A 67,411-nucleotide genomic window follows, 5' to 3' on the forward strand; every position below is an offset into this window, starting at 1 on the left:
GGCCCCAGGGACGTGCCTCGTTGGACTCTCCTGGGCTTGGACTCATCAGACCCCCAGGGGAGCGGAGGGAGGTGGCCAAGGGGGAGACACTCCTGGGGTGGGGAGATTCTGGGACAGAGGCCCCGTGTCACACCCTGGGTGGTGCCCCCCATCGAATGCTGAAGGGCTGTGATGGGCTACAGGCCCAGGTGTGGAGCCATTCGCTTGCCTATGGCTCAGAGCCCTGGGCAGACACAGGCGGGCGGGGGCTGGTAGTCGGGGTTCTCCAGGTCACCAGCTCGGACGTCCTTGTGGGGAATGCCTGGGTCACCGTAGGACTAAACTCCACCCCGGCTCCTGCACCAGACCAGGGTCTGGACTATGTGAACCAGAAGGCTCAGACTGGAGGTGTCAGTGAAAATGCAAACAGCTGGGCTGGGCTGTAACCGTCAGTCAGGTCTCTGGGCCGCCCGAGGGGCTGCCTGGGCCGTGCGCCAGGTGACCAATAAACCCGCCTGGTTTCACAGCGCTGGGTGAGTGTCCCTGCAGGCGCTGGGCGAGGGGCACTGATCCCTGAGGAGAGGACACGTCCCCCCAGGCTCTGTCCCAGACTCGCTGCCCGGAGCTCCCGGGTGGGGCCCAGTCTCAGGAGGTGGGGAGGCCACGTGGCTCACCCTGGGGGAGGAGTGGGACCCGGGGGGGGGTCAGGGTCACTGAAGGCCCCTCCCAGAGACTGTTCCCAGGCTGGGGGCATAGTCCCGACCCTGTGGGTCTGTGACTCCTACCGTGACAACACCCTTGGCTTTTACCCCTTTAATCTTTACCCAGAGTTTTTCAGCAGATCTGCCTCCCACTTCTGCCTCAGCTCAGTGCAAGTGTGGGCAGCTTTGATAGAAAAGGCCACACCGAACACGTCCTCCCTTTCGCCCTGCCTGCCCTCCCTGAGCAGGCTGTACCCCTCCGGACCAGCGCAGCAGCCATGGGAACGAGCCCACCCAGGCGGGTCAGAATTGGGATTATTCTAGTTCTTCCTGACTGTCTCCTACACTTCGCGCGTCAGCACACAGACCGCTAAGATGTGCCTGAGCGTTCCCCTCTCTAGCCCTCTTGTCTCTCCTTGGTCCCTGCCATGACGGCCCACACGCCCCCAGCGTCTGACCCCTCAGCACAGGCCTCTGGGCTCACCGAGGGGCTTTTCTCTCCTGCCCTGTTGAACGTAGTTAAAGCCCCTGGCACTGGGCTCGCCAGCACGTATCCGAGGATACGCTGCCCCTTCCTCGGCAGGCGGCCCCCACGGCTGCTCAGCAGGGCGCCGCAGGCGGGGGCCGGGAAGAAGAGCAGAGTGGCGAGGCCCACAGGAAGGGGGGACGAGTCACTGGTCAGACCCAGGAGGACAGACGCTGGAGACTGCAAGTGAGAACACGACAAGAGGACTTGCAGCCAGAAAGAACCGAAGGGGGAAGGCTGGAGAATCGCCCCTACACCAGGAAGAGGCACTGGTGAGCCCTCGGCTGGACAAGGCGAGCAGAGCTGCTCTGCCGTGGGTAGGAAAGAGGAATTCAGACTGGAAGAGGTGCAGAGAAGGGCGACGAGGCTGATGGCAGGAACAGAAAACCTGCCTTACGCGAGGAGACGCAACCAGCTCGGCTTGTTTAGCCTGACCAGACGCAGGCCGAGGGGAGAGCGAATTGCTCCCTCTAAATCCACCCCAGGGACAAACCCCAGGCTGGGAGAGGAGTTATTGAAGCTAAGCGCCCATGTGGACACAAGAACACGTGGCTAGAAACTGGCCATCAACAGGTTTAGACTTGAAATTAGATGAAGGTTTCTCACCACCAGAGGAGTGAAGCTCTGGAGCAGCCGCCCAAGGGGAGCAGTGGAGACAAAACCCTGAACTGGCTTCCAGCCGGAGCGTGATCAGTTTATGGAGGGGATGGTGTGCTGGGGCTGCCTACGATGGCATGGAGCTGATCTGCGACCGCTAGCAGCGAATCTCCCCAGCGGCCGGGGATGGGACACTGCAGAGAATTCTTTCCTAGCTGTCTGGCTGGTGGGTCTCACCCACATGCCCAGGGTCTAACTGATCCCCGGATTTAGGGCGGGGAAGGAATTTCCCCCGGGTCAGGCTGGCAGAGACCCTGGGTGGGGGTTTGCCTCCCCCTGCAGCCTGGGGCCTGGGTCACTCGCTGGTTTGAACTAGTGTGAATGGTGGAGTCTCTGTCACGTGAAGCCTTGATTGAGGACAACAGAGGCTCGGGGCCTATTGCGGGGGGGGGGGGGGGAGGGTTGTGGGGGCTGCAGTGGGCAGGTCAGTTGGGCGGATCAGGATGGGCCCTTCTGGCCTTGAAGCTTATGGGGCTAAAGGACGCCATGGGGGGGTAAGGAATGGGGCGCTGACCCCACGGAGAGGGACAGGGTGGGGCACTGACCCCGGGGGAGAGGTGGGGAGATATGGAAGGTGGGGAGGATGCTGACCCTGGGGTGGGAGCAGCCGCAGCACTGGGAACAGGGTGGGCAGGAGGGAGGCTCCAGGACTCAGGGCCTGGCTCCAGGAGGATGGGGGTGGGATGGGGGTGGGAGAGCCTGGGCTCAGGGCAGCCGTGGAGGCTCTGAGTGGCCCAAGGGCCCGCCCCCCACGGGCGCTCCCCCCGCCTCCCACAGGTGCTCCCCCTGCCCTCTCCTCGAGGGGCCCCGCCCCCACAGGCGCTCCCCCGCTCCCCTCCTCGAGGGGCCCCGCCCCCACGGGCGCTCCCCGCCCTCCTCCTCGAGGCCCGCCCCCTCCTCCTCTCGAGGCCCCGCCCACAGGCGCTCCCCGCTCCCCACCCCAAGGGCTCCCCACTCACTCTCGGAGGGAGTCCAGGATCTCGGCCCGCCGGCGCTTGGCCTGGCTGGTGACGATGGTGCGGTAGGTCTGCCGGTCGATGGCCCAGAGCCGGACCTGGGTGAGCGCTGGGGGGAAGGGTTAGTTTGGGGGCGGGGGGAGGGGTCCCGGCTCTGCTCCATCAGCCAGGCTCACACGGGACCCAGCATTGCCCGGTCCTGCCACCACTAGGGGGGCAGCCGCGTCCCGGGGGGCAGCGCCAGAGCTGTGCTGGTGAGAGGTGGGGGGCAGTGGGGGGGAGCAGGGGCTCTGGGGCTGGGGCAGTGCCCAGGGTCCAGGGCACAGCAGGATCTGGAGTTGGGGCAGGGGTGTGGTGGGACCAGGGGCAGGGTCTGGGGCCGGGGCGGGGCAGGAGGCGGAGCGGGGTGGACGGGGGGCCAGGTCAGGGTCTGGGGCGGGGCCAGGGGGGGGTGGAGCTGGGGTGGTGGTGGGGCAGGGGCAGGGGCTGGAGCTGGGGTGGGGTGGGGTGGGGCCAGGTCAGGGGTGGGGCCAGGGGAGAGTTGGGGTGGGGTTAGGGCCAGGTCAGGGTCTGGGGTGGGGTGGAGATGGGTTGGGGTGTAGGCCAGGTCAGGGTCTGGGGTGGGGGTGGAGATGGGTTGGGGGTGGGGTGGGGTGGGGCTGGGGCTGGGGCCAGGGCCAAGGGTGGGAGCTGGGGTGTGGATGGGGCCAGGGCCTGGGGTGGGGCAGGGGAGGCCAGGTCAGGGTCTGGGGTGGGGGCAGGAGGGAGCTGGGGGACAGGGTCTGAAGTCAGGGCAGCAGCAGGGCTGGGGCGTGGGTGGGGCCAGGGGCTGGGGCTGGGGCCAGGGGCAGCGAGTGGAGCTGGGGTGGAGTGGGGGGGCCAGGGCCTAGGGTGGGGTCAGGGGGCGGAGCTGGGGGGGCGCCAGGGCCTGGGGTGGGAGCGGAGCTGGGTGGGGGCGGGGCAGGGGGCAGAGCCGGGGAGCCCTCACCTGTGACGGTGGCCGTGCGTTTGCAGTGGTAGAGGATCGCCAGCTCCCCGAACACATCCCCCGGGAGCAGCGTGCGGAGGGGGCAGCCGCGCTGGGTCACACTCAGCTCCCCCTCTGCAAAGGAAAGCCCCTGAAACGGGACCGACGGACCCGCCCCTGACCCCACCCCACCCCACCGCCGCCCCAGACCTGGCCCCACCACCACCCCCTGCCCCCACCCCAGACCATGGCCTGGCCCGGCCCCACCCCCACCCCAACCCCACCACTTCAACTGGCGTAACTCACCCATGGCAGGACTGTCGGGGGCGGGGTGCAGACAGGAGCGCAGGGCAGTGGGCTTGGGAACGGAGTGCACGTGTTCCTGCACCGGGGGGCCGGGCACTCACACTCTTTCACACGCATACACCGGGGCGGCTGGACTGGCTCACACGCTCACACATGCACGGGGCAGGGCCGGCGCACGTGGAGCGGGACTGGGCGGAGCTGGGCAGGGCTGGTTCACATGCTCACACACAAACGGGGTGGGGCCGGCGCACGTGGGGCGGGGCTGGGCAGGGCTGGCTCACACGCTCACACACAAACGGGGCGGGGCCGGCGCACGTGGGGCGGGGCTGGGCAGGGCTGGCTCACACACTCACACATGCACGGGGCGGGGCCGGCGCACGTGGGGCGGGGCTGGGCAGGGCTGGTTCACACGCTCACGCACAAACGGGGTGGGGCCGGCACACATGGGGCGGGGCGGGGCAGGGCTGGCTCACACGCTCACGCATGCGCGGGGTGGGGCCGGCGCACGTGGGGCGGGGCTGGGCAGGGCTGGCTCACACGCTCACACATGCACGGGGCGGGGCCGGCGCACGTGGGGCGGGGCTGGGCAGGGCTGGCTCACACGCTCACACATGCACGGGGCGGGGCCGGCGCACGTGGGGCGGGACTGGGCAGGGCTGGCTCACACGCTCACACATGCACGGGGCGGGGCCGGCGCACGTGGGGCGGGGCTGGGCAGGGCTGGTTCACACGCTCACACACAAACGGGGCGGGGCCGGCACACATGGGGCTGGGCAGGGCTGGCTCACACGCTCACACATGCACGGGGTGGGGCCGGCGCACGTGGGGCGGGGCTGGGCAGGGCTGGCTCACACGCAAACACAAGCACACGGAGGGGCCGCCGCACTTGGGGCGGGACGGGGCAGGGCTGGCTCACACGCTCACACACAAACGGGGTGGGGCCGGCGCACGTGGGGCGGGACTGGGTAGGGCTGGTTCACACGCTCACACACAAACGGGGCGGGGCCGGCACACATGGGGCTGGGCAGGGCTGGCTCACACGCTCACACATGCACGGGGTGGGGCCGGCGCACGTGGGGCGGGGCTGGGCAGGGCTGGCTCACACGCTCACACATGCACAGGGTGGGGCCGGCGCACGTGGGGCGGGACTGGGCAGGGCTGGCTCACACGCTCACACACAAACGGGGTGGGGCCGGCGCACGTGGAGCGGGACTGGGCAGGGCTGGCTCACACGCTCACACATGCACGGGTGGGGCCGGCGCACGTGGAGCGGGGCTGGGCGGGGCTGGGCAGCGCTGGCTCACACGCTCACCCACGCACGGGCGGGGCCGGCGACGTGGGCGGGGCTGGGCAGGGCTGGTTCACGCCACGCACAAACGGGTGGGGCCGGCGACGTGGGGCGGGACTGGGCAGGGCTGGCTCACACGCCACGCACGGGTGGGGCCGGCGACGTGGGGCGGGCTGGGCAGGGCTGGCTCACACGCTCACATGCACGGGCGGGGCCGGCGCACGTGGGGCGGGCTGGGCAGGGCTGGCTCACACGCTCACACATGCACGGGCGGGGCCGCACACATGGGGCGGGCTGGGCAGGGCTGGCTCACACTCACGCACACACGGGCGGGGCCGGCGCACGTGGGGCGGGGCTGGGCAGGGCTGGTTCACGCTCACATGCACGGGGTGGGGCCGGCACACATGGGGCGGGGCTGGGCAGGGCTGGCTCACACGCTCACGCATGCACGGGGCGGGGCCGGCGCACGTGGGGCGGGGCTGGGCAGGGCTGGCTCACACACTCACACACAAACGGGGTGGGGCCGGCACACGTGGGGCGGGGCTGGGCAGGGCTGGCTCACACGCTCACGCATGCGCGGGGTGGGGCCAGTGCTCACCAGCAACGATGTACATGGCGTCCCCGTCGGTGCCCTCGGCCAGCACCGTGTGCCCCGGGCCGTGCCAGGCAGGCATGAAGCTCTGCACCAGGGCGTCTGCCTGGCCCTCGCCCAGGAGCCGCAGGAAGTCATTCCGCTCCACCGCCCCTGCAATCAGGCTGCGGTCCCTGGGAGGGAGGGAGGGAGGGAGGGAGACGGGTGGGGCTGGGACCAGAGGAGGGGTCGGTCCCTTCCGTTGGCCCCAGAGTCCGGGAGCCACCAGGCCATGCCCCAAGACCCCACTCAGCCCAGGTGCAGGAAGCGGCCTGCCGTGGTGGGGGCTGGTTAGAGCAGGGGTGTCCCGGGCCCAACCACGACCCTGTACACACAGCGGGACCCCCCCACCCCTGAGAACGACAGGTCCCAGCACAATGCCGCATCCTCCTGGCCACAGCGCCAGGACAGCGGCTGTTCCCTTAGCAACGCTGCAGGGGCTGGGGCAGGACCCCAGGGCTCAGCCTGGCCTAGTACAAATACCCCCCAGCCCCACCGCGCCCACCCCTGTGCTGGGGACACTGCTGGGGGGGGCAACTTACCAACTGCAGAAAACCCTGGCCCCACCCCTTCTCTGCAGCCCCGCCCCCCCGCTCATGCCATTCCCCCCCCCCCCCCCCGGTCACTCGCTCACTTTCACCGGGCTGGGGGGGAGGGGGCGGGCTCTGGCTGGAGATGGGGATGAGGGGCTCAGAGCGTGGGAGGGGGCTTCAGGCTGGGGAGGGGTTGTGGGCATCAGCCGGGCAGCACTGACCTCAGCCAGCACCTGTAAGCAGCGGCATGGCCCTCCAGCTCCTAGGCGCAGGGGCGGCCAGGGGGCTCTGCACTTTTCCCTCGCTGCAGGCACTGTCCTCACAGCTCCCATTGGCCAAGGTTCCCAGCCAATGGGAGCTGCAGAGCCGGTGCTCAGGGCAGGGGCAGCGTGCAGAGTCCCTGTGGCCGCCCCTGCGCCTAGGAGCCGGAGGGACATGCCGGCCGCTCCCAGCAGCCGCATGGAGCCGGCTGCTGCAGCCAACCGGACTTTTCATGGCCCGGTCAGCAGTGCTGACTGGACCCGCCAAGGTCACTTTTCAACTGGGCATTCCAGTCAATAACCAGACGCCTGGAACCTAGACACTGCCCCTGCCAGAGCCTGATGAGGGCTGGCATGCGCCCCCCACCATGGCCGGCCTTGCGCCAGGGGAGTCTGGCTGGCTGGGATTTCTCTGCCCCGCCCAAGGGATTACCTGGGTGACTTAGGGACGTGGGGCACCTGCAGGGCCTCGTCACTAGCAAGAGGCTCGGGGACAATGGGCTGGGCCCTGCTCGGCCTCCGTCCGCCGTTGGCATCAGCCTGGTCTGCGAGCTCCCTGCTCACGCCGCCTCTGGGGTCCTCTGGTGCCCCGCCTGTGGCAGTGGGGAGAGACGCGCATGAGGCACCTGCCCAGCACCCCCCAATACCCGCCCTGTCACACCCACTCCTATCCCTCCCATCTGCGTCTGGGTGAGGAGTCCTGTGGGGTGGGCCCCGGGCAGTCGCTGTGACCAGCCTGGCAGCCGGGTATCGGTGCACAAAGACTGTCACAGTGATACACCCTGGCCGCTTACGCCAGGGACCCATCACTCTGCCAGGTGCTGAGTCAGCATTTTGCACTGGAAACTTGCCAAAATCAAGAGCCATTCATTCTATGTCTCAGCACCAGCGAGGGAGGCGCCTTCACAGGCCAGTGCCTAGAAGCTAGTCATGACAAAGGGGGGGATGGGTTTGGTAATATTTTTAAGAAGCTGATGTGTGCCTCAGTTTCCCCTGTGTGCAGCACTGTTCCCCCGCGGGTGGGAGGTCTGGGGGCTCTGGGGCAGGTGAAGACACAGGTGTGGATGGCGCCTGGCGGCCTAGGTCCCATCTCCATGCAGCTCTCGAGAAGACAAGGGCAGATCCCATGGCCGGGACGCGGACACCTGGCGACCAGCGACGCAGAGAGACGTGGTGGTCCTGCCTCTCCGCAGGGGGCTGAGCCCCATCCCCCGGCTCGGGGACAAAGGCCGGGGGGAAGTGAGACCCTGGGGAAGGTGACCCACTCAAGAGGGGTCTAGGGGGGCACAGAGGGCCTGGTGGGGGGGCCTGGCAGGGGCCTGGGCCAACCTCCACCAGGGATGGGAAAGGAGCATCACCCACCCCTGCCCCTGGCCCCGCTCTGACCTTGGCCCCCAGCCGGGGTTCCGCTCCCAGTCCCACCCCTGCCCCCAGCTGTAGTCCCAGCCTTGGCCCCCTTACCAATGTCTGTGCCTGTCCCCGCGCCCCCGGAGCTGAGGCCCCACTCCCAGCTCAGGGCGGGGGGGGCACACTGACAGGGGTAAGGGGGGACGCAACCCTGAAGAGTTTGGGGACCACTGTCCCAGACACTGTTCCAAAGCTGGGTCTGTGGATCCGGGACACTACCAGAACAACAGGCGAGGGACTGGGACATGCCGAGGGGCTGGAGTTTAGGGACATGTGACGAGATGTGTAACTTGTACAACAGCAGCCGAAATGAGTAACCAGGGAACCCCTCTTCTGCATAAGGTGTATGTGACACTGCTGCACAAGACAGCTCCCCGGAGACCAGTATCACATCAACCCTCTTCCCTGCACTACAGTAATAGCCGTGACTGCCATCGGGAACTCGGGCTCTTACGGATATTTCATAATGAACCCAGGTGCAGGGACGTAACTGACTGTACAATTTCTCAACACACTGTTCAGCCACCAGGTAGCGCTTAAAACTAGCCTCGGCCATACCCAGCAGAGCTTTAAAGGATCTTCCGAGGAACACAAAGAACCTTCCCGAAGGACAGACTGGAGGCAGCATTTTGCAAGTGTGACGATGCGGTTCTGGCGGAACCCAACTGAGAGTGCCAATTCAGGACCAATTGCTTAACACAGGGCAGTCACAGCCCTAGGCTGGGGTTTCTCCACCTCTAAGGCAAACCAAACCAGCCAGACAAAGAGGACTTTGGTCTCACCCCACTGGCTAACCACAAGTCACACAAGCAATTTCCTTAGACACTCCAGTCTCCCAGTATCACCACCAGTGCCACTCGTCCTGGGGATGAATGGTTATGAAAACCAACACCCCAGTAAAAGACAACGGTTCTCTCGATCCCAAAGGACCAAGCCCCAGCCCCAGGTCAATATACACATCAGATCTTACCCCCAAATCACGCTGTTGCCAATCTTTTAGAATCTAAAATCTAAAGGTTTATTCATAAACGGAAAAAGGTAGAGATGAGAGCTAGAACTGGTTAAATGGAATCAATTCCATACAGTAATGGCAAAGTTCTTAGTTCAGGCTTGTAGCAGTGATGGAGTAAACTGCAGGTTCAAATCAAGTCTCTGGAACATCCCCCGCTGGGATGGGTCATTCAGTCCCTTGTGTAGAGCTTCAGCTTGTAGCAAAGTCCCTCCAGAGGTAAGAAGCAGGATTGAAGACAAGATGGAGATGATGCATCAGCCTTATATAGGCTCTTCCAGGTGTAAGAACACTTCTCTGTTCTTACTGTGGAAAATTACAGCAAAATGGAGTCTGGAGTCACATGGTCAAGTCCCTGCATACTTTGCTGAGTTACAAGGCGTGTCTGTCCTTAATGGGCCATCAAGCAGGCTAGGCAGAGCTAACACCAACTTGTCTGGGGTGTCACCCAGAAGCACATCACAAATTTGACATACAGACAGTACAGAGCCAATACTCATAACTTCAACTACAAAATGACACATGCACACAGACAGCATAACCATAACCAGCAACCCATAACCTGGTCTTAGACACCTTATATGACCCCCTTTACATAAGATTTGGTGCCACTACAGGACCTTGGTTGCAAATCATGTTCTATATGGTCCCAGTTTATATCAATATCGTCACAGTAAGATTTTGAATTGCAAACAAACTCCACAAAGGAAGTGGAGATATACAGGGTCCCTCCTTAATGAATGCTATGGGGAAGCAAGTCAGCAGGCAGGTCGTTCACCTCTTGGACTTTACTGAAGACAGTCATTGTGACGGTGCTGCCGGTGGGAGCCAGCTGAGGTCACTCGATTAGGGTGAACTGCAAACAGAACGGGACAGACAAACCCCAAACGCTGGTGGATGTTCCAATACTTAGATTTACCAACCAGCACAGAACAGTTTCACTGGTTACTCAGAAATTCAAACCACACAGTTCCCTTAAAGTGCCCAGCCTTAGGCCTCCACCCAGACACACACATCAGATATGCTGATGATTCCTGAAAATCTTATCTCAGCATATAAAGGAACACTCTCCTGAGCAACAACAGACTCTTTCTGGGTCTTACTTTGTCACGGAGTGTGGGGGAGTCCGGCCCTGCACCCCTCTGCCTGGGACTCACAGGGACTCTCAGCCAGCCAGTAAAACAGAAGGTTTATTGGACAACAGGAATGCAGGCTACAGCAGAGCTTGGAGATACAGCCAGGACCCCCCAAACTGGTCCTTCTGGGGGTGCAGTGAGCTTAGTTCCCAGCTTGGGATTCCCTGCACTGCACCCCCCAGCCCCAAACCGAAACTGACCCAACCCTCTCCAGCCGGCTCTCTCCTTTGTCTAGCTTCCTGGGCAAAGGTGTTGACCTCCCCTCCCCCATGCCTAGCTCAGGTATTGTCCATCACCTAAAGTCCTCCCCGGCTCTCCCATCCCCCACACAGCAGGGGCAGCTCTAGGATTTGCGGTGCCCCAAGCAGGGCGGCACGCCGCGGGGGGACGCTCTGGTGGTCACCGGTCCTGCGGCTCCGGTGGACCTCCCGCAGACGTGCCTGCGGAGGGTCCGCTGGTCCCGCGGCTCCGGTGGAGCATCCGCTGGCATGCCTGCGGGAGGTCCACCAGAGCAGCCTGCCGCCCTCCCGGCGACCGGCAGAGCGCCCCCCGTGGCATGCCGCCCCAAGCACGCGCTTGGCATGCTGGGGCCTGGAGCTGGCCCTGCCACACAGACAGTCCCTACTCCATCACATCCTTACATCCAGGATCACCTCTGGCCCATCAGGCAGATTCCTACACAATCCCCTTTCAGGCAAACTCATAAACTCACTAGATTAAAGGTCAGAAGCCTTCTTCTTCCCTTTGCCACACACAAGCTCAGGAATCTTTTCCTTCTTGCTACAAGTTGTCAAACTGTCAGTAGGTAACACAATCAAATCACCTTTCTGCTCTCCTTGTGCCCTGGCTAGGGTATCACCCTGATCAGACAGGAGTTGCTACACCCTTTCCAGCCACACATTAGCAACTGGCAAAATAAAAGCACCAGAATTGTCTGGTCTCTGGGATTTTGCTAAGACACTAACTGGATGCAACCTAGTCACAGGGCCAGTCTCCCCAGCAGACCCAAACTTAGGACCATTCCCTTCCTGGGCTTTAGCTGAATCCAGAACCAACTCTGAGACAACTGCACTATTCTCAATCCTCACAGGCTGAAAGGCACCTTCCATCTGCTCCACAGACAGAGAACTGGAGACACATTCTCCTTTACCAAAAAGCACAGGAGTACTTGTGGCACCTTAGAGACTAACACATTTATTTGGGCATAAGCTTTTGTGGACTAAAACCCACTTCATCAGATGCATGCAGTGGAAAATACAGTAGGAAGATATATATACACAGAGAACACGAACATGCCTCCAGCTTTCATCCAGACCACATCACACGATCCATTGTCTACAGCCAAGCTCTAAAATACAACTGCATTTGCTCCAATCCTTCAGACAGAGACAAACACCTACAAGATCTCTATCAAGTGTTCTTAAAACTAGAATACCCACCTGCTGAAGTGAAGAAACAGATTGACAGAGCCAGAAGAATACCCAGAAGTCACCTAGTCCAGGACAGGGCCAACAAAGAAAGTAACAGAACGCCACTAGCCGTCACCTTCAGCCCCCAACTAAAACCTCTCTAGCGCATCATCAAGGATCTACAGCCTACCCTGAAGGACGATCCCTCACTCTCACAGATCTTGGGAGACAGGCCAGTCCTCGCTTACAGACAGCCCCCCAACCTGAAGCAAATACTCACCAGCAACCACACACCACACACCAAAAACATCAACCCAGGAACCTATTATTGCAACAAATCCCAATGCCAACTCTGTCCACATATCTATTCAAGGGACACCGTCATAGAACCTAACCACATCAGCCACACCATCAGGGGCTCATTCACCTGCACATCTACCAATGTGATATCTGCCATCATGTGCCAGCAATGCCCCTCTGCCATGTACATTGGCCAAACTGGACAGTCTCTATGCAAAAGAATAAATGGACACAAGTCAGACATCAAGAATTGTAACATTCAAAAACCAGTCGGAGAACACTTCAACCTCCCTGGTCACTCAATTAGACCTAAAAAAAAATTAAAAAACAGACTCCAATGAGAAACTGCTGAATTGGAATTAATTTGCAAACTGGACGCCATTAAATTAGGCTTGAATAAAGACTAGGAGTGGCTGAGTCATTATACAAAGTAAAAACTATTTCCCCATGCTAATTTCACCCCCACTGTTACTCACACCTTCTTGTCCACTGTTTGAAATGGGCCATCCTGATTATCACTACAAAGGTTAAGTATCAGAGGGGTAGCCGTGTTAGTCTGGTTCTGTAGAAGCAGCAAAGAGTCCTGTGGCACCTTATAGACTAACAGATGTTTTGCAGCATGAGCTTTCGTGGGTGAATACCCACTTCATCGGATGCATGTTCACCCACGAAAGCTCATGCTGCAAAACGTCTGTTAGTCTATAAGGTGCCACAGGATTCTTTGTTGCTACTACAAAGGTTGTCTTCTCCTGCTGACAATAGCCCAATTTAACTGATTTGTTTCCTTAGAGTTGGTATGGCAATCCCCATCTTTTCATGTTCTGTGTGTGTGTGTGTGTGTGTGTCTGTGTGTGTATTTTATCTATCTATCTATCTATCTTCCTACTGTATTTTCCACTCCATGCATCTGATGAAGTGGGTTTTAGCCCAGGAAAGCTCTTGCCCAAATAACTGTGTTAGTCTCTAAGGTGCCACGAGGACCCCTCGTTGTTTTTGCTGATACGGTTCCACTCTGAAACCTTCCCCTTCCCCAGACACCCAGCTTGGGATCTCATTTCCCTTGTCCCAGCACACAGGGCTGTTCACAGACAACTGCTTGGAGACCGAGGTAGCTCCCTCCATAGGCAAGTCAACACCCCTGACAAACACAGGCACATTCCCGTCACTGTCACAATTCTCCACCCAGGACACAGGACACAGGTAAGGGACAGGGACACTCATCGTCCACTATCCCTGTCTTCCCAAACTGCTGCCTAGACAAAGCCATCAGCTCACAAGGCTGCCTGGGCTCCTCCAAACTTTCCCTGCCTCCCTCTCCCTTGCCCCAGCACCCAGAGCTGGTTACAGCCGAATACTGGGAGAGTGGGGCAGCTTCCTTACCAGGCCCATGGCCACTCCCAACGGAGAAGCTGCCGCTCTTCTCACTCCACTGAGCCACTTCCAGCAAATCACAGTCACCCTTTTCAGGTTCCCTTTTACAAGCTGTACCAGCCACCAATCCATCACCCATCACAAATCTCCCCTCTCCTTCCTCAGCTCGGGCTTCCCCCTGACCATCCACTTGAATCTGCTCCTGAGAAACATTGTCCTGATTAATGAAAACTTTCTGTGCTTTATTTACTTCCAGATTCACTGCTGAGACATCAGACAGACATTCAGACACTTCATTCACAGCCAAACAGCTCTTCTCCTCAGACAAACAATTGGAGAACCCCTCCCCAGGCAAGTCATTGCCCGTAACAGACCCAGGTTTAAGATCATTCCTCTCCTGTGACTGGCTACCTGGACTGAACAAAGCTTTAACATCTTCCTCAATCAAAAGCTCCTTAGGCAATAACTTCCCTACCCCAGCTCTCACTTCATGCTGAGCCCTGTTCCACTCAAGGTGGATTCTGGCCAAAGGCACACGGACAGTAAACTCACAGAGGATCACAACATTCACACTCTGATTTGGTAAATAATCTTCCTCTTTGACCAGATCTGCTTTAACAAGGAGTGATGGTAGAAGCCATAACTTGCCCTAAACAGCTTTGACCATTGACCTTTACACTCTCTAGGAATGTTCCATGACCACTCCCGTACAGAGCACGGGCACAATTTATGGGGCCACCCCCTACTGAACCCACAGTAACAGCATTGACATACAAGGTGGCCGTGTTGGGGTACGTTCGGTTACACCCAGACCACTGCTCAGAGTTACACAACATACCCACATTGTTACAAACTGGACTTTCGAGAGGATACAGTCTCTGCTGTTCTTCCCTTGCTTCTTTGACTTGGAGCTGAAGTCTGGCAGTTTCTTGTCGCATCTGGCGAACCCTCTTCTCAGCAGCCAGCAGCTCCGGACACCCCCTACCCCCTACGAGCCCTTTCCTCTCTCTCATCAGCCTCCTTCTTTCTTTCCCATTCAGCCATTCGCTCTTTGGCTTCCCTCTCTACCTCGGCCATCTTTTGCTTGTCCAGCAATCGAAGATCTGCTAGTTTCTGTTCATGCTCCAGTTGCAGTTTATTTGCTGCCTTTTGCATTCCAGTTGCTTCTGCAGTTTCTGTAGCATCAGGTAAGGGCCGTGCTCCTGCCTCCTGATCACTGGCCATTAACAGCTCTCTCAGGTCTTGATTTGTAGCTTTCTTGCTAATGCTCATCCCCTTTCTGAACACAAATCTGCCAGGGCTTTTTTGCCAAGGCCTCATATGCTCTTTGCTCACCCATTGCAACTGCTCTTTAACCAATGAAACTCTCAATACCAACGTTCCAATTTGGACAGCGTGAGGTTCTGACCCAAGGCTTCATTGACCTGGTTCTGTGGATCCTAGCACAACTACGCCACTGTGACAATGCTGCATCTGGCAGGACCCAACTGAGAGTGCCAATTCAGGACAAATTGCTTCAGGCAGGGCAGTTACAGCCCTAGGCTGGGGTTTTTCCACCTCTAAGGCAAACCAAACCAGCCAGACAAAGAGCACTTTGGTTTCACCCCACTGGCTAACCACAAGTCACACAAACAATTTCCTTAGACACTCCAGCCTCCCAGTATCCCCACCAGTGCCACTCGTCCTGGGGATGAATGGTTATGAAAACCAACACCCCAGTAAAAGAAAACGGTTCTCTCGATCCCAAAGGACCAAGCCCCAGACCCAGGTCAATATACACATCAGATCTTACCCACAAATCACGCTGTTGCCAATCCTTTAGAATCTAAAATCTAAAGGTTTATTCACAAAAGGAAAAAGATAGAGCTGAGAGCTAGAATTGGTCAAATTGAATCAATTCCATACAGCAATGGCAAAGTTCTTGGTTCAGGCTTGCAGCAGCGATGGAATAAACTGCAGGTTCAAATCAAGTCTCTGGAACATCCCCAGCTGGGATGGGTCATTCAGTCCCTTGTGTAGAGCTTCTGTTTGTAACAAAGTCCCTCCAGAGGTAAGAAGCAGGATTGAAGACAAGATGGAGGAGATGCAGCAGCCTTTTATAGTCTCTGCCCTGTGGACAATCACAGCAGCAAGATGGAGCCTGGAGTCACATGGGCAAGTCACATGTCCATGATGACTCAGTTCTTTGCAGGCCAAAGCCATTGTTTACGTGTTAGTTTGAAAGTTCCCAGGACAGCTCAGATGTGGATTGGAGTCTCCCAAAGTGCATTGTCAGGTAAGTGTTTCTTGATTGGGCACTTCCTGAGAATTGCCCCTTCTCAAGAAGCTGCCCAAATGCTTCACTGAGGCTTCTTAGAATCAAACACACTGAGATACCAGTACAGAGCCCATGATCTATATGGTTACAGTTTATGTCAATAACGTCACATGGACAAAATGTGACTTTGATAATTTTCCTGGCAGCCCACGTTACCCACAAACGAATGGAGAGGCTGACAGCTGTGCAGACAGCCAAGAAAACCCACAGCAGGAAGATCCATTCCTTGCTCTCCTGAGCTACAGCTAAACACCAGCAGCAGCTACTGGATACAGCCCAGCACAGCGCCTGACGGGAAGACAACTCAGAACGACTGTGCCAGCTCTGGAAACAACCCTGCCTACACAGGGCCCAGCCAATCAGATAAAACAGCCACACGAGCTTGTGCACACTTTTACAACAGGTGTCACTCAGAGACCTGCGGGGACAGAAGCTACTGGCCACGTTCATGTCAAACTGGATGAAGAAAAAGGCCGGACAGCCCCAACTGTCATAAATAAAAAGAATTCGGAGCCCGGATCCTACGTGCTCGAGACCGACAGAGGAGAGTTCAGCAGAAACCATGGCCATCTGCAGCCGAGAGCAGAAAGATCAATTAACCCAGCAAACCCTACAGATGGTGGATGCAGAACAAGACGATGACTCGAGGATTTTAGATCGGCCACAGCCAGACGACCCAGTTGTTACGGGATGGCTCCATGTCATTAGAAAACCAGCATGAGTCGGAGACTCGTAACGGACTGGTCAGCATGGCATCCCCCACACCAGCTCCTGCACCCCAAGCCCCTGCCCCAGGCTCAGCCTGGAGCGCCCCCTACACCCAAGCTCTCTCCCAGAGCCCGCGGGGCAGGGACTTTGGGGAAGGGGGGCAAGGATGGTGCAGAAGCAGGGGGAGCCGGGCCAGGGGTGGGGGGGGTTCGGGCACCCACCAGGCAGGGGGGATGTCGGCACCTCTGGTGACAGGGGATGGATCACTGGATGCTGTCAGAAGACAGGACACTGAGCTAGATGGACCTTTAGTCTGACCCAGCGCAGCCATTCGTATGTTCTGTTGTCATGTTCTCTAGACCTTTCATCATTTCTGTTGCTCTTCTCTGGACTCTCTCCAATTTGTCCACATCCTTCCTGAAATGTGGCGCCCAGAACTGGACACAATCCAGCTGAGGCCGTATCAGCGCAGAGCAGAGCGGAAGAATCACGGCTCGTGTCTTGCCCTTACAACACTCCTGCTAATACAGCCCAGACTGAGGTTTGCTTTTTATGCAACAGTGTTACACTGTTGACCTATATTTAGCTTGTGATCCACTATGACCCCCAGATCCCTCAGTATCCGCAGTATCCTTCCTAGCCAGTCATTGCCCAGTTTGTACGTGTGCAACTGACTGTTCCTTCCTGAGTGGAGCACTTGCATTTGTCCTGATTGAATTTCATCCTATTTACTTCAGACCATTTCTCCAGTTTGTCCAGATCATTTTGAATTTTAATCCTGTCCTCCAAAGCACTCGCGACCCCTCCCAGCTCGGTAACATCCGCAAACTTTATAAGTGTGCTCTCTGTGCCATTATCTAAACCACTGATGAAGTGATTGACCAGAACTGGACCCAGTCCTGCAGGACCCCACTCGTTATGTCCTTCCAGCCTGACTGTGACCCACTGATAACTACTCTCTGGGAATGATTTTCCAACCAGTTTTGCACCCACCTTATAGTAGCTCCATCTAGGTTGTATTTCCCCAGTTTGTTTATGAGCAGGTCATGCGAGACAGTATCAAAAGCTTTACTGAAGTCAAGATATTCCAGTCTACCGCTTCCCCCCATCCACAAGGCTTGTTACCCTGTCAAAGAAAGCTGGCAGGTTGGTTTGACAAATCCATGCTGACTGTCACTTATCACCTCATTATCTTCTAGGTGTTTGCAAACTGATTGCTTCATTGTTTGCTCCATTATCTTTCCGGGTACAGAAGTTAAGCTGACTGGGCTGTAATTCCCTGGGTTGTCCTTATTTCCCTTTTTAGAGATGGGCACTAGATTTGCCCTTTTCCAGTCCTCTGAAATGTCTCCCGTCTTGAAGAGAATCGCTAATGGCTCAGAGTGTGTCACTGGTCAGCCGCTCGGCAGCCCTGTGTGCAAAACACCGACAAGGAACCTCAGCCAGGCCAGGCCGAGCTTGGCAGGGCCCGGTGATGGACCCAGCCGGGGGCTACCTTGCTCAGAGGTAAGCCCTGTAGTCAGCAGGGGTGTGGGGAAAGCCACATGCCCCCCCCGGGGGCACCCTGTCCCTCTTACCCTGCTCCTGCGTGCCTGTCCGCCTCGCCATGCTCTGCAGATACTCCCGCTCCTCCTGCAGCCACCGCTCTCGCAGCTGCTGGTCCATCTCCCAGCCTGGGCAGGGGCTGGGCAGCCGGCCTACGCCGTCCTCGGGCTGTTAGAGACAGACAGGGACATGCACTAGCAGGATGGAGCGAATCCTGCCCTCCCCAGCCGCACATACACCCAGGGACCCTTGGCACGGCACGCCAGCCGCCTCTGCCTGGATCCCGCCACATGGCCATGCCACCCATGGGCCGGAGAATCCCAGGGGAATCAGCAACCTGAACAGAATCTCCCGGAGATCCCAGCAGCTCACGCCTTCCATCCCAGAGCAGGAGTGAACACTTCACCCCCGGGGCTGGCAGCAGTACCCAGGGAGTGGGGAAACTGAGTCACGCAGCTGGTTCATAAATCTTACCAGCTCCCCACATTCTCCTTGCTTTACACACCGTAACTTCTTACCCATCTCCTAACTGTGGTACGTCCCTGCCCCATGTACGTGGGCATGAATTCTTGGCTCCACACCTTAGCTAAGCAACCCTGAGTAACTGAATCAGTGAGCGCCCTACTGTGGGGCACCGAGGAATTGAAATTACCCTGCATGTGTCTGGTACTGTATTTACTCCCGTGCTCCCCCACAGCCACCTCTGGGGTGGAACACAGCAGCTGTTCAACTGCACCAACACTGCACCAACACTGCATGGCATTTTGGGTGAGGGAAGAGTGAACAGCATCAGTGAACCAAAGAACAGCCAGGCGGGGTCAGACCAAAGGTCCAGCTAGCCCAGTGGTCTCCAACCTTTTTACGCACAAGATCACTTCTGGAATTTAAGATCAACCCAGGATCTGTCCCGACCCATTCATGCCATTCCCCCCTCCCTCCCTTTCACCGGGCTGGGGCAGGGGGCTCTGGGCTGAGCCTGGGGCAGGGGCTTAGGGTGCAGGAGTGAAGGGTATGGGCTCTGGGAGGGAGTTTGGTGCAGGAGGGGGGTCTGGGCTGGGACAGGGGGTTGGAGTGAAGGAGGGGGTGCGAGGTGCAGGCTCCGGCCGGGAGGCGTTTACCCCAGTCAGCTCGCAACCAGCCACAGCAGGGCTCAGGCAGGCTGCCTCCCTACCCTGGCCCCATGCTGCTCCCGGAAGTGACTGGCTGCTGGCACGTCTCTGCAGCCCCTGGGGTAGGGGACAGCACACGGAGCCAGCTCCCCCGCTGCCCCCAGGGCCGCAGAGACGTGCCAGCAGCCAGCCACCTCCGGGAGCGCCATGGGGCCAGGGCAGGCAGGCAGCCTGCCTGAGCCCTGCTGCACCACTGGGCTTTTACCATCCTGGAGATCACAATCGACTGGCAGAAGCTCCAGGATCGACCAGTTGATTGTGATCGATGGGTTGGTGACAACTGATCTAGCCCAGTGTCCTGTCTTCCGATACTGACCAGTGCCAGGTGCCCCAGAGGGAATGAACAGAACAGGGAATCGTCCAGTGACCCATCCCCTGTCGCCCATTCCCGGCTCCTGCAAACAGAGACTAGAGACACCATCCCTGCCCAGCCTGGCTAATAACCATTGATGGACCCGTCCTCCATGAACTTCTCTAGTTCTTGTTTGAACCCTGTTATAGTCTTGGCCTTCACAACATCCTCTGGCAAAGAGTTCCCTGGGCTGACTGTGCGTTGTGTGAAGAAATACTGCCTTGTGTTTGTTTTAATCCTGCTGCCTGTTCATTTCATTTGGTGACCCCTGGTTCTTGAGGTATGAGGAGGAGTAAAGAACACGTCCTTATTTACTGTCTCCACACCAGGCATGATTTTATAGATCTCTATCATATCCCCCCTTAGTCGTCTCTTTTCCAAGCTGAAAAGTCCCAGTCTGTTTAATCTCTCCTCATATGGAAGCTGTTCCATCCCCCTAATATTTTTTGTTGCCTTTTCTGAACCTTTTCCAATTCCAATAGATTTTTTTTGAGATGGGGCGACGACATCTGCACACAGTATTCAAGGTGTGAGCGTACCAGGGATTTATATAGAGGCAAGATGATATTTTCTGTCTCATTATCTCTCTCTTTCATAATGATTCTCAACATGCTGTTCGCTTTTTTGGCTGTCGCTGCATATGGAGTGGATGTTTTCAGATAACTCTCCACAATGACACCAAGTTCTTTCTTGAGTGGAAACAGCTAGTTTAGACCCCATCATTTCATAGGTATACAGGGGTGAAAGTAACTTACAGGACTTACCGGTACTGCTGGAGTCCTGAGGGGGCGTGGCCTCATCTGGAAGAGGCGTGGCCTCTCAAGATTTAAAGGCCCTGGGGCACCGGCTGTGGCTGGGAGACCCAGGGCCTTTAAATCAACCAGGGGCTCCCAGCTGCAGAGGTGGCTGGGAGCCCCCCAGGGCTCTGGGGCAAATTAAAGGGCCCGGGGCTCCGGTCGCTGGGGGGAACCCCGAGCTTTGCAGGGCCGGGGCAGGGATTTAAAGGGCCCAGAGCTCCTGCCGCTGAGGGGAGCTATGAGCTCTTTAAATCCTGGCCCCTGCCCGGCCGCCAGAGCCGTGGCCGGGATTCAAAGGGCTCTGGGCTGCCCGTGGAAGCCGGTGCAGTCCAGCACGGCGTACTGGCTCTTGCTGGTACGCCGGACTGGCTTACTTTCACCTCTGTATGTATAGCTGTGATTATGTTTTCCAATGTGTGTTACTTTGCAGTTATCAGCCTTGAATTTCATCCACCATTTTGTTGCCCAGTCACCCGGTTTTGTGAGATCCCTTTGTAACTCTTCACAGTCTCCTTTGGGCTGAACTAGCTGGAGCAGTTTCGTATCTTCTGCAAATTTTGCCACCTCACTGTTTACCCCTTTTTCCAAATCGTTTATGAATGTTTGTGACACCCTGGCACCCCCATATTCACCACTCTCATATAATGAGGAGACGTTTTACACAAAGTCTGCCCTGTGAGGTGTCATTCTAAACGTCTTGATCTGCTAGCCAGTAATCGCTCACTGGATTGTATGTGCTATTAACGTACATGAAGTTATGAGGTTTGGCTATGTAGGTGTTACTGAAACATGCCGTGAGGTTGAAAACACCCCCAAGCAGCCTTTCAGGTCCAACAGTAACAAGGCCAAACAGTGTTAATGGCTCACTGAGGAAATGCACACGAGCACCAGGATCACCCCAGGAACTGTGTGCAATAGAAACCTCTCTGAGAGAGCACTGCACCATGGGAACGGTCTGACCCCTGGTCACCAGCTGGGGTGACCAGATGTCCTGATTTTATAGGGACAATCCTGATTTTTGGGTCTTTTTCTTATATAGGCTCCTATTGCCCCCCACCCCATCCCCATCTGCCACACTTGCTGTCTGGTCACCCTATTTCCAGCGAGTGGGAAGAAGATCTAAAAGGGGGAAATGACAACATGATGGGACCTCACTCTCCCTACACCACCACACCTGGAGACACCAGAGGAACAAAGACTGAACTGGGGAAGTGATGGTCCCAGGCTAAAGGGATTTCTAGCCTGTGTACGAAAACCTGGCAAACCCAAGCTGCAAAGCAAAGGCAGCTTGTGCCTTAAACAGGGGTCTGCTTGGAGCTGTTTGCTATCACTTCACATCTATCTTTTTGTAGTTAATAAACTTACTTTATGTTTTAATCCAAACCAATGTGCATTGAACTAAGGTGCCTGGGGAAAATCTCAGCTTGGTTACCACAAGTCCTTGTCACACTGAGGGAGAGGTGGACCAGGTGTTAAACCCATATACTGGCCAGATTTGACCAGGGCAGGACGTACTGCTCTGGGGTCCCAGGCTGGGAGGCTGGTGGTCAGAGAGCCTGCATGTGACTGCACCTGGGAGTGTCCCGACCTGTGTGAATGCTGGTGAAAGTGCAGGCTTGGAGAGCTCTGCAGCTTGTCACAGCAGGACACTGTGAGAGGGAGCCCAGGCTGGTGGGTCAGAGGACTCAGTGGTACCCCAGTTCCAGGTGACACCCCAGGGGGAACCTATCACAATGCTGAACAGCACTGGTCCCAGTTCAGAGCACTGCGGGATCTCACTCCTCACCTCTCTCTATTCCTGTCTTTTAACCAGTTACTGACCCATGAGAGGACCTTCCCTCTTATCCCATGACAGCTGACTGCCTAAGAGCCTTTGGTGAGGGACATTGTCAAAGGCTTTCTGAAAATCTAAGTCCACTATAGCCACTGGATCCCCCTTGTCCACATGCTTGTCGACCCCCTCAAGGAATTCTAGTAGACTGGTGAGGCAGGATTTCCCTTTACAAAAGCGGTGTTCAGGGCCAGATTTACACTTTTTGCACCCCCCAGCACAGCATTTTCAGCACCCCCCACAGCTGACCTTTGTGTTGCACAGTTTTATAGAGCTGAGGTGCCCCTAGAATGCCAGTGGCCCTAGGCACGTGCCTCATTGGAAATCCAGCCCTGGCTGTGTTAACTCTGCCCCAACAATGGGTGTTCATCCCTGTGTCTAACAATTCTGTTCTTTACTATAGTTTCAACCAGTTTGCCTGTTACTGAAGTTAGGCTCACTGGCCTGTAATTGCTGGGATCACCCCTGGAGCACAGTTAGTAGTTCTGCAATTTCACAGTTGGGTTCCTTCTGAGCTCTTGGGTGATACCATCTGGTCCTGATGATTTATTACTGTTTAATTTATCAATTTGTTCCAAAACCTCCTCTGATGACACCTCAGTCTGGGACAGTTAGACTCAGACTCTAAGGTCAGAAGGGACCATTATGATCGTCTAGTCTGATGTCCTGCACAACACAGGCCACAGAATCTCACCCCCCACTCCTGTAACAAACCTCTAATCTGTGTCTGAGCTATTGAAGTCCTCAAATCATAGTTTAAAGGTAATAATTGGAGATATACCAATCTCCTAGAACTGGAAGGGACCTTGAAAGGTCATCGAGTCCAGCCCCCTGCCTTCACTAGCAGGACCAATTTTTGCCCCAGATCCCTAAGGGGCCCCCTCAAGGATTGAACTCACAACCCTGGGTTTAGCAGGCCAATGCTCAAACCACTGAGCTATCCCTCCTGCCCTCCCCCCCCTGAGACTTCAAGGTGCAGAGAACCTTCCAGCAAGTGACCCATGCCCCACACTGCAGAGGAACGTGAAACCCCCCCAGGGCCTCTGCCAATCTGCCCTGGAGGAAAATTCCTTCCTGACCCCAAATATGGCGATCAGCTAAACCCTAAGCAAGTGGGCAAGACTCACCAGCCAGCACCCAGGAAAGAATTCTCTGTAGCAACTCAGATCCCATCCCATCTAACATCCCATGACAAGCCATTGGGCATATTTACCGCTAGTAGTCAAAGATCAATTAATTGCCAAAATTAGACTATCCCATCATACCATCTCTACAGGAAATATCTCACCTGATGCATCCCAAGACCGCATTAGCTTTTTTCACAGCCATATCACATTGGCGGCTCATAGTCATCCTGTGATCAACCAATACTCTGAGGTCCTTCTCCTCCTCTGTTACTTCCAACTGATGCATCCCCAATTTATTAATCCTAAATGCACGACCTTGCACTTTTCACTATTAAATTTCATCCTATTACTCTTACTCCAGTTTACAAGGTCATCCAGATCTTCCTGTATGACATCCCGGTCCTTCTCTGTGTTAGCCAACACCTCCCAGCTTTGTGTCATCCGCAAACTTTATTAGCACATTCCCACTTTTTGTTCCTAGGTCAGTAATACAAAGATTAAACAAGATTGGTCCCAAAACTGATCCCTGAGGAACTCCACTAGTAACCTCCCTCCAGCCTGACAGTTCACCTTTCAGTACGACCCGTTGTAGTCTCCCCTTTAACCAGTTCCTTATCCACCTTTCAATTTTCAGATTGAGCCCCATCTTTTCCAATTTAGCTAATAATTCCCCATGTGGAACCGTATCAAATGCCTTACTGAAATCGAGGTAAATTAGATCCACTGTGTTTCCTTTGTCTAAAAAATCTGTTACCTTCTCAAAAGAGATCAGGTTGGTTTGGCACAATCGACCTTTTGTAAAACCGTCACCTAAGAAGAATGGCTGGGGTGTGGGAATCTCCCTCACGCGCTCAGCTGTGAAGACCAATGCAAAGAATTCATTCACGAGTGCTCCTTTAGCATCTCGATCGTCCAGGGGCCCCACTGGTTGGTTAGCAGCGTCCTGCTTCTGATGGACTTAAAAACATTTTGCTGTTAGTTTTTGAGTCTTTGGCCAGCTGTTCTTCACATTCTTTCTTGGCCTTCCTAATTATATTTTCACTTGCCGGAGTTCATGCTCCTTTCTATTTTCCCCACTAGGATTTAACTGCCCTGTTTAAAGGATTCCTCTTTGCCTCTCACTGCTTCTTTTACTTTCTTGTTTAGCCACGGTGGCACTTTTTTGGTTCTCCTACTAGGTTTTTTAGTTTGGGGTATAGATTTAAGTTGGGCCTCTAGTCTGGTGTCTTTAGAAAGTGTCCATGCAGCTTGCAGGGATTCCCCTCTAGTCACTGTACCTTTTTCCGTTTAGCTAACCCCCTCGTTTGTGTGTCGTTCCCCTTTGAAATGAAATGCTCCAGTGGTGGCAGTAACACTAGCAAGGCCAGGGATACCGGTAAGTACCGCTCCTTTACCAGAGACGGGGCAGTCCCTGGGGCGCTGTTGTGACGGAGGCTGCAGGGGGGACAACGTTGCAGGGCACGTGACCAATGTGCCCAAGATCACTGAGGAGTTTAAACTATTGAGGCAGCCAGAGACAGAGACTCTGTGTCCCAGCCCCCTGCCCAAGCCCCCTGCCCCCCTGCCCGAGCCCTGTGCCCCACGGCCCCCCCGCCCCCTGCCCGAGCACTGCGCCCCGCAGCCCCCCCCGCCCCCTGCCCGAGCCCTGTGTGACGTTATTGATATAAATTGGGACCATATAGAACATGGGTTGCAACCAAGGTCCTATAGAGGCACCAAATCTTAAGTAAAGGGGGTCATATAAGGTGTCTAAGACCAGGTTCTGGGTTGCTGGTTATGATTATGCTGTCTGTATGTCTGTGTATCATTTTGTAGTTGAAGTTATAAGTATTGGCTCTGTACTATCTGTATTTTGTATTATGCTCTGCTTCTGGGAAATATCCCAGACAAGCTGGTGTTAGCCCTGCCTAGCTGGCTTGATGGCCCATTAAGGACCATCGGCTACACAATGGACCCATGGAGAGAAGGCAGACACGCCTTGTGACTCAGCAAAGTATGCAGAAACTTGTCCATGTGACTCCAGACTCCATTTTTGCTGTAATTTTCCACAGTGTGGACAAAGAGATTCTTACACCTGGAAAAGTCTATATAAGGCTGATGCCTCATCTCCATCTGGTCTTCAATCCTGCTTCTGACCTCTGGAGGGACTTTGCTACAAACTGAAGCTTTACACAAGGGACTGAACGACCCATCCCAGTGGGGGATGTTCCAGAGACTTAATCTGAACCTGCAGTTTACTCCAGCACTGCTGCAAGCCTGAACTAAGAACTTTGCCATTACTGTATGTAATTGATTCCATTTAACCAATTCTACCTCTCATCTCTACCTTTTTCCCTTTGTAAATAAACCTTTAGATTTTAGATTCTAAAGGATTGGCAACAGCGTGATTTGTGGGTAAGATCTGATGTGTATATTGACCTGGGTCTGGGGCTTGGTCCTTTGGGATCGAGGGAACCTTTTTCTTTTATTGGGGTGTTGGTTTTCATAACCATTCATCCCCAGGACGGGTGCACTGGTGGGGATACTGGGAGACTGGAGTGTCTAAGGAAATTGCTTGTGTGACTTGTGGTTAGCCAGTGGGGTGAGACCAGAGTCCTTTTTGTCTGGCTGGTTTGGTTTGCCTTAACGTCACACCTGCGCCCCGCGGGCCCCCCCCTGCCCGAGCCCTGCACCCCATGGCCCCCCCACCCCCTGCCCGAGCCCTGCGCCCCATGGCTCCTGATCCCCCTGCCTGATCCATGAACCCTGCTATTTAAGCCCCATTTCCCAGCCCCAGCCTGAGCTCCACACCCCCTGGCCATGCCCCGAGCCCCCTGCCAGAGTCTGCCCTGCCTCAGGGCTGGCCCACACTAAGAAGCGGGGTCGAACTAGGGTACGCAAGTTCAGCTACGTGTATAGCGTAGCTGAATTCGAAGTACCCTAGTTCGAACTACTCACCTGTCCAGACGCCGCGGAATCGAAGTCCGCGGCTCCAAGGTCGACTCCGCCACCGCCGTTTGCAGTGGTGGAGTACCGGAGTCGACCGCGGCGCTTCCGGAGTTCGAACTATCGCGTCCAGATTAGACACGATAGTTCGAACTCCGAGAAGTTGAACTCACCGCGTCGACCCGGCTGGTAAGTGTAGACTAGCCCTCAGAAGTGGCCTCGCTCCCTGGCTCCCCCCATGGGCAGGAATAGCCCTTCCAGCCCCGGTTCCCTCAGTTTTTCCCCTGCTGCAGGCACTGTCTGCTGGCCCCACACTCACCCCACGGTGCCCCTCACCTGCTCTGGGATGCCTGCCCGACATCCGCCTCAGGACCTCTGTCCCATTCTACCTGGCCCATGTGGCCTGCCCCACACCTACCTTGTGACCCTTGCCCCATGCCCCCACTCTACCGTCCCTGGGCCACCTATTCACACCTGCCCCTCATCTGCCCCATGCCCCCACTCTACCTTCCCTGGGCCACCTATTCACATTCATTCATTCATGCCCGTCACCCCAACCGGGGTATGGGCCGCCAACCACAGATCTCCATAGTCTTCTATCCTGGGCCATTCGCTCTAGCTGGTTCCAGGTATAGCCCATTTTTTTGCTATCAACCTGAAGGTCGCGTCGCCAGGTATTTCTTGGGCGGCCTCTTTTCCACTGCAGTGCCTGTCTGGTGATGTTGGTTGGCTGCTTGCGTAGTGTATGTCCTATCCAGCCCCACCTTCTCCTTCTAATTTCTTCCTCTGCTGGGAGTTGACGGGTCCTCTCCAAGAGGTGGATGTTACTGATGGTGTCTGGCCAGCGGATCTGGAGAATCCTTCTGAGGCAGCTATTAATGAAGGTCTGGATCTTCCTGGTGGTTGTTTTGGTTGTCCTCCAGGTTTCAGCTCCATACAGTAAGACTGATTTCACGTTGGAGTTGAACAGTCGAATCTTTATTGCCAAAGACAGCTCTCTGGAGCTCCAGATGTTCTTGAGCTGTAAGAAGGCTGCTCTTGCCTTACCAATCCTTACTTTGATGTCTGCGTCTGTGCCACCCTGATGGTCGATGATGCTACCTAGGTAGGTGAAGGACTGCACTTCTTCCAGGGGGCTTCCATTCAGTGTGACTGGGTCGTTGCTGATGGAATTGATCCTAAGGATCTTGGTCTTGTCCTTGTGGATGTTGAGGCCAACCTGTGATGACGTGGCTGCCACTACGTTGGTCTTCTCTTGCATCTGCTGTTTACTGTGCGAAAGGAGTGCAAGGTCGTCGGCAAAGTCCAGGTCATCAAGCTGGGTCCACAATGACCATTGGATTCCATTCCTACGCTTGTAAGTGGATGTCTTCATAATCCAATCGATGAAGAAGAAAGAGAAGTGGTGACAACAAGCATCCTTGTCTGACTCGGTTCGCACCTGGAAGCTGTTTGTGAGCTGCCCTCCATGGATCACTCTACAGTGTATGCCGTCGTATGAATTCTTGATCAGGTTGACCACCTTTGCTGGGATGCCATAGTGCGAAGGAGCTTCCAGAGGGTCTCTCGATCCACGCTATCGAATGCTTTCTCATAGTCAACAAAGTTGATGTACAACGAGGAGTTCCACTCCATAGACTGCTCGACTATGATGCGGAGCGTTGCTATCTGGTCCGTGCATGATCTGTTCTGCCGGAAACCTGCCTGTTCATCTCGTAGCTGTGGATCGACGGCATCCTTCATTCTCTCTAAGAGGACTCTGTTGAAGACCTTCCCTGGCACCGACAGGAGTGTGATTCCTCTATAGTTGGCACAGTTGCTGAGGTCTCCTTTCTTGGGGATTTTGATGAGATATCCCTCTTTCCAGTCGGCCGGAATCACTTCTTCTTCCCATATTTTCTCAAAGAGGGTACAGCATTTCCACTGAAGCATCCAGGTCTGCTTTCAGGGCCTCTGCTGGGATATCGTCAGGTCCAGCCGCCTTCCTGTTCTTCATCATGGTGATGGCTTTTCTGATCTCGTCTCTGGTTGGTTTATCGCAATTGATTGGGAGGTCCTCGTTGGCTGGGTCGATGTCTGGTGGATTTGGTGGTGCTGGTCTGTTCAGGAGTTCCTCAAAGTGCTCCGCCCATCTGTTCATCTGTAGTTCTATTCCTGTTATAGACTTTCCCTGCTTGTCTTTAACGGGACGTTCTGGCTTGCTGAACTTTCCAGACAGTCGCTTGGTAGTATCGTACAGCTGTTTCATGTTACCGCTGTATGCTGCCTGCTCTGCTTCTGCTGCCAGTCCATCCACATAATCTCTCTTATCCTTCCTAATATTCCTCTTCACTGCTCTGTGGGCTTCAGCATACTCTTTTTGAGCTTTGGCCTTTGCTGCTCTAGTCCTGCTGTTGTTGACTGCTGCCTTCTTCTTCTTTCTGTCTTCTATCTTTGTCAAGGACTCTGCTGTGATCCACTCTTTCTGCTGGTATTTCTTAATTCCAAGCACTTCCTGGCATGCTGACCTAAGTGTGTCTCTCACTTTCTGCCATCTGTTGAGTACACTGTCTTCCTCTTCTTCAGACTGATCCTGTAGTACTGAAAACTTATTCTTCAGCGTCAATCCAAAATCTTCCTTGGTCTTATGGTCCTTCAGAAGGTTGACGTTGTACTTCGCTCTTCTGTCTGACGCGTCTATCCAGTTCTTCTTCAGCTTCAGCTTCAATCTGGCCACCGCTAAGTGATGGTCGGACGCCACGTCTGCTCCTCTTCTAACTCTAACGTCCTGCAAGGATCTTCTGAACTTCTTGCTAATGCAGACATGGTCGATCTGGTTTTCTGTCATGCCTGCTGGCGATACCCAGGTACTCTTGTGGATCCGCTTGTGAGGAAAGATGCTGCCTCCTATGACCAGGTTGTTAAGTGCACACAGATCCACAAATCTCTCTCCATTCTCACTCATCTCTCCCAGAGCGTGGGTCCCCATGACTTGTTCGTATCCTGTGTTATCAGGTCCAATTTTGGCATTAAAGTCTCCCATAAGGATGGTAATGTCTTTGTCTGGGAGAGTCTCTAATATTTTCTGGAGTCTGTTGTAAAAGTAGTCTTTGTCCTCCTCTTCACTGTCATTGGTTGGCGCGTAGCACTGAACAACATTCATCTTAATCCTCTTCATTTTAGTTCTGAAGGATGCTGTGATGATCCTGGGACCATGTGCCTCCCAACCAATCAGTGCTCTCTGTGCCTGCTTGGATAACATGAAGCCTACTCCCTGTGTGTGGTGTGCGTCGCTCTCCTCATGTCCTGAATACAGCAACAGCTCTCCTGTCAACAGTCGTCTCTGTCCAGCTTGCGTCCATCTTGTCTCGCTAATGCCTAGTAGGGTCAGGTTGTTGCTCCTCATCTCTGCTGCAACCTGCGCCGTCTTTCCTGACTCGTACATGGTCCTCACGTTCCATGTGCCGATGGTAATCCTCCTGGCTGCAAGAAGGGTGATTGGCTTAGTGGCTTCCTCGCGGCTTTCACCACCCAGCGTCATGCATCTTCGAGTTGAAGACCCTTCTTTTTCCAGGCTAAAAGTCTCTGTTAACTCTATTGTTGGCGTTTCTGTAGCAAGCTGATTTTTACAGGGTGGAGTTGCTAGCCCCACGCCCAACCCTCCTCCTTTACCCTGACTTGGGACAGGCAGATGGCCCCAAAGGACCTCTCTGGTGGAGTTCACCTATTCACACCTGCCCCTCATCTGCCTCAGGACCCCACCCCATGCCAGCTGCCCCACACTGCCTGCCCCACGCCTGCCGTGGGATGGCCCAGTGCTGGAGGCGAGGGGGCAGTAACTGTGACTGGGGGGGCACATAGCCCCCCCCAAGGCCTGAGTAGCCAGCGTGCAGCACAGCGCCAGGGGACACACCTCTGACTGGCCCCGCCCCTTGGGCAGAGCAGCCAATCAGAGCTGCTGCAGGTGGGGCTCTCCACCCCCCCACCCCCACCAGGTGGGGCCAGTCTCACTCCATGGAGGGGAATAAAAGGACCCAAGCAGCTCGGGGGGCCCTGCCCCCTCCCCCGTGGCAAGGGGCGCAGGATGGTGCCCACCCCTGCGGGGGAAGGACTGATCTGGGGGCTGGGGGAGGGGCAGGATTGGTCCGGGGGGCTGGGAACAGCCAGACATCGGGGGCTAAGCCCCCATTAAAGCACTGACCATAACAATGACCCCGTCCCTTGGGTGCAGTAGTGGGTGGAGTCCCAAACTGCTGCTCGGCGAGGCAGGGGCTGCAGCCCAGAGGTGATGGGCAGGGCCCTCATGCTGGCAGAGGAAGGTCCCATCCCATCCAGCAGGGGGCACTGGACCACGGCCGGCCGGCAATGGGGTGTCAGGGCCGGGGGGAGGGTCCCGTCAAGCGTCTCCACCCAGCCTGGCTGCTCTGGGAACGGCGCTGGGCAGGACTCCGACCCGATGCAAACCCTGGGCCCACCTGGCCTGGGGAGCAGTGACTGGAGCCCACGGTGCCGTGGGGCTGGGACCGAGGGAGGTTTGCTGCTCCCTGGAGCAGGTGGTCCTGGCCGAGGACAGTGGCGGTTGCCCAGGGGTGTGTGTGGTTGAGGGGGACCGGAGAGGCCAGGTGCAGCTGGGCGGGTCCTGGGAGACCCCGGATGCCCCCAGGATGAGGCACTTGCTTTATGGGGGTTTCACTCGGATCTGGAAAGCTCGTCCCTCCAGGCCGGAGCTGTGTCCGCTGTGCACGGCCCAGCCACGCTGAGTGGGCTGCTGGGCCTGGGCCAGGGGGTCCCTGCTCAGACCCCAAGATCCCAGCCTGGCTCCTGCCCCTCCCAGCCAGGCCCGCCGGGCAGCCGGGACTGGGCCCAGCAGAGCTGCCCTCACTGTCCTGCCCATGTCCCACCAGCCCCCAGACACCCTCCCTGCCCTGGGGGTGCTGGGGGAGGACGGGGCTCTGCCGGTGCCCCAGCGCAGCACAGCGCGTCCTGCTGGGGCGGGGGCCTGAGAACCACCCGGTGAGCACAGCAAGGGCCAGCTCCTTCCAAGGCAAAGGTCAGCGAGGGAGGGTGAGCGGGAAGGAAACGCCTGCAGGAGCAGTGGCTGGTTCCCATGCTGCCGTGCGGGGCCCGCTGGGGCCAGGGACACGGGCGCATGTGTCTACACCCATGCCATGCCATGCCACGCCACGCAGGCACACATGCCCAGGTGAGATCTCCCCCCACAGACACAAGCACCCACTGGTGCCAGGGTCCGGACTAACCCCCACCCCCACAAGCTGGCAGCTGCTCCTCTGCGCTTGCAGCAATCAGACTGAAAGGGCTGCACCTTCCTCCCACAGCATCGCTGGCTGCAGGACCCCCCAACCCCCCTTGCCATGCAGAGCCAGACCCCTTCCCCCCACATCCCTGATTCTGCCCCCTGGCACAGAGCTGACCTACCTGTGCCCAGCCGCGCTCCTCACTCACCGGCGGGCCCCTGGAGGCAGCCCGCTGACACATTAACCAGGGGCGGGCCAAGCCGAGCCCTCCCTCAGGTGCATCTCCCCAGCCAAGCCCCGTCTGCTGCCTCTCCTCCCTCCCACACGCTGGCAGAGGGAAGAGCCAGGCTCTGACTCATGTGTGATGGCAGGGAGGGGAGCTCCTGGCTGGGGGCTGGCAGGAGAGCCTGCTCATCTGCCTCAGCCCAGCTCTGCCAGCAATTAGCACACAGCCAGCCAAGTCTCACAGCCCTAGGGGGAGCAGAGCAGGTGGGGAAACTGAGGCTCGGAAGGGTTTTTTTTTGGGGGGGGGGATTGGGGAGACACAGTGAGAACACTCCCAGTTCCCCGTGCTCCAACCCCTAAACCACACTGCCTCTTCCTGGCTACATGGGCCAGCGGCTCTGTCTCAAGAAGCCGAAGGGGCGTTGTGACAGCACATCACAGCTGCTCGATGGAGCCCGCGGGGGACTGTGCAGATTGGCACTGGGGCATCAGGGAATAACCTGGGGATGGAGTAAGAATTTCCTGTAATAGTTTTAGGAATGACTTGGACTTTCCGAAAGCCTTTGACAAGGTCCCTCCCCAAAGGCTCTTAAGGTAACTAAGGAGCCATGGGGCAAGAGGGAAGGTCCCCTCCTGGATCAGTCACTGGAGAGAGGTAAATAGGAGGTCCCAGTGGTCTGTACCGGGACCAGTGTGTTCGACATAGTCATAAATGAGCTGGACTAGGGGGTGAACAGTGAGGTGGCAAAGTTTGCAGATGATACAAAATTGTTGAAGATAGTTAAGTCCACAGCTGAGTGCAAGGAGTTAGAGTCACAAAACTGCGTGGCTGGGCAACCAAATGGCAAAGAAATGCACATTGGAAACATAATCCTAACCATACACATACAGTGATGGGGTCGAAATGAGCTGGTAACACCCAGGAAAAATCTGGGGGTCACAGTGGATAGTTCTCTGAAAATTTCAGCTCGATGCGCAGCCGCGGTCAAAGAGGCTAAGAATACTGTAGGAACTATTAGGGAAGAGATAGCTAAGAAGACAGACAATATCCTAATGCCACTATATAAATCCACGGGATGCCCACCCCATGAATACTGCACGCAGACGTGGTCGCCTCATCTCAAAAACAATGTAGTGGAACTGGAAAAGGTTCAGAGAAGGGCAGCAAAGATAATCAGGGGCATGAAACAGCTTCCACACGAGGAGAGACTCCAAACATTACAGCCATTCAGCTTGGAAAGAGACGATGAAGTGGGGATATGACAGAGGTCTATAAAACCATGACTGGGGTGGAGAGAGTGAATAGCAAAGTGTTATTTACCTGTCACTTAACAGACAAACTAGGAGTCACCCAATGACATTGACAAGCAGCAGGTTTAAAACAAACATAGGGAAGTACTTCACACAACGCACAGTCAACCTGTGGAACTCCTCGCCAGAGGATGTAGGGAAGGCCAAGACTATAATGGGGTTCAAACAAGAACTAGAGAAGTTCATGGAGGACGGGTCCATCAATGGCTATTAGCCAGGATGGGCAGGGATGGTGCCCCAGCCTCTTGTTTGCCAGAAGCTGAGAAGGGGCGACAGGGGAGGGATCACTGGACGATTCCCTGTTCTGTTCATTCCCTCTGGGGCACCTGGCACTGGCCATGTGACGGAGCAGGGAGCAGGGAAGTTACATTCGGGATGAGAAGAAATCTACCTGCGCTGTAACCTGAGCCAGGAGGGGGGTTGGGAGAATTCACACCTGCCTGGGAGACTGAACAAAGAGAGGGGAGGGGGAAGAGAGCTGCTGTGGGGATTTTTGGTTTCAGTTTGGGCTGGGTGGTACAATGCAGGGAACCCCAAGCAGGGATCTGAGCTCCCTGAACCCCCAGAAGGACTTGACTGAGGGGTCCTGGTTGTGCCCACAAGCTCTGCTGTAGCCTGATTTCCTACTGTCCAATAAACCTTCTGTTTTACTGGCTGGCTGAGAGTCGCTGTGAGTCCCAGGAAGAGGGGTGCAGGGCCGGACTCCCCCACACTCCGTGACAGGCCACTGTGGGAAGACGGGATAGTGGGCTAGATGGACCTTTGATTTGACCCATTGTGACCGTTCTTACTGCCACACTGTCTGATGGACAGAAATGGCCTTCCTGATTCCCAGCAGCTGCTCTGCTCGGGCCTGGAGCATGTGCACGGGGGAGCCCTTTGCGTCTCCTTCCAGCCAGTGTCACTGCAGGCCCCTTCGCAGCTGCCCTGGAGGGCTCGGGCCATCTCTGCTGGGCTGTAGGGACCTGCAGTGCTCCCCCAGCTGCAGTGGCGAGCCACGTTAACCCATCGCTCCGCCCCCTCTCCCCAGTCTGAGCCTGGGATGCCCTCAGTGTGGCTGGCAATCCCATGGAGCCGAGCGGGAACGGGGCGCTGCTGGGAATAACGGCAGGGAATTCAAACACAGGGAAACGGGCAGGCCATGGGTAGGGTCCTGCCAAATTCACAGCCATGAAAAACACGTCATGGACTGTGAAATTGGGTCTTTTGTGTATTTTTACCCTACACCGTACGGATTTCACAGGGCAGACCAGGGCTTCTCAAACTAGGGGTCCTGACCCAAAGGTGGGCTGAAGGGGGGGTCACAGTTATTTTAGGGGGGTCAAAGTATTGTCACCCTTACTTCTGTGTTGCCTTCAGAACTGGGCGGCTGGAGAGCAGCTGCTATTGGCCAGACACCCAGCGCAGAAGGGTAGCAGTACCGTGACCCCACCCTACAATAACCTTGCAACCCACCCACAACTCCTTTGTGGGTCAGGACCCTACAATTACAACACTGTGAAATTTCAGATTTAAATAGCTGAAATCATTAAATTTATGATTTTTAAAAACCTATGACCCTGAAATTGACCAAAGTGGACCGTGAATTTGGTAGGGGCCCTACCCATGGAGGACAGTCTAATTTCAGAGGGATAACTTCCTAGATCCCAGCTCTCCAACTCCTCAGGGAGGTGGGGAGCATGAGAGAACAGGAGACAGTGGCTGTGGGAGGCATAATGATCCCTCCCAGGTACATAGTGCCTGGGATCCCCAAGTGCTTTGCAGACAATTACTCACCTGCCAGAGAAATGCAGCCACCTCTGGGTGGAACACAGCAGCTGGCTAGCAGCTCACAGCAACACTGTCCAGGCAGGAGGCAAGGAGAGAAGAGCTAGAAATAGAAAAGTGGAGGGGAAGTGAGAGGGATTGGTGTGAATTGGAAATGCCCTGCCAGGGGCTGGGACTCACAGAGGGAGTTGGAAGGCAGGCGGCTTCCTTGCCTAATTTGCCCTGTCTGGAGACTGGGCACAAGGTCCTGGATAAACAAGTCTCTTATCAGCCTGGACCTTTGTGCCTCCAGAGGCTTCGCTGCCCCACCTCCTGGCTGCCAGGCCCGCGCTGTGACACAGGGAAGGTGAGGCAGGACATTGGCCCTCGGAGGAGGGATCCAATCCAAGGGGGAAGGCAGGGCCAGCTCGTGAACACAGCCAGTCCCAGCCGGGCAGAGCAGGATTTGAACTTGTACTTCCACCCCCAGGGGGCGGGAATAGGCCTGGCCTAGACCAGGGGCGGGTCTGTGCTGGGAGCCAGGGGAATCCCAGGGGCCTGTCAAGCAGCCGGCCAGGACGCCCACACCTTAAAGAAAGGCTGGTTCCTGGGGGTGGGGAATTGGACAGAGAGCCTTGGTCCTGAGCGCTGGGCTCCCTCTGTGTCCTCCTCCATGGCATCCCCACCAAAGCCCCGGCAAGCTCCCAGGCTGGCAGCCTGTAGGGGCAGGCTGGCCAACATCTAACACCGCAGCGGGGAGGGAGCCAGAGAAACCAAGGGGGGATTTACACACCACGTGTCACACGCATCCAGGTGCAGGGCCCCTGTGAACCCAAGGGCAGAGCCCACGCACGGTGCATCTGGGCTATGTCTGCAACAGGCTGGGGGGGCCCACAGGCCGGGGGGGGGGGTCAGCCCCAGCGCCATCCTTGGCCTGGGGTGGGGACACAGGCCAGGGAGGGTCAGACCCAGTGTCATCCTCGGCTGGTGGGGGAGGCACAGGCGGGGGTCAGCTCTACCACCATCCTTGGTCGGGGGTTACAGACCAGCGGGGTCAGCCTCACCACCATCCTATGGGGGCAGTCCCTGGTGGGGGCATGGGCCGAGCGGGGTCACAGACGGGGGCAGTCCTGGGGGCACAGCACGGGCCAAGGCAGTCCCTGGCGGGGGCACATGCCTGGGGGTGCAGTCCCTGGGGGCACAGGCCGGGCAGGGGGCACAGAGGGGGCAGTCCTGGGGCGGGCACAGGGCACAGAGGGGAGAGGGCAGTCCCTGGGGGCAGGGCAGAGGCCGGGGGCAGTCCCTGGGGGGACACAGGCTGGGCGGGGGCACAGAGGGGCAGTCCCTGGGGCGGGGCACGGGCCATGGGCCACGGGGCACAGAGGGGAGGGGCAGTCCTGGGGGCCACCGGCAGAGGGGCGGGGCAGTCCCTGGGGGCGGGGCACAGACCGGGGGGGGGCAGTCCCTGGGGCGGGGCACGGGCCAAGGAGCGGGGCAGTCCCTGGGGCGGGGCACAGACCGGGGGCAGTCCCTGGGGGCGGGGCACGGGCCAAGGAGCAGGGCAGTCCCTGGGGGCGGGGCACAGACCGGGGGCAGTCCCTGGGGGCGGGGCACAGACGGGGGCAGTCCCTGGGGGCGGGGCACGGGCCAAGGAGCAGGGCAGTCCCTGGGGCGGGGCACAGACCGGGGCAGTCCCTGGTGGGGGCATGGGCCGAGCGGGGGTCACAGACGTGGGGGCAGTCCCTGGGGGCACAGCACGGGCCGAGGCAGTCCCTGGCGGGGGCACATGCCTGGGGGTGCAGTCCCTGTGGGGGCACAGGCCGGGCGCACAGAGGGGGGGCAGTCCCTGGGGGCGGGGCACGGGCCACGGGGCACAGAGGGGAGGGGGCAGTCCCTGAGGGCCGGGCCGAGGCCTGGGGGGGGCAGTCCCTGGGAGCAGGACAGTTCCTGGGGCGGAGCATGGGCCGCGGGGCGGGGCAGTCCCTGGGTGCAGGGCACAGACCGGGGAGGGGCAGTCCCTGGGGGGGGCCCGGGCCGCGGGGCACAGGCCGCGGGGGCAGTCCCTGGGGGCGGGGCACAGGCCGAGGTGGGGCAGTCCCTGGGGGCAGTCCTGGGGGCATGGGCTGGGCGGGGGCACAGCGGGGGCAGTCCTGGGGGCGGGGCACGGCCACCACGGGGCACAGATCGGCGGGGGCAGTCCCTGGGGGCATGGGCCGAGGGCGGGGGCAGTCCTGTGCGGGGGCACGGGCCGAGGCAGTCCCGGGGGCACAGACCGGGGCAGTCCCTGGGGGCACGGGCCGGGGGCAGTCCTGGGGCACAGGCCGACGCAGTCCCTGGGGGCAGGGCACAGACCGGGGGCAGTCCTGGGGGGCATGGGCCGAGGAGCGGGGCAGTCCCTGGGGGCAGGGCACGGGCCAGGGGCACAGACCGGGGGCAGTCCTGGGGCAGGGGGGGGCCGGGGGGGGGGGGGGGGCGGGGCCGAGGGGGGGGGGGCAGTCCCGGGGGCGGGCACAGGTTGAGGGGGGGCAGTCCTGGGAGGGCCGGCGCCATCCCCGCCTCGCCCCGCCCTCTCCCCATCACCTGACCCCGGCCGCTCGTGTCACGTGCTGGGGCGGGGCGTCTGGGTGGCGCGGCAGGGGGCGGGGCTCAGCTGCGGACGGGATTGGAGGCGGGGGCGGGGCCAGGCAGAGAAGGGGCGGGGCTAGGCAGCTGCGGGCGGGAGCTTGTCGGGGTGCGGATGGGCCTGACTCAGCCGCCGGGCACTGCACGGGTCGGGTCGGCGGCACTGTGGGGGGTAGGACCGTAGGAGCCCGGGGCACTAGTGCAAAGGGAGAGGCAGGGTGTAGGTGCCCGGGGCACTCGTGCACAGGGAGGGGCAGGGGGTAGGTGCCCGGGGCGCTGGTGCGGGGGGTAGGTGCCCGGGGAGCTGGTGCCGGAGGGGCAGGGGGTAGGTGCCCGGGGAGCTGGTGCAGAGGGAGGGGCAGGGGGTAGGTGCCCGGGGAGCTGGTGCCGGAGGGGCAGGGGGTAGGTGCCCGGGGAGCTGGTGCAGAGGAAGGGCCAGGGGGTAGGTGCCCGGGGAGCTGGTGCCGGAGGGGCAGGGGGTAGGTGCCCGGGGAGCTGGTGCAGAGGCAGGGCCAGGGGGTAGGTGCCCGGGAGCTGGTGCCGGAGGGCAGGGGTCGGTGCCCGGGGAGCTGGTGCAGAGGGAGGGCCAGGGGGTAGGTGCCCGGGGAGCTGGTGCAGAGGGAGGGTCAGGGGTAGGTGCCCGGGAGCTGGTGCTGGAGGGCAGGGGTAGGTGCCCGGGAGCTGGTGCTGGAGGGCAGGGGTAGGTGCCCGGGGAGCTGGTGCAGCGGGAGGGGCAGGGGGTAGGTGCCCGGGGAGCTGGTGCTGGAGGGGCAGGGGGTAGGTGCCCGGGGAGCTGGTGCAGAGGGAGGGGCAGGGGGTAGGTGCCCGGGGAGCTGGTGCTGGCGGGGCAGGGAGTAGGTGCCCGGGGAGCTGGTGCAGAGGGAGGGGCAGGGGGTAGGTGCCCGGGGAGCTGGTGCAGAGGGAGGGCCAGGGGGTAGGTGCCCGGGGAGCTGGTGCCGGAGGGGCAGCCCATCCATGGAGGAAAAGCGCATCCTGTGTATTGGCCTGGTTTGCCTGGACATAATCAGCGTGGTGGACATGTACCCGGCCGAGGACACGGACACCAGGTACGGGGGGCTCGGCTCCCTGCAGAGGGGAGGCTGGATTGGGGGCACAGAGGGGCTGAGCTGGGCTGGGCGTGTTGGCTGGTCCAGCCCCTGGGCTGCAGGTCTGGGAGCCCTGCGCTGGTCCCACGAGTGGGCATGGGAGGTTGCCTTTGCCGGTCACAAATAACGTTCCCAGGGCCCTTCCCCTGGTGTGGTTCTGAGCCTCCCCAGCTCCGTTTTCCAGCTGGGAGGGGTGCGGCGCAGGGGGCTGGGACTTAGGGACGTGGGGCTGGGGGGAAGGGACTTCCCGGGCATCTTGGCCAGGCCCTCAGCGCCAAGCAGCCCCGTCACATCAGCCCCATCTCAGGGTTGTTCTTGCTGCCCCCCCCAGGAGCCTGGCGCTGGGCATCCGTGTCAGAGCCAGGGTAGGATCGGGGCTCCCAGTCCTGTGCTCAGACGCTAGCTCCGGGCCCTCTCTGGGCCAGGAAAATCCTGGCTGGAGAGTACCCAGCTGGCAGGAGCAGGACCTGGCAGGGCTGGCAGTGAGACTCTGGCCAGGAGGGAATCTGGGCGCCCTCTCCACCGTCTCGACTTCCCGGGCAGAGCAGCCCAGACCCCCTCGGGCCCCTGGGTGTCTGCGACCCACTCCCCCGTGCGGTGCCAGCCCAGTGCTGCCCTGGGAACCCAGCCCCAAGCGCTCCCTGCATGAGCAGCCCTAGCAGCAGCCTCCCGTTAAACTGGCTGCCCTGGCACGCGGGGCAGGAGCAGGGAACCCCCGGCTGGCTCTGCGATCCCACCCCCGACAAGGAGCCCTGTTCCAGGCGTGACGGGCCCAGCGCAGGGCTGGGAGCCGGGGGCCCGGCCATGCCCTGCCATGGCTGTCTGTCTTCCAGGTGCCTGTCTCAGCGCTGGCAGCGGGGCGGCAATGCCTCCAACTCCTGCACCGTGCTGTCCCTGCTGGGGGCGCCCTGCGCCTTCATGGGCTCCTTGGCGCCAGGACACGCAGCCGAGTAAGTGATGGAGCTGGGGCGGGGGGACTGCGGGTCAGCGTGCCCGCAGTGAGACGGGAGCCTCGGGGATCCTGCCACAGGCACTGCCAGTCCCACTGGCACAGCTCAGGGGACCATTGTGCACCTTGGCAGGTGCCCTGGCCCCCAGCACGCTGGAATGAGAGAGAATCCTTCCTTCCAGGTGACAGGGCCCAGCAGTTGGGGGTGGGGAGCCCGCAGGGATGGGGAGACGTGACGCCTCCGCTGATCATGGGGGCTCTGGCTGCCTCCTTGTGCTAGGGGAGGGGGGCAGATCAAACCGGGGGCTTCCTTTACCCTGAGTTTTGTGTACTCTAAAGGCCTGTGACCCCTGGGTTCCTACCCGGCCTGCTCTGGCACCGCTCAGCTGGGCCCCGTCAGGCCTGTTCTCACTGGCCGAGCTGTCCAGCTCCTCGGCGGCACTGCCCTCACTCGGGGGCTGCGTTCCCAGCTGGCAAGGGGCGCTGGGGGTCGGGTGCAGGGGATCTGCTGCAGCGTCGGCGGGGGGGGTAGCGTGTGCTGCTGCTTTTCTAAAATCCACATCTGCTTGCTAAGTGGTGTGACCAGCTGCCATTACGGTGTGACCCACCATAACCTGATGTGTCCATGCTCCCCCGTGGTCCCTGTGAATTACATCACCACGGACACAAGATGAGAGGGTTCCCCTGGGTCCCATCCAGCCTTTTCCTCTGGGATCAGGGGACGCGAGATCCTCAAAGTCTGTTCTCCAGAGCATCAGCCAGGCGAGTGGGTATATCCACAGCCACTGGGCCCTCAGGGAGACCCCTCCCGCCGGCCCCATCTCCCTGCTGGGGAGTGACGGAGCCCCCAGCCCTCCCAGGAGACACCCCAACACCCCCCGCCGGCCCCTTCTCCCTGCTGGGGAGTGACGGAGCCCCCAGCCCTCCCAGGAGACACCCCAACACCCCCCGCCGTCCCCATCTCTCTGAGCCCCCAGCCCTCCCAGGAGACACCCCAACACCCCCCGCCGGCCCCTTCTCCCTGCTGGGGAGTGACGGAGCCCCCAGCCCTTCCCAGGTGACACCCCAACACCCCCTCCAGCCCCTTCTCCTGCTGGGGGTGACGGAGCCCCAGCCCTTCCCAGGAGACACCCCAACACCCCCCACCGGCCCCTTCCCCCTGCTGGGGAGTGACGGAGCCCCCAGCCCTCCCAGGAGACACCCCAACACCCCCCGCCGTCCCCATCTCTCTGAGCCCCCAGCCCTCCCAGGGACACCCCAAAACCCCGCCGTCCCCATCTCTCTGAGCCCCCAGCCCTCCCAGGCGACCCCCCCCCCCCCCCCACCGGCCCCTTCTCCCTGCTGGGGAGTGATGGAGCCCCCAGCCCTCCCAGGAGACACCCCAACACCCCCCGCCGGCCCCATCTCTCTGAGCCCCCAGCCCTTCCTGGGGAACCCCTCGCCTCGCTGGCCCCATCTCCCTGCTGGGGAGTGACGGAGCCCCCAGCTCTCCCAGGTGACACCCCAACACCCCCCGCCAGCCCCTTCTCCCTGCTGGGGAGTGATGGAGCCCCCAGCCCTCCCAGGAGACACCCCAACACCCCCCGCCAGCCCCTTCTCCCTGCTGGGGAGTGATGGAGCCCCCAGCTCTCCCAGAAGACACCCCAACACCCCCGCTGTCCCCATCTCCCTGAGCCCCCAGCCCTTCCTGGGGAACCCCTCCCCTCGCTGGCCCCATCTTCCTGCTGGGGGGTCTCTGGAGAGCCTTTCACCCCCACTTCCGGTTGTAGCCTGGGTGCCACCTTGGCCAATCGTGGTCTGTGGGGCTCCCGGTGCAAAGGGGCAGGTTTGGTGGCCGGTGCAATCGCTGCTGAGGACTGATGGGGGGCCCCCCCCAGACCTGCCGTCTCCCCTCCGGCGCCCAGGCAGTGCAGGGCAGCGGCTCTCCCCTCCCGCGCTAACCCTCTCTGCGCCCCGTCCCCGACAGCTTCGTCCTGGCCGACCTGCGGCGCTATGCAGTGGAGCTCCCCCACCTGATCTCGCACCCCGAGAGCTCCTTCCCCACCTCCATCGTCATCAGCAGCGCGAGCCGGGGCACCCGCACCATCCTGCACACAAACAGGTGCGTAGGAGCCGTGCCCGGCGCCCGCTGTGCCCGCCAGGATCTAACCCCTCTCTCCCTCCCCCGTTCTCTCCCCTCCCCCGCTAAGTTTCATCGTGGCAGACTTCCGGCGCAGGGGTGTGGACGTAGCACATGTGGCGTGGCAGAGCCGGGGGGACACGCCGTGCGCCTGCTGCCTTGTCAACAGCACCACCGGCTCGCGGACGGTCACGCTCTATGACACGTAAGGCCGTCACATCCGCCGAGCCGTCGCGCCAATCCCCCCTGGCAGGCAGGCGGCTCCCGCAGGGGGAACCCCAGTGCCGGGCCCTCGGGTCCTGCCTGTCACGGACGGGGGCTCGGGGGCCCGTGCCCTCAGGTCTCGCCTCGGCGCTGCCCCGTCAGAGGGGACCCATCCCGCATGGCTGATTGACTGATTCCTCCACTGATTCTGCACGCAGACGCCAATCAGCTAATCCTGGCTGACCAATCAGCACCGGTAATTTCACTGCCATAATCGGCACATCTCGATGGTCTTTGGGGGGGAAATCTGCATGTGTGACACCCGCTGCCCCCCCAGGGCTTATGGGGGTTGCCCCGTGACTCCCTGTGCCTGCCCTCTTTGCAGGTGGTAGGCGTACAGAGGGGGACCCTTGGGCTGGCTGCTGTAGCAGTGACCTCCCTGTGCTGGCAGGGCTGGGTCCCCACTGCCCATGGGATGGGATGCTCCCTTGGGAACTCGCCCGGCCCACACCAGCCCCGTCCTCCATTTCCTGGCGGGTGGTGTGATGCTGCGCTTGGACCAGGGCTGGCGAGCTGGGGTGCCCCCGCTGCCTGTCCCTGGTGGTGAGCCCCGTCTTTGTGGGGTGCTCGGCACAGGAGGGGATCAGAGGAGCTCCCTGGCCCCTCCAGCTAACAAAGCTCCCGTACGGGGCCAGGCGGCAGGACTTTGGCCTGGGACCCTGTTAAGCCTCTGCTGGCGGGAGAGTCGAGCTAGGATCCAGCAGCCGGAGAAGTGGGGGAGGGGGTTAGTGATTCCACTGAGCTCTGCTCCCCTCGCTGAAGGGCGTCAGCGGGCAGCCCCGTCCCTGGGAGCTCTGGGATCAAAGTCTGGCTGATGCCCTTTGAGATCAGGCCAGGGTCTGGGGCCTTCGCCCCCTCTGCCAGAGGCTGTGGTTAATCATTGAATGGGTGCCTGGTTACCGCTGGCTGGGTGTGAGCCCGGCTGGGCAGAGTCCAGCCCCTCAGAGCCCCACACGATCACGCCTTTCTGCCCTGTTGCTTGGCCTTCGTACCCCACCAGGAGCCCTGTGTGGGCAGGGGCCTCGCCAGCCACGCATGCAGGGGGAGCAGTGCCCCAGGGCACAGGGCACCATGGTGCCCTCGGGGGCAGGCCAGGGGGTCCGTGTGGAGGGGCTGCGAGTGCCGCAGGCCACGCTGTGTGTTGGGCCCCACCGAGCTGGGGCCGCTAGCCCGGATTCCCCAGTGGCTCACTGACTGCATGGGCCAAAGTCGCCCCCCGCCCCCCTCAGCCCTAACCTCTCTGCTAGGAGAGGCCCCATTCACCCGCCTGCTGACTCCCCGTGTTCTCCCCCCTCCCCCGTGGGTTAGAAACCTGCCAGATGTGACAGCCCAGGATTTCGAGCAGGTCGACCTCACCCAGTACAAGTGGATCCATTGGGAGGTGAGTCCTCTGTCCTGCCGGTGAGGCCCCCCATTGTGCCATTGACTGTTCAGTGGCTCCCCAGAGGGGCCTGGTGCTGCCCTAGCGCGGGGGGGTCCCTACCCCCGGCAGTGCCCAGCGTGAGGAGGCAAAGGCAGATCAGAGGAGTGGGCTGGCATGTACGCGGGAGTGCTGCCCAGCCCAGGGCCATGTCATGGTGGGGCCAGGAGCGGAGATGAGGAGTGGGCCAGGCAGCGGGCTGGTGAGGAGCGGAATAGGGCTGGGGTGACCAGAGCGGGGTGGTGACGGTAGCCCCGCAGGACACGAAGGCTTGGCCAAGCACCCGCTCATTGGCACAGAAAGGAAGGGGCGGCTTGGAGCCGCAAGGGGGTGGCAGCAGCAGGATTTAGTGACGGGGAGGGGCCTGAGTGACCCGGAATAGAGCCTGGCCCCAGTGCTTCTGGCGGGGGGTCCTGGAGGTGGGATGGGAGGCAGATGCGCCGGCTTGCTGCTCTCTGCTCCACACTTCCCTCCGTGCGGACCTTGCTCCTGACTGGCTCCGTGTGTGGACGCTGTTATCTGGACTGAGTGCTTGGTGCTGGGTAGCCCTGTGTAGACAAGCCCGTTCTGTGGCCACATGGCCCAACCCACCTTCCCATGCAGCACGAAGCTGCCGGGTGGCTTAGGCTGGGGTCGCTAGTCCCCGCCGTGGCACCTAGCCCCAGGCCAGGCTGGTGTGCCGTCCCCAGGCCTGTGGGCACGGGGACCAGGGGTACTGCCCTGGCCCTGCTGAGAGCTCGTCCTGCTTCCAGGGCAGGAACGCTGCGGAGCAGGTGAAGATGATCCAGCGCGTGGAGGAGTATAACCAGACCTGCCCAGCCCACCAGAGAGTCTCTACGTCGGTGGAGGTGGAGAAGCCCCGGGAGGAGCTGTACCAGCTCTTCGGCTACGGAGACGTGGTAGGAAATAATGGGGCATGTCCCCACCACTGACCCCTCTTCCTGGGTCCTGGCATGGGCCCGACACTGCAGGGGGTCTCTGGGAGTGGTGGGGAGACCTCCCACTGGCTGTTGGGAACCCTTCCTGCCAGGGAGGTGGGTCTGGCCGGGGTGTTTCACACTGGGCAGGACAGAGCCCTAGAGAATGGGCTGGAGGGACCAGCCTGCCCTGGCAGGCCCAGCAGGTCACGTTCAGGGTTCTCTGCTGGGGCTGGGGCATGACACAGAGGACGGGGTGGCCATGTCGACACGGGGGAACATTGTCGGGTGGAGGTGAGCAGGAGCAGTGGGAACCTGGTAAGGTCCAGGAATCTGGAGGGTGTATGTAAATGAGTCAATGCTCTAAATTGCATAACTTATGAATATGCATAACCTCAATTACACAAATAGCCCAAAGCTGCATCTCATTACAGGCAAGCACTGCCCTGTGTGACCCCTGGTTACCTCCTCCCACCGCTGCGGAGGGCATGAACCTGCAGCCTCCAGCCTGAGCAGCCTCCTCACTGCACCCAAAACGCTCGATCGGGCTGGGGTGGGTGGGTTATGCCTTGGCTGGGGGGGCAGCATTGACCTCAGCTGCATTAATGAGGTGGGGGATCCTCTCTGAACCCCATCTCTCAGGGTGCCTGGCTGCTGCATGAGCATGGGGGGGGAGGGATAGCTCAGTGGTTTGAGCATTGGCCTGCTAAACCCAGGGTTGTGAGTTCAATCCTTGAGGGGGCCACTTAGGGATCTGGGGCAACAATTGGTCCTGCTAGTGAAGGCAGGGGCTGCACTCAATGACCTTTCAAGGTCCCTTCCAGTTCTAGGAGATTGGTCTATCTCCAGTTATTACCTTATCCCCTGCCCCTGGGGGCAGCTGGGGTCAGGGGGTCACAGCTGGGGGGGCAGGAAGCTTGGCTCACAGCCTGTCTTGCTGGGGGGCCCTGCTGCCTGGAGGGGGGCCCCCATAGGGGGAGGTGTCATGGCCCAGAGCGGGGCCCCTGCATGGGGGGAGCCGGAGAGCAGCACAGCTGGGGCCTGCCCCCGGGGGCACTGCAGGGGGCCGGGGGGGGGGGCGCTCTGGGCAGCTGGCGCCAGCTCACTGCTCTGGGAGGGGCTGTCCAGGTGGGCACCTGCCTGTGGGAGACATGACACAGCGAGGAGGGGAGCTGATTGGCTAGTGGGACTGCTCAGCGGGCCAATCAGACGCCAGAGCCTGCATGGCTAAGGGAGGTGGGGTTTGGGGCCTGGGCTCCTGCTGGGCACGTTGATTGGGGGGCACTGGAGGTGGGGGGCTCGGTGCTGGCTGAGGGGCACTGGGGGCGCTGGCATTGGGGTGGGGGCTCGGTGCTGGCTGAGGGGCACTAGGGGCGCTGGCATTGGGGCGGGGGCTGGGTGCTGGCTGGGAGGCACTGGGGCGCTGGCATTGGGGCGGGTCTGGCTGAGGGGCACTGGGGCGCTGGCATGGGGGCGGGGGCTGGGTGCTGGCTGTGGGGCACTGGGGGCGCTGGCATTGGGGCAGGGGCTGGGGCTGGCTGAGGGGCACTGGGGCGCTGGCTATGGAGCACTGTGGGTGCTGGCTGAGGGGCACTGGGGGCGCTGGCATTGGGGACGGGGCTCGGTGCTGGCTGAGGGGCACTGGGGGCCGCTGGAATTGGGGCAGGGGCTCGGTGCTGGCTGAGGGCACTGGGGCGCTGGCATTGGGGTGGGGGCTGGGTGCTGGCTGGGAGGCACTGGGGCGCTGGCATTGGGGCTGGGGCTCGGTTCTGGCTGAGGGGCACTGGGGGGCGCTGGCATTGGGGCGGGGCTGGGGGCTGGCTGAGGGGCACTGGGGCGCTGGCATTGGGGCGGGGCTGGGTGCTGGCTGAGGGGCACTGGGGCGCTGGCTATGGAGCACTGTGGGTGCTGGCTGAGGGGCACTGGGGGCGCTGGCATTGGGGCAGGGGCTCGGTGCTGGCTGAGGGGCACGGGGGGCGCTGGCAGTGGGGCGGGGGCTCGGTGGTGGCTGAGGGGCACTGGGGGCGCTGGCGTGGGGGCGGGGCTGGGTGCTGACTGGGGCGCTGACATTGGGGCGGGGCTCGGCTGAGGGGCGCTGGGGCGCTGACATTGGGGCGGGGCTCGGCTGAGGCGCTGGCATTGGGGCGGGGCTCGGCAGAGGGGCACTGGGGCGCTGGCATTGGGGCGGGCTCGGCAGAGGGGCACTGGGGCGCTGGCATTGGGGCGGGGGCTCGGCAGAGGGGCACTGGGGCGCTGGCATTGGGGCGGGGGCTCGGCTGAGGGGCACTGGGGGCACTGGCATTGGGGCGGGGGCTCGGCTGAGGGGCACTGGGGGCACTGGCATTGGGGCTCGGTGCTGGCTGAGGGGCACTGGGGGCGCTGGCATTGGGGGGCTCGGCTGGGGGGCGCTGGCACTGTTCATTGGCTCTGGCTACCTGGCCCTGCCCCCTCACTCCCTTTCTTCCCCGGCAGGTATTTGTCAGCAAGGACGTGGCGAAGGACTTTGGGTTCCACTCGGCGCCTGAGGCCGTGAAGAGGCTTCGCAGCCGTGTGAGACCAGGGTAGGCCTGGGCCACGTGGGAGGCTGAACGTGGTTCAGGGGGGCAGGGACTCACCCCCTGGCACTCACTGGCCTGCCCTGGGCAGAGCAGCGCAGCAGCGGCAGCCTCCAGCCCTCCTTAGGCCCCGCTGCTTGAGGCGGGGAGAGCAGGACCCCTCTGCTCACCCTCCAGAGCCAGCTCCGGGTCCTGCCCCCTCCGCGGGGGAACAGCTGCTCACTAGCTGCTGGGAAATGGGTGGTGGGTTCGGAGACGTCCGGGCAGCTGGCCCCAAGGGGCGGGGGGCGGCCGGTGCTCAAGGCTGGCTGTGGGGTCACGCTGTGGGGCTGCCCCCCCAGGGCCACCGTGATCTGCGCCTGGGCCGAGGCAGGGGCTGATGCGCTGGGGCCTGACGGGGAGCTCGTCCACTCAGACGCCTTCCCCCCGGAGACCATCGTGGACACACTGGGCGCTGGAGACACCTTCAATGCCGCCGTTCTCCTGGCCCTGTCGAGAGGTGAGAGGCAGCGCTGCTGCCGGGGCCTCCCCCGGGGCGCACTGGGGGGGAGGGGGCCGCACCCAATGGGGCGCACTGGGGGGGGAGGGGCCGGGGGCCTCCTCACGGGGCGCACTGGGGAGGGCCGCACCCAATGGGGCGCACTGGGAGGGCCGGGGGCTCCCCATGGGGCGCTGGGGGGCCGGGGGCTCCTCACGGGGCGCACTGGGGGGGGGAGGGGGCCGCACCCAATGGGGCGCACTGGGGGGGAGGGGCTGGGGGCTCCCCATGGGGCGCACTGGGGGGCCGGGGGCTCCCCACGGGGCGCACTGGGGGGGGGGGCCCGCCCCGCGGGGCGCACTGGAGGGGCTGGGAGCCCTCCCCGTGGGGCTCACTGGAGGGGCCGGGGCAGGCTTGGGCTGATGGGCGGCTTGTTCTCCCATGACAGGGCAGAGGCTGCAGGAGGCGCTGACCTTTGGCTGCCAGGTGGCCGGCAGGAAGTGCGGGGTCCATGGCTACGACGGCATCGTGTGAGCAGAACGCCGCTCACTGCGGGAGTCGCCCCCTTTGCACCAGGAGGTGGCAGCTGGTGCCGACTGGCCGGGATTTCCTGGGGCGCGAGGGCTGAGCTGTTGGCGCTGCCCGCCGGGTGCCGTGGTGCCAGCTGCCCGGGCACTGTACCAGGCCCTGCGGGTCCCCTCCCCGTCCTGCGTAGTCAATAAACGCTTGGGAACAGCTGCAGCACTCGCTCTTCTCAGCACAGGTGCAGTCCGGCCGGCAGGCGGGCGAGCTCCGGGGGCCTGGCGGGCTCTGAGCCTGCCCCAGGGTACTGCTACTCTGGCACTGCCGAGCTGGGCAGACGGGGGGCAGCGTGTGCGCTGTGGGGGAAGCACCCGCCCAGGGGGTAGGCAGCCAGAGCCGGGACGCAGCCACGCCTGGGCACAGCAGACCTGGACCTAGACCCCGCAGCCGGGGCTCCCCATGGCTCCCCGCCTTAGAGGAAGCGCAGCTGGGGGGAGCTGCACGGTGGGCCCTGCCAAGAGCTGCCTCTCTGCAGAGCAGGCTCCTCGAGCCCCTGGCAGGCGGGGTGGGGGGCAGGTGGGGCTGGCCAAAGGAGGTGGGGGCCCCTGCTCTGCCCTCGGCTCCACAGTGCGATGGGCTCCCAGGCTCCGTTCTGACTGAGCGGGGGTGTCCGAGTGCTCCGGGGCCTGGCTCCCCGGGGGCTCTGCTCAGCGTGACGCCTGCCAGCTCAGCCCAGCGCCCGGGGCAGGCAGGGCTCAGTCTGGCCTGAGGGGAGAGGGGGGTGGCCACGGGCTGAGCAGAGGGACTGGCCTGGGGCCATGGGGCAAGGAGAACCCTGGAAGGCCCCCTGGCCCCCTGCTCACCCGGGGTGGGGCAGCGTCACAGCTGGCCGCATGGGCCTGGCCTCCTGTCCACCTCATGGCAGCAGGTCTTAGTGGGGGGGGCTGGACCCTGGCTGGGGGGTGCACTGGGGGCAGGGCAAAGCTCCCGCGCTAGTCACTGCGGGGGTCAGGGGTTGAACCCCTGGTACAGTTGATGGAGGCACCACCCTTCTCCCACCCGGGGCCGCTGCCAGGGTGGTGGTGATTGAGAGGGTGTGGCCCGGGGGGCTGAGGGGCGGGCACTCTTCCTGGGCTAGGTACCTGTGCCCTGGCAGCCAGTGCCCACGCAGCTGCTGCCTGCTCAGGGCAGGGCACGGGGGCGATTTCGCGGGATGGGCAGGAGGCAGCCTTGGCTGGGTGAGCCCTGCTAGCTGGGCAAACTCCTTTCCCTCGCCCCCCCCCCACCCCCCGGCTCCGGGGGCAGCGCAGTGCAGTGCAGCCAGCGAGGGGGCCAGCAGCCCTGGGCCTCAGTGTATATTTTTCTGTTTCAAAATGTAAGTTACATGATTGATTGCACATGTCCCGGTGCCCCCCAGCCCCTCGGTCCAGCCAGCTTCTGGCAGGGACAGGTCAGCGCTGGCGAGGGTAACCCTGCTTGGATGCTGTGCCTGGCTCCTGGGCCCCCCAGCCCAGGTAGGGGTCAGGTACCTGCCTCCCCCCAGCCCCTTGTCCTGAGGGGTGGCTCACACACTCCTCTCAGGGGCTGAGCCCAGCTGCTTTCCCCAGGGCTGGGGAGAGAGGCAGCCCCCTCCCCCAGCACCACTCAGCCAGATCCAGAGTGTGTGTGGGGGGGTGTCCCTGGCAGTTGTTTCCCCATCACCACCTCGGTTTCCCTGTGCACAGCCTCCCCCCCCCCCCCCCACACACACACCTGCAGCCCCCATGCCAGCTCTGATCTGCCCCGGCCATGCCCTGAGCTCTCCATGGATCTAGGCTGGGGGCCTAGATCTCAGCATTGGGGGCCCCGGCCTGGGCCCCTGGAGCCTCCCCGGCAGCCTCCTCTTCAGGCTGAGCTGCCTCTGGCCCCGTCCGGCTCTCAGCCCCCGGCTGCTCTGCTACGGGCCCCGCTGCCTCTGGGAGCTCCCCGCCGGGGTCTGCTGCCCCCGGGGCGCCTGGCAGCTCCAGGCCCGTGGCAGGTTGCTCCGGCTCCTCAGGTGCCCACTGCACAACCCCTTCCCCGGCGGGGGCAGCAGTCTGGGCTGGCAGGGGAGGCTGGCTCTGGGCCGGGGGCAGCAGGAGCTCCGAGGGGTTCAGTAACCCATCCCCGTTCAGGTCCTGAGTCTCCAGGATCCCATCGACCACCACGATCACCTGCAGGGGGAATGTGCACAGGGCAGGAGAGAAGAGATGGGACATTCGCACAGCGCTGGGGGCCACAGACTGCGGGGAAGGAACTGGCTGGCTTGCGAGGGGAAAGGGGGACGGCCCTGTCCCCTGGAGGGGGCGCCGGCTCCCATCTGGCCCTGGGGGTGGGGGATGGGGGACGGGCCTGTCCCCTAGAGGGGGCGCTGGTTCCTATCCAGCCCCGGGGGTGGGGGATGGGGGATGGAGACTGTCCCCTGGAGGGAGTGCCGGCTCCCATCCGGCCCCGGGGGTGGGGGATGGGGGACGGGACTGTCCCCTGGAGGGGGCGCCGGCTCCCATCCGGCCCCGGGGGTGGGGGATGGGGCCTGTCCCCTGGAGGGGGCGCCGGCTCCCATCCGGCCCCAGGGGTGGGGGATGGGGCCTGGCCCCTGGAGGGGCACTGGTTCCTATCTGGCCCCGGGGGTGGGGGATGGGGCCTGGCCCCTGGAGGGGCACTGGTTCCTATCTGGCCCCGGGGAGGGGGGATGGGGGACTGGCCTGTCTCCCGGAGGGGGCGCCGGCTCCCAGCCGGCGCCAGGGGTGGGGGATGGGGCCTGTCCCCTGGAGGGGGCGCTGGTTCCTATCTGGCCCCGGGGGTGGGGGATGGGGCCTGTCCCCTGGAGGGGCGCTGGTTCCTATCTGGCCCCGGGGGTGGGGGATGGGGCCTGTCCCCTGGAGGGGACGCTGGCTCCCAACCGGCCCAGGGGTGGGGGATGGGGCCGGGCCCCGGGAGGGGGCGCTGGTTCCTATCTGGCCCCGGGGGTGGGGGATGGGGCCTGTCTCCTGGAGGGGGCGCCGGCTCCCACCCGGCCCCGGGGGTGGGGGATGGGGCCTGTCCCCTGGAGGGGGCGCTGGTTCCTATCTGGCCCCGGGGATGGGGGAGGGGGGACGGGCCTGTCCCCTGGAGGCGGCGCGGGCTCCCACCCGGCCCTGGGGTGGGGGATGGGGCCTGTCCCCTGAGGGCGCTGGATCCTATCTGGCCCCGGGGATGGGGGATGGGGGACGGGCCTGTCCCCTGGAGGGGGCGCTGGCTCCCATCCGGCCCAGGGGTGGGGGATGGGGCCTGTCCCCTGGAGGGGGCGCCGGCTCCCACCCGGCCCCGGGGGTGGGGGATGGGGCCTGTCTCCCGGAGGGGGCGCCGGCTCCCACCCGGCCCAGGGGTGGGGACCAGCTGGCTCTTGGACGTGGGCCTTTGCACCGTGAGGTGCCTGAGCTCTGTTCCCCCTAGGGGGGATCCCCGGGGTGCTCTCCTCGCTGCTGCCTGTGCTCTGGGGGGAGAGGGCGGCTGCCAGGTGCAGATCTCAGCCTAGGGGAGATGCACCCACCCCCCTGCCCAGCTGGCCCCTGGCCCCCCAGCCCCGGGGGAGGGGAGGTCTGAGTGGCACCTACCGTGTCGGGCGAAGGCTGCCCCTGGGCGTGCTGGGATACCACCTCCATCAGCAGCTGCATGAACTCCAGCCCATCCAGCTGCCCACTCCGGTCGTAGTCGTGCAGCGCGAAGAGGTAGAGGAGCACTGCGAGAGAGGGGGAGTCACTGGGGGCGGGCACTGGGGGCGGGCGTGGCTGTGGCGGGCAGAGGGGGAGCTAGGCAGGAGTGTCCGCATGGTGCCTGGGCACCCCCTGCCTGGGAACGGGGCCAGAACGAGTCAGCTGCCATCGCTGTGTGAGAGCCACCGGGCACCGCGGGGGCCCCTCACCCCCCGAGCCCAGCCCCCCCTTGGCACTGACGTGACCCTTACCCTGCTCCCTCGTCATGTGAGCGGGCTCCTGTGCCATCTGCCGGACGCTCCGCAGGTAGCGCTGCAGCAGCCTGCAACAGGGAGCAGAGTGAGGCCGGGCGGGGGCTGCGGGGGGCACAGGGCCAAGGCGAGGCTGGACAAAGCCGACCCCAGGAACGGTTTGCCAAGGCCGCGGGCAAGTCTCGTCCCTGGCTGGTCCCTGCCCGCTCTGCTCTGGGGCAGGCCTCGGGCTGCAGTGCGCCAGGCCCAGAGCCAGCAGGGCAAGTGGGGTCCCTTCTGCCCCCCAACTGCTCCCAGCCACCCCCGCTGCACTCAGCCCTGCGACTGGGCAACAAAATGGCAGGTGAAATTCAGGGCTGATAACTGCAAAGTGAGGCACGTTGGAAACCATAATCCCAACCAGACAGCTACAATGCTGGGGGCTAAATTAGCTGTTACCACTCAACAAGAGACCGTGGAGTCACTGTGGAGAGTTCTCTGAAAACAGCTGCTCAATGCGCAGTGGTGTCAAAAAAGGAAACAGCATGTTGGGAATCATTAGGAAAGGGATAGATAATGAGACAGAAAATATCCTATTGTGTCTATATAAATCCATGGTACGTCCACACCTTGAATACTGGGTGCAGATGTGGTCGCCCCATCTCAAAAATCTATTGGAATTGGAAAAGGTTCAGAAAAGGGCAACAAAATGATTCGGGGATGGAACAGCTTCCATCTGAGGAGAGATTAATACAGCTGGGACTTTTCAGCTTGGCAAAGAGACGACTAAGGGGGGATATGACAGAGGTCTATAAAATCATGAGTGGTGAGCAGACAGTAAATAAGGACGTGTTCTTTATTCCTCATAACACAAGGAGTCACCACATGAAATGAACAGGCGGCAGGTTTAAACAAACACAAGGAATATTTCTTCACACAACGCACAGTCAGCCTGTGGAACTCCTCGCCGGAGGATGTTGGGAAGTGCCAGACTAGAACGGTTCAGACAGAACCAGCTCAGTTCCTGGAGGCTGGGTCCCTCAATGGCTAGTAGCCAGGCTGGACGGGGACACACCCTCTGCTCTGGGCACCCCTAGCCCAGAAGCTGGACTGGATGACGGGGGCAGGGTCCTGTTCTGTGTGACGTGCCTGGCACCGGCACTGGTCCTGGGCCCGCTGGGCCGCTGGCTGTGCTTCCGCTTTCTCATTCTCTGTCCTGCCCAGCTCCCTGTCCCCTGCACGTGACCCCCACCCCCGTCCCAGGTCACTCTGCCCGGGCCCTGCCAGGCCTGCACCCTCGGACAGGCAGAACCCACCCCGGTCAGTGCCCCCCACCCCCCATCGACACATCCAGGGAAACCCCCACAGACCTGCCCCTCCACAGGCCGGGCTCCCTGCCAGCTGCTCAGCCCCAGGCCCGGGGTCCCTCCCTGGGGGAGCTGGACTCACCGCAGCTCCTCCGGCTCGGGGTGCAGAAGGTTGGGAACAGGCTCCACAGCAGGGCCCTCAGACCTGGGGGCAACAAACGGCGAAATGGGTCACAGGGGCAGGATCCAGCCCCACAGCACAGCACAGGGATCCCAGTGCTTAGAGCAGCCAAGGGGGCAGTACAGACACATGGGCTCCCCCCAGCACCCCCTGCAGCCAGGGCTTCAGCCCCTCCCCCCCCCTGCAGCCAGGGCTCTTGCCCTGCCCCCCAACACCAACCCCCTGCAGCCAGGGCTCTCACCCCACCCCCCCAGCCCCCCGCTGCAGCCAGGGCTTCAGCCCCTCCCCCTCCCTGCAGCCAGGGCTTCAGCCCCTCCCCTGCAGCCAGGGCTCTCACCCCACCCCAGCACCCCCTGCAGCCAGGGCTCTCACCCCACCCCCCCGGCAGCCAGGGCTCTCCCCCCACCCCCCCGCACCCCCCTGCAACCAGTGCTCTCACCCCACCCCCCAGCCCCCCCTGCAGCCAGGGCTCTGGCCCCGCCCCTCCCAGCCAGGGCTCCAGTCCTGTTCCCCAGAGTGCCCCCCCAGCCAGTGCTATGGCCCCGCTCCCCACAGCACCCCCTGCTGGGCGCTCCCCCAGGCAAGGCTCCTGCCCCGCTCCCGTGGCAGACCTGCTTTCCCATACCTGTCCTTGGGCGCGGCCCAGCCAGGAGTCACGGCCAGCAGCAGAGACACTAGCAGCAAGCGCCTCATCCTGAGACCACAGCTGGGGACAGCCTGGGGGGGACAAGCAGCCGCGTCACCCCCCCTGCCGGAGCCCAGCAGGGGTCCATGTAACTCATAGGCTGAGTCTCCCTCCGGTGGCACCCGACTCCGCTGGGGCCTGGCCTTTGGTGCAGGCCGCGTGGAGCGCCTGGAGCCCCAGCGAGGCACCGCGTGGGGTGCCCGGCGGGATCCCCTGGGCGTGTGCCGAGCAGGGTGAGTCAGCCCCCAGGGCGGCCATGCCACGCTCTGCTACCAGCTGGGCGCCGGCTGCCCAGGGCTGCGGGAGGCTGAGCCAGTGGGGAGGCTGCTCTGCGGCATCCAGGCTCCCCACGCCCTGCTCTGGCGCTGTGACCGTGTTTGCACCCCCCACCCCCGCCAGGAGCCAAGGTAGCAACGTGGGCCTGACCCCGGTCCATCCTCGTCTCCACCGACCAGAGCCACGGGCGACGCCAGGGCAGGCGTCAACACGCCGAGGCCCCAGCCCAGCACAGCGTCTCCGTGGCGGGGGCCCTCTGGAGACGCCCACTGGAGGGGGCTCCGAGTCGGCCGAAGTGCTTTATGGGCAGTGCAAGCCCCTTTGCTCTCCAGCTGCCGCGTTCCTGCCCCGCTTTGTCCCAGCTCCCTGGCCCCCTCTGGCGCGGTCTGACCCCGCTCTAAGGTGCCTCGTCTGTGTGAATGCCACCCCGCCCTGGCACACGGAGTGTACCCAGCGTGCCTTGGCTCTCGCAGAGATGCCCACAGGACGTGCATTAGCCAAAGCCACCCCTAGCTGGGCGGGGCCAGGCCTGGTGGGCAGGACGGAGCACCCACGGCAGCACGACTAGGCAATGCCACCAGATGCCCATCGTACACGCAGACCCGGGCAGGGTGCAGGGCAGGGGCTGTCCCCCACCAGGCCCCAGGGTGGGCCCAGAGCCCTTTAGAAGAGTGACCAGAGCCTGCAGGGGGCCCCCCTACCCCCAACGCACCCCATGAGCAAAACATCCCTAGAGCACAGAACCAGCAAGAGCCCCTCCCCCCCAGCTCCTCGCCACACACCCACACAACAGCCCCGGACACCCAGCACAGCCAGACAGCGCCCGCCGGGCACAGCCTCCCCCAGCCACACAGCCCTGCCCCACACAGCACCACTCAGCCACACCCGGCAAAGCCCCGCACACAGAACACCCTGACAGCTGCTCCCTGGTACCCCCCTGGCCAATGCAGGGACCCCACAGGCGCACACCGCACACATGGGCACACCATGCACACGGGGTCTCACGCCAACACACAGACCCAGCACAGAGCACCCAGAGTCACACGGCCCCCCCACTGCACCCAGGACACCCACTGCATTCACTGCACCCAGAGCCACACGGCCCCCCACTGCACCCAGGACACCCACTGCATTCACTGCACCCAGAGCCACACGGCCCCCCACTGCACCCAGGACACCCACTGCATTCACTGCACCCAGAGCCACACGGCCCCCCACTGCACCCAGGGCACCCACTGCATTCACTGCACCCAGAGTCACACGGCCCCCCACTGCACCCAGGACACCCACTGCATTCACTGCACCCAGAGCCACACGGCCCCCCACTGCACCCAGGACACCCACTGCATTCACTGCACCCAGAGCCACACGGCCCCCCACTGCACCCAGGACACCCACTGCATTCACTGCACCCAGAGCCACACGGCCCCCCAGTGCACCCAGGACACCCACTGCATTCACTGCACCCAGAGCCACACGGCCCCCCACTGCACCCAGCCCAGGGGAGGCACCAGTGTGTGCTGCGCCAGAAACACTCACTGCAACAATGCACCCAGGGCACCCACACCCACTGCACCCAGAGCCACACGATCCCCCACTGCACCCAGGGCACCCACTGCACCGACACACGCACCTGCATCCCGCCGGCTCCGCAGCGGCTCCGCGCCCGGCCCGACCCCGCTCCAGCTCCCGGCTCCCCAGCTGCGGCCCCGCCTCGAGTCCCGCTCGGCCCCGCCCCTAAGAGGCGAGTCCACGTGGCTGGGACACGTCCCCGGTCCCCGCGGGACCCGCCCGGGCACGGAGCCTCCGGCAGGGGAACCGCAAAGCCCGGCCCGGCCCATCCAGGGCCACCCGCCTCCCCTCCCCTCCTGCCCGGTGCCACCCGCCTGGCGCCTCCCCTCCTCCCCGTGCCACCCAGCTCCCGCCTCCCCGCCTGGTGCCACCCACCACCCCCTGCCTGGTGCCACCCACCACCCCCTGCCTGGCGCCTCCCTCTCCCCACCCGGTGCCACCAGCCACCCCCCGCCCGGTGCCACCCGCCTGGCGCCTCCCCCTCCCCTCCCCATGCCACCCAGCTCCCTCCTCCCCGCCCGGTGCCACCCAGCTCCCCGTGCCACCCTCCTGGCCCATCCCCACCCAGGGCCACCCACCTCCTCCCTGTGCCACCTGCCCGGTGCCACCCAGCTCCCCTTGTGCCACCCACCTGGCCCATCCCCTGCCCAATGCCACCCAGCTCCCCCCGTGCCACCCGACAGACCCTTCCCCCACACGGTGTCACCCACCTGGCCCATCCCCTTCCCAGTACCACCCAGCTCCCTCCATGCCACCCACCTGGCCCATCCCCCGCCCTGTGCCACCTGCCTGGCCCATCCCCCAGCACAGTGACACCTGGCAGATCCATCTCCGCCCCGTGCCACCCTTCCACCAGTTCCACCCAACAGACCCATACCCCCACCTGGTGCCACCTGCCTGGCCCATCCCCTGCCCCATGCCACCCAGCTCCCCACATGCCACCTGCCAGGCCCATTCCCTCGCCTGGTGCCACCTGACAGACCCACCCCCCTTCCCAGTGCCACCCACTAGGCCCAACCCCCCACCTGGTGCCACCCGACAGACCCCTTCCCTGCCCCATGCCATCCTGATCGCCGCCTGGCCTCCACCCTGCATGGTGCCACCTGCCCCCCAACTCCCCAAGTGCCACCTGACAGACCAGCTCCCACCCCATGCCACCTGGCTCCCCGCCTGTCCTGCATGACATCACCCACCCCCCAGCTCTGCCAGTGCCACCTAACAGACCCATTCCCCTGACTTGTGCCACCCCCCGGGTCCCCTAGTGCCACCCAAAAGACCTATCGCCCACCCAGTGCCACCCTCCTGGTGCCATCACACTCCCCCTGTCAGGCACCCAGGGCCACCCTCCCCAGCCCTGCCTGGCTTCACCTGACAGCCTGGTCCCCACCCTGAATGGTGCAAGGGAGACACAGGCCAGCCTGCGGGACCGAGCATCTGCACTGAGAGAGCTGGAGGACAGCGAGTCCCTTGCACAGGATGATCCAGCCGGGCCTCTGGCTTCCTCTCCCCTCCCTGGCCGCTGGTGGCCACCGTTCCCTGGGGCTGCTGTGAGCACTAGCCCTGTGCCGGGCTCCCAGCTAGGCTGGAAGAGGCCACGGTGCCCAGCTCACAGCGAGGAGCCAGCTGGCACCTCCGAAAAGGAGCCCCAGGGTGTCTCAGTCTGGGCTCCAGCTCGGAGGCTCCTTGGGCCATCCCCGGCCTGGAGCCGGGCTCCCTGCCTATCGGGCCCAGCTAGAGCAAGGGAATTCGTAGTGACTCCCCCGGAGCAGGGCCCTGCCGCCCTCCCTCCCAGCTCCCTGAGCAGGGCAGAGCATCACAGGCACTGTCTTCTGGCACTGAACGGGGGGCTCTGTTAGGACAAGCAGCCAATGCTCTCCCCCCGCCTGGATCCCTGCCGCCGATGCCGTGCCCCGCTCCTGCCGGCACCCGCAGCACCTGGCAGATGTATAGGGAAGGAGTGGGAGAGGTGGGATCCTTTCCCTGGAGGAGAGGAGCAATGGGCTCTCCGGCTGTGCCGGGGTGGGGCGGGAGTTGGCATGGGGAGGGGACTGGGGCACTCCTAATCACCTTCTCCCTATGGGGCGAGTGATGGGAATGGAATGTGACCCATTTACAAGCAGCACAAGGGAATATTTTTCTTACCAAACTGACCACCAGGCTGTGGAACTCATGGCCACAAGACGGTGATGAGGCCAAGGGCCAGGGGGACTCAGAAAGGGTTAAACATTTACCCAGCCCATGAGACCATCTGGCGCAATAACAGCAGAGACAAGGCATGAGCCAGCCAGCAGCTAGCCAGCTGAGGGGGACATGTCCCCTGTTGAGCCACTGGCGGGTGTGTGTGTTGTCTTGTGCCATCTCCTGTGGGGTGGAGCCCAGGCACTGGGGTCATGGGTCCCTGGGCTGAGCTAGCCTGGCTGTTCCTCCTTTCGGTGCCACCAGCCACTGTGTGGGCCAGGCCCTGTCAGAGGTGTGAGGAGCTGGCGTGACCCCCTGGGCCCAGGACTGTCCCCGGAGCGGAGCTGGCAGAGAAACAGCCGGTGATGGAGGAGCCAGCCCAGCTCCGTGAATTGTTCCCGCGGTTAGTGACTCGCTGTCCATAACTGACACCTTGGCACCAGTAAGAATTCAGCCGCCAGCCTTGGGCTCGCATTGGCCCTTCTCCGCCGGCCTGGCGAGCCCCTGGTGCGAGATGTTCCCCAGGCCGAGCATGATGCGGGAACACGCTGGTCACAGCGGGCTCCTCGGCCAGGCAGGTGGGGGCTGCCCTGGCTGGGAGCCGCAGCCCGGAGGAAGTGGGGCTCGGGGAGGGCAGAATCCCCACTCACTCCAGCACCACAAAGGGGCCTCAGCCCCCCACGATCCCTTTGCCTGCGGCGTCCCCGGCAGGCACATGGCTCTGCACTGCCCTGCGCCCGTGGGCACGGCCCCCTGCTGGGGCTGCCTTGAGGGAGGGGCTGTGCCCAGGACTCCTGGGTCCCGCGCTCCCGGCTATTCACCGGCGCAGCTGGCTGCGAGACCCTCCTCTCCGGCGCAGAGCTACCCTCACTCTGCTGTCGCCCGGCACCTACGGGGTTAACCGCGGACGGCCTGGCTGCCCCTCACAAACATGGCTGCCGGGGGCTGCCCCTCACAAACATGGCTGCCCGGGGGAGGGGGGCTGCCCCTCACAAACATGGCTGCCGGCCGGGGCGGGGGCTTGCCCCTCACAAACATGGCTGCCGGCCGGGGTTGGCAGGGGCGGGGTCTGCCCCTCACAAACATGGCTGCCGGCCAGGGCGGGGCTTACGCAGGGCTGCCGGAAGCTGCCAGACTCAGGCGGCTGCAGGATGCGCGGGGCGCTGGGGTCCCTGCCCGAGCTGCTGCTCCGGGGCTGGGGGGAGCCGCTGCTGCTGCTGGCCGCCAGCGCCGCCTTCCTGGGCTACTACTGGGTGTGCGTCCCGCAGGTCCGTCCGGTCAGCTCGGGGGGGTCGGTCCGTCCGGTCAGCTCGGGGTTCGGTCCGTCCGGGCAGCGCTGGGGTCGGTCCGTCCGGTCAGCTCGGGGTTCGGTCCGTCCGGGCAGCGCTGGGGCGCTGGGGTCCGTCCGGGAGCGCTGGGGTCCGTCCGGTCAGCGCTGGGGTCGGTCCGTCCGGTCAGCGCTGGGGTCGGTCCGTCCGGTCAGCGCTGGGGTCGGTCCGTCCGGGCAGCGCTGGGGTCGGTCCGTCCGGTCAGCGCTGGGGTCGGTCCGTCCGGTCAGCGCTGGGGTCGGTCCGTCCAGGCAGCGCTGGGGTCGGTCCGTCCAGGCAGCGCTGGGGGTCGGTCCGTCCGGTCAGCGCTGGGGGTCGGTCCGTCTGGTCAGCGCTGGGGGTCGGTCCGTCCGGTCAGCGCTGGGGGTCCGTCCGGGGAGCGCTGGGGTCGGGGGTCGATCCAGGCAGCGCTGGGGGGGGGTCGGTCCGTCTGGTCAGCGCTGGGGGGGTCGGTCCGTCCGGTCAGCGCTGTGGGGGGCTCGGTCCGTCCAGGCAGCGCTGGGGGGTCGGTCCGTCCGGTCAGCGCTGGGGCCGGTCCGTCCGGGCAGCGCTGGGGCCGGTCCGTCCGGTCAGCGCTGGGGTCGGTCCGTCCAGGCAGCGCTGGGGGCCGGTCCGTCCGGTCAGCGCTGGGGGCCGGTCCGTCCGGTCAGCGCTGGGGGCCGGTCCGTCCGGTCAGCGCTGGGGGCCGGTCCGTCCGGGCAGCGCTGGGGGGGGGTCGGTCCGTCCGGGCAGCGCTGGGGGGGGGGGTCGGTCCGTCCGGTCAGCGCTGGGGGGGGGGTCGGTCCGTCCGGTCAGCGCTGTGGGGGGCTCGGTCCGTCCGGTCAGCGCTGTGGGGGTCGGTCCCGCGTGTCCCCGCTGTAGCTGCAGGGCTCTGTCTGGCCTGGGCTGGAGCTGCCTGTGGGAGAGCTCTGAGCCCCGCCCGAGCTGGGAGCGATGGGGGGGTCCCAACCCTCAGAGCCCCCCCTCGCTGTGACACCCCCCTCAGCCCAAATAACCCCTCTCTCCCTCCCAGGCAGGGGGGCTGGGACTGTCTGTGTAGTGGGGGTGCTCGGAGCCACTGAACCTGGAGATGATGGAGACCACGGCCAAGCTGGGGGGGCAGCAGCCCCCCAGTTCCAGCACCGATGTCCCCAGGGGCCTCTGTTGCGGCCTGACCCCTCCTGGCCTGGGGCTCAGAACTGACAACCAGCCGTTGGGGGCGGGGGACCCGTCCCCTAGGGCTGAGCTGCCTCCGGCTGGTTCGCTCCCTCCAGGCCCCTGGGGGATTGTTCTGGCCTGGCTGGGGGCTGGGACTCGCCAGCTGGGTGCAGCCTGTCCCGGGCGGTGCCCGGCCCCCCCAGCCAGGTTCCTGGGCACGGCTGCGCTGAGCTCAGTTCAGGTCAGTCCCGGAGAAGCGTCCTTGCCCCATCGCACAGCTGGGGAGTGTCTCACTTCCCCTGGGGGGCAGAGGCTGAAGCAGGGGGGCCAGGCTGGAACAGAGCCCAGAGCCCCAGGCAGCAGCTCTGGGCCGTGCTGGCGTCTGTCTCGGTGTTTTCGGATGCTGAATGCCAGCTGGCCGAGCCGGTCGGCCCCCTCATCCCTCTGCTCTGGGCATTGGCCCCACAAGGCTCCTGTCGGGGGGTGCCCTGGGGGACAGCTGCTCCCTCCCAGCCCCCACGTGGTGCATCTCTGTTCCTGGTTCCTCTCCGCCCTCCTCCCGCGGCCCCATCTCACCTCTGGCCTAGCACGGTGCCGCCCATCCCGCCTCAGCTGGGTGGGGCAGGGCCGTAGCCTGGAGTCTGGTTGCTCGGGGATGACGGTGATACACACCGCCCCCGCCCCCCCAGGTGCTGCCTGGTTCCCACACACCCCTTGCTCCCAGCACCTGGGAGCTGTATGGGACCCGCCGGCTAGCAGGGCCTCCCGGCATGGGAGCTGGGAGAGGGGTCTGCGCTGTGGGGCTGGGCTCTGTCCCTGCTGGCTCAGCCCCACGTCGCGGGATCTCGGGGGCCGTGGCCATGGCTTGTGCCAGGGCCTGCGAGTGTGACGGGCTCTGACAAGCCAGGCCGTGCTGGAGCTGGTGGGGTCTGGGAGCCAGGCCCGTCCTTGGGCTTGGGCTGGCCTCAGCTCTCCCCGAATCTCTCCCCAGAGGCCCTTGCTGGTGGGCGGGCTGCCGTTCTGCACCTTCCTGGAGGCGCACTGCCCCGTCGTCCGCGAGCCCTACTACCCCACGCCCTGGTGCTTCGAGGGCCGGCTCCAGACCCTGCTCCGCTTCTTCCTCCAGTCCCGGCCCCGGGTCTCCTACCGCAGGTGCGTGCTGGGTTCTCGAGCTGCGCTGCTCCGTGACTCCCCGGCTGTGCCCATGGGGCGCTGCCCGGGGCTCACTCCACCCTGTGCTCCCTGCCCAGCGAGTTGCTCCGCACGGCGGATGGAGGGCAGCTGCTGCTGGACTGGGCGGACAATGCAGAGAGCCAGCGGTACCCAGAGCCTGGCACACGCCCCACCGTCCTGCTGCTGCCAGGCCTCACCAGCAACAGCCAGGCCACCTACGTCCTGCACCTGGTGCAGCAGGCCTCCCATGCGGGGTACAGGTGAGACGCTGCGCGGGAGCCGGGCCCTGGGTGACTGGGGGGCTGCAGGGCCCCAGCCTCATGGTCAGCCCCCGAGTGAGGCATCTGGGTCAGTGCCAGCCTCTGTGGGGCATTGGGGAAGGGGGGGCTGGTGGGGTCGTGGGTGAAGGTGGATTGGGGGGGTGGGGATGGAGGGGTCATGGGGGAAGGGGGGCTGGTGGGAGGACATGGGGGTGGGGATGGAGGGGTCGTGGGGGAAGGGGGGCTGGTGGGGATGGAGGGGTCGTGGGGGAAGGGGGCAGGGAGCCTCACCCGTCTCTCTCCCCAGGACTGTTGTGTTCAATAACCGAGGGTGCAAGGGGGAGGAGCTGCTGGTGAGTGAGCCGTGTCCTCGGGGTGGCCTTGGGGCCTGGCTCCAACACAGAGATCCTGGCCCAGGGCTCTGGAGGCCATGGGGGTGGGGGGCAGCACGCTCCATGGGCCCTGGAGGGGAGGGCAGGGCTTGGCCCGTGGGTCCCAGCAGGTCGGAGCTGCTGTCCCATCTATACAGGCAAAACAATGGGGCTAAGCCAGCTGTGACCCCTCAAGAGAGATCTCAGCCTCCCTGGGCTGGTTCTCTGAGAACAGCCGCTCCACGGGCAGCGGCAGCCGGGGAGCCCTCAGGAAGGGGCTGGATAAGACAGCAGAAAATATCCGATTGCCTCTGTATAAATCCACGGGCCGCCCGCACCTGGAACACTGCGGGTGGCTGTGGTCAGCCAGCTCAGAAAAGGATCCTTTATGGTTGGAAAAGGTGCAGGAGGGATTAGGGGATAGAACAGCTCCCGTCTGAGGAGAGAGAAAGAAGACTGGGACTTTTCGCTAGGCAAAGAGACGACTAAGGGGGGATACGGCAGAGGTCTGTAAAATCATGCCTGGTGAGGAGACAGTGAATAAGGAAGTGTTCTTTACTCCTTCTCATACCACAAGAACAAGGGGCCACCAAACAAAATGAACAGGCAGCAGGTTGAAAACAAACACAAGGCAGTATTGCTTCACACAACGCACAGTCAACCTGTGGAACTCCTCGCCAGGGGATGTTGTGAAGGCCAAGACTATAACATGGTTCAAACAAGAACTAGAGAAGTTCCTGGAGGACAGGTCCATCAATGGCTATTAGCCAGGATGGGCAGGGATGGTGCCCCAGCCTCTGTCTGCCAGGAGCTGGGAATGGGCGACGGGATGGATCACAGGACGATTCCCTGTTCTGTTCATTCCCTCTGGGGCACCTGGCCCAGTCTGGCAGCACTTCGCTCCCTCCCACCTGCAAATGGCTCTCAGGGCTGAACCCTCCCCATGCCCCTGGGAGCCAGGACCCCCCTCCCTTGCATGCAAGAGTGGGGGATCCAGCATGAACATCCCTGTTAGCTCCATGGCCCGGCCATTAACTGAGGTCAGCCAGGGACACCCTCCCCAGCTCCACCTCCACCCTGCCCCCCTCAGCTCTGCTCTCGCTCCTAGACCCCCAGAGCCTTCTGCGCAAGCAACACGGAGGACCTGCAGACCGTGGTCACCCACATCAAGGCCCAGCACCCGCGGGCACCACTCCTGGCTGTGGGTGTCTCGCTTGGCGGGTGAGGCACAGGGAGGGGAGGGGTTAATCTCCCAGGCATGCGGTGGTTAATGGCTGGGGAGTAGCAAGGGGAGGGGGGCTGGCACAGCACAGGGAGGGGAAGGGTTCACCCCGGGCCCCGGCCCACCTGCAGTGCTGTCTCCCCAGGATCCTGGTGCTGAAGTACCTGGCGCAGCAGGGGCGCAACACGGGGCTGGTGGCTGCCATGACCTTGTCCGTCCCCTGGGACACGGAGGAGTCCAGCCGCTCACTGGAGCAGCCGCTCAACTTCCTGCTGTTCAACCGGCGCCTCACGGCCAACCTCCGCCACCTCCTGAGCCGGTGGGGCTGGGTCGGGTCGGGGGGCCTGGAGGGCTGGTACACAGGTTGGGGGGACTCTGGGGCTGATACCTGATCCTCCAGCCCCCCTGTATGTGGTGTCGGGGGGCTGTGGGGCTGGCTGATGGGGGTCAGGGGGCTCTTGGCTGTCTTGCTTGGCAGCCCCCCACTGACTGTGGGGCCTGTTGCAGGCACAGGAAGGTGATTGCAGAGAAGGTGGATGTGGAGCACGTACTGCAGGTATGGTGTGTCCCCCCCACCTCCTCCCCTCCCCCACCCAGCCGCACCCCCAGCCCTGACCCCACCCCTCTGTCCCAGGCACGCAGCATCCGGGAGTTTGACGAGCGCTACACAGCCGTGGTGTTCGGCTACGGGACGTGCGCCGCGTACTACCGGGACGCCAGCCCCTCGCACTCAGTACACGCCGTGCGCCTGCCTGTGCTGTGCCTCAATGCAGCCGACGACCCCTTCTCGCCGCTGCAGGGTGAGTGCCGGGGGCTCTGGGCCCAGCGGGGGGCTCTGGGCCCAGCTTGCGGCTGCCTGACTCGCTCTCTTTCAGCCATCCCCCTGGCCGCGGCACGGCGCCTCCCCACGCTGGCGGTGCTGGTGACAGCGCGTGGCGGGCACATCGGCTTCCTGGAGGGGCTCTTCCCCCGGCACGAGAGCTACATGGACCGCGTCTTCGCCCAGTTCCTCGCCGCCGCCTTCGAGCACAGCCAGGAGCTGAGCCGCAGCCTGGGACCCGAGCACCCAGCCCCACAATAAACCTCCTGCCCGGCTACCTCCTGTCCTCCATGAGCTGCAGGGAGGGGACGGCCCAGGCCAGGGCTCGGCTGCGGGGGCCGTCGGGCTTGTTCCCAGGGCTGGGGACAGCCCGGACTCTAGAGGGGAAAGGCCCTGCTGGACCCCTGCCGGGGAGGACTGGGGGAGCTGTATGGAGACCAGCTTCGGGAGCCTCACGGCCCAGGCTCTTGATCCTACCCCCAGCGGTCAGCCCCCTGCGGGAGGGGCAGAACCAGGGCCGGGCAGCTGAAGGGGGAGGGCTCCCCCCAGCCAGGCTCTGGCTCAGAGGAGCTTGTAGCAGGCCAGGCCTGCCCGACACCCGGCCAATGGAGCCACTGCCTGGGGTCTGGCGCAGTGACTGGCCCAACCTGTGCCCAGACCCAGGGGGCCCCGTAGAGGAAACAGGATTTTCTATTCATTGCACCCCCCGCAGTTCCTCCCATGGGCTCTGCAGCCCCCCAGCACGCACAGGCAGGGGAGCGACAGCTCAGACTCCAGTTTTAATGGCAGCCAGCGAGTTGCAGCAGGAGCACGGGCAGACACTGCTGGCACGTCGCTGGATGGGCGACTGGCACAGACTGGGCTCTCCCCCACCCAGAGCATCTCACCGTTCCCCAGAGCTCAGGCAGCGCCCGTCCCATGCCGGGAGACGCCCGGCGCACACATCCCCACCACGGGCAGGAGCACCCGGCCTGGGGGGCTGCAGGTCTCGGAGCTGCTTCACATTGTCCTGGGGGCAGAGCCGGGCCGGACCAGGCAGGCGAGGGCCCGAGGTGCCCCAGGCAGAGGCAGAGTCTCTCGCTGTCCCCGCAGGGCTCCTCACGCCTACAGGAAGCCGGGGAAGGCCAGCTGCAGCAGCAGGATGGTGGCCACCACCAGGCCAGCGCAGAGCAGCAGCAGCAGCCACACGGGGAAGCTGCCTGTGGGAGAGAAGGAGCCGGCTCAGGGGGAACCAGGGGAGGGGGCATCAGCCCAGGGGAGGGCCCCGCGTCAGGGGGGCCCTGCTAGGGTCTAGCGGGAGCAGGGAAGCAGCCTGGGCCAGGGTGGGGGGCAGGACCCCCCCCCCCCGGTCTGTCCCACAGGACCCCTCCCCCCAGGGGCCCGGGGCACGTACGCCTGGGGGGCAGCAGGTGCAGCTTGCAGCGGCTGTCCACGGCCACGCTGAGCAGGGCAGCCTCGTTCTCGGCCAGCAGCTCCCGGCCCTGCCGGCTCTCGGGCAGGAAGGCCACGTCCGTCACCACGATGCCATGCGCCTCCTTGACGTAGTACAGCCTCTGCGGGGAGGGCAGGGTCACGCCGAGCCCTGTACTGGGCCCTGCCCAGGCTGCAGCTGCTTCAGCCCTGCACAGCCCAGAGCAGGAGCTGGGGGTGGGGGGTGGGGGGTGTCCGGAGCTAGGCCAACGCCCAGCTCCCCCAGGGGCCCTGGAGATGCCCCTCACCCAACCCCCCAACAGCCCCGCCCGCAGGGAGCCCCGCCCCCCCAGGCACCAGGCAGCCACTTACCTGCAGCGAGAAGGAGACATGAATGGCAACCGAGCCCGTCACGGTGCCCAGCCCCAGGAACGTGCCCGAGTCCCTGGTGGGACCGATGCCACCAAACAGCTGGTCAGACAGATGCACAGCACAGACCCCGCCCTGACCCCCAGCCCAGCCCCAGCCCCCGCCCTGACCCCCCAGCCCAGCCCAGCCCAGCCCAGCCCAGCCCAGCCGAGAACTGGGCCAGCCCCACGGCCCCAGCCCCCATCCTGACCCCCCAGCCCCAGCCCCCGCCCTGACCCCCAGCCCTCACCCTGACCCCCAGCCCACCTGAGAACTGGGCCAGCGCCACGGCCCCAGCCCCGCCATGACCCCAGCCCCAGCCCCGCCCCTGACCCCAGCCCAGCCCCGCCCCGCCTGACCCCCAAGCCCGGCCCCAGCCCCGCCCCTGACCCCAGCCCCAGCCCCGCCCTGACCCCAGCCCAGCCCAGCCCAGCCCCAGCCCTGACCCCCAGCCCAGCCCCACCCTGACCCCAGCCCAGCCCTCACCCTGACCCCCAGCCCAGCCACGGCCCAGCCCTCACCCTGACCCCAGCCCAGCCCAGCCCAGCCCAGCCCGCCGAGAACTGCCCCCGTACCTGACAGAGAGGCAGGAGACGACCTCGCCCCCGCAGGGCTGGGTGAGCAGCGGCAGGAAGCTTTTTCCGTCCCACTTGGTGAGGTAGCAGGGCGGGGGGCGGCGCCCGCGCTTGTGGGGCACCTGCACCGTGTAGAGCCGCAGCGCCTCCGCCTGGTCCGGCACCGTCCCGAACCTGCCGCCGGGAGCCCGTCAGCCCAGCCCAGGGCCCCCCAGCACCCTGAGCCCAGCCCCACCCACGCCGGGAGCCCGTCAGCCCAGCCCAGGGCCCCAGCACCCTGAGCCCAGCCCCCACCCACGCCAGGAACCCGTCAGCCCAGCCCAGGCCCCCAGCCCCCGAGCCCACCCCCAACCCATGCTGGGAGCCCGTCAGCCCAGCCCAGGGCCCCCCAGCACCCTGAGCCCAGCCCCCACCCACGCCGGGAGCCCATCAGCCCCGCCCCGGGCCCCCCAGCCCCCCGGAGCCCAGCCCCCACCCACGCCGGGAGCCCGTCAGCCCAGCCCAGGGCCCCCCAGCACCCTGAGCCCAGCCCCCACCCACGCCAGGAACCCGTCAGCCCAGCCCAGGCCCCCCCCAGCACCCTGAGCCCAGCCCCCACCCACGCCGGGAGCCTGTCAGCCCAGCCCAGGGCCCCCCAGCACCCTGAGCCCAGCCCCAACCCACGCCGAGCGCCCGTCAGCCCAACCCAGGGCCCCCCCCGCCCCCCTGAGCCCAGCCCCCACCCACGCCAGGAGCCCGTCAGCCCAGCCCAGGGCCCCCCCGGCACCCCTGAGCCCAGCCCCAACCCATGCTGGGAGCCTTGGGCACCCCCAGCACCCTGAGCCCAGCCCCAACCCACGCCGAGAGCCCGTCAGCCCAACCCAGGGCCCCCCCAGCACCCCTGAGCCCAG

The 67,411-nt window shown here is 62.8% G+C and overlaps 4 protein-coding genes across 12 annotated transcripts in view; 2 read left to right on the forward strand and 2 right to left on the reverse strand.

Annotated features, from left to right (window-relative positions):
• The first annotated feature begins 38,235 nt into the window (after nucleotides 1–38,235).
• Nucleotides 38,236–47,888, forward strand: KHK (ketohexokinase). 2 transcript variants are annotated; one of them, XM_039532941.1, is made up of 8 exons: nucleotides 38,236–38,412; nucleotides 39,285–39,401; nucleotides 41,367–41,501; nucleotides 43,092–43,164; nucleotides 43,956–44,102; nucleotides 46,593–46,681; nucleotides 47,017–47,174; nucleotides 47,602–47,888. In XM_039532941.1, exons 1-8 carry the CDS (start codon nucleotides 38,321–38,323, stop codon nucleotides 47,685–47,687), a joined length of 897 nt encoding a protein of 298 aa, XP_039388875.1. In that variant the 5' UTR covers nucleotides 38,236–38,320; the 3' UTR covers nucleotides 47,688–47,888. The 2 variants fall into 2 exon arrangements, with proteins under 2 accessions (XP_039388875.1, XP_039388876.1); XM_039532942.1 differs by lacking the exon at nucleotides 41,367–41,501 and adding an exon at nucleotides 41,590–41,724.
• Nucleotides 47,889–48,022: 134 nt separating this feature from the next.
• CGREF1 (cell growth regulator with EF-hand domain 1) lies at nucleotides 48,023–55,765 on the reverse strand. The gene is made up of 6 exons (XM_039532943.1): nucleotides 55,701–55,765; nucleotides 53,732–53,823; nucleotides 53,068–53,130; nucleotides 51,640–51,710; nucleotides 51,290–51,414; nucleotides 48,023–49,867 (listed from the first exon to the last, which is right to left on the reverse strand). Exons 1-6 carry the CDS (start codon nucleotides 55,704–55,706, stop codon nucleotides 49,499–49,501), a joined length of 726 nt encoding a protein of 241 aa, XP_039388877.1. The 5' UTR covers nucleotides 55,707–55,765; the 3' UTR covers nucleotides 48,023–49,498.
• Nucleotides 55,766–58,933: 3,168 nt separating this feature from the next.
• ABHD1 (abhydrolase domain containing 1) lies at nucleotides 58,934–64,571 on the forward strand. 6 transcript variants are annotated; one of them, XM_039531820.1, is made up of 9 exons: nucleotides 58,934–59,085; nucleotides 61,274–61,434; nucleotides 61,533–61,715; nucleotides 62,023–62,068; nucleotides 63,195–63,307; nucleotides 63,454–63,627; nucleotides 63,816–63,864; nucleotides 63,943–64,108; nucleotides 64,184–64,571. In XM_039531820.1, the coding sequence occupies exons 1-9, from the start codon at nucleotides 58,969–58,971 to the stop codon at nucleotides 64,387–64,389; spliced, it is 1,215 nt and encodes a 404-aa protein (XP_039387754.1). In that variant the 5' UTR covers nucleotides 58,934–58,968; the 3' UTR covers nucleotides 64,390–64,571. The 6 variants fall into 6 exon arrangements, with proteins under 6 accessions (XP_039387754.1, XP_039387753.1, XP_039387755.1 ...); XM_039531815.1 differs by adding an exon at nucleotides 60,158–60,523 and having other exon boundaries at nucleotides 58,957–59,085; nucleotides 63,943–64,571; XM_039531816.1 differs by lacking the exon at nucleotides 58,934–59,085 and adding an exon at nucleotides 59,933–60,523.
• Nucleotides 64,572–64,888: 317 nt separating this feature from the next.
• Nucleotides 64,889–67,411, reverse strand: part of PREB (prolactin regulatory element binding) — a 9,607-nt gene continuing 7,084 nt past the window's right edge. For 2 of the 3 annotated variants that reach the window (XM_039531824.1, XM_039531822.1), the window contains 4 exons: nucleotides 66,522–66,695; nucleotides 65,911–65,983; nucleotides 65,522–65,681; nucleotides 64,889–65,327 (listed from right to left, as the gene is read on the reverse strand). In XM_039531824.1, coding sequence (XP_039387758.1) covers nucleotides 65,233–65,327; nucleotides 65,522–65,681; nucleotides 65,911–65,983; nucleotides 66,522–66,695 — 502 coding nt within the window. In that variant the 3' untranslated portion in view covers nucleotides 64,889–65,232. The remainder of the gene's footprint in view (nucleotides 65,328–65,521; nucleotides 65,682–65,910; nucleotides 65,984–66,521; nucleotides 66,696–67,411) is intronic. The other variant, XM_039531823.1, reaches the window with a different exon arrangement.

The sequence above is a fragment of the Mauremys reevesii genome, linkage group 3 (assembly GCF_016161935.1).
Source record: "Mauremys reevesii isolate NIE-2019 linkage group 3, ASM1616193v1, whole genome shotgun sequence".
Lineage (NCBI taxonomy): Eukaryota > Metazoa > Chordata > Testudines > Geoemydidae > Mauremys > Mauremys reevesii.

What these genes read in the sequence shown, in the direction of transcription:
- KHK (XM_039532941.1), top strand. Translation starts at nt 38,321, where the DNA reads ATGGAGGAAAAGCGCATCCTGTGTATTGGCCTGGTTTGCCTGGACATA. An exon ending in GCCGAGGACACGGACACCAG is followed by an intron (nt 38,413 to 39,284) that starts GTACGGGGGGCT and finishes TCTGTCTTCCAG; the next exon opens with GTGCCTGTCTCAGCGCTGGC. An exon ending in TCTCCTGGCCCTGTCGAGAG is followed by an intron (nt 47,175 to 47,601) that starts GTGAGAGGCAGC and finishes CTCCCATGACAG; the next exon opens with GGCAGAGGCTGCAGGAGGCG.
- CGREF1 (XM_039532943.1), bottom strand. An exon ending in CCCGAGCCGGAGGAGCTGCG is followed by an intron (nt 51,711 to 53,067) that starts GTGAGTCCAGCT and finishes TCCCTGTTGCAG; the next exon opens with GCTGCTGCAGCGCTACCTGC. An exon ending in TCACATGACGAGGGAGCAGG is followed by an intron (nt 51,415 to 51,639) that starts GTAAGGGTCACG and finishes CCTCTCTCGCAG; the next exon opens with TGCTCCTCTACCTCTTCGCG.
- ABHD1 (XM_039531815.1), top strand. Translation starts at nt 60,215, where the DNA reads ATGATGGAGACCACGGCCAAGCTGGGGGGGCAGCAGCCCCCCAGTTCC. An exon ending in CCCCGGGTCTCCTACCGCAG is followed by an intron (nt 61,435 to 61,532) that starts GTGCGTGCTGGG and finishes CTCCCTGCCCAG; the next exon opens with CGAGTTGCTCCGCACGGCGG. An exon ending in GTGGGTGTCTCGCTTGGCGG is followed by an intron (nt 63,308 to 63,453) that starts GTGAGGCACAGG and finishes CTGTCTCCCCAG; the next exon opens with GATCCTGGTGCTGAAGTACC.